Here is a 72089-nt window from a genome sequence, read left to right as displayed (position 1 = left end):
CATGAAGGCAGAATATTATCTGGTGGCAGATTAGGAAAAGGGGAGGTGCAATGAGACCTGGGTGTCATGGTACATCAGTCATTGAAAGTTGGCATGCAGGTGCAGCAGGCAGTGAAGAAGGCAAATGGAATGTTGGCCTTCATAGCTAGGGGATTTGAGCATAGGAGCAGGGAGGTCTTACTGCAGTTGTACAGGGCCTTGGTGAGGCCTCACCTGGAATATTGTGTTCAGTTTTGGTCTCCTAATCTGAGGAAGGACGTTCTTGCTATTGAGGGAGTGCAGCATAGGTTCACCAGACTGATTCCCGGGATGGCAGGACTGACATATGAGGAGAGACTGGATCGACTGGGCCTGTATTCACTGGAGTTTAGAAGAATGAGAAGGGATCTCATAGAAACATATAAAACTGCACAGGTTAGATACAGGAAGAATGTTCCCAATGTGGGGGCAATTCTGAACCAGAGGTCACAGTCTAAGGATAAGGGGTAAACCATTTAGGACTGAGATGAGGAGAAACTTCTTCACTCAGAGAGTTGTTAACCTGTGGAATTCTCTGTGATGATGCCAGTTCGTTAGATATATTCAAGAGGGAGTTAGATATGGCTCTTACAGCTAAAGGGATCAAGGGGTATGGAGAGAAAGCAGGAAAGGGGTACTGAGGTGAATGATCAGCCATGATCTTATTGAATGGCGGTGCAGGCTCGAAGGGCCGAATGGCCTACTCCTGCACCTATTTTTTATGTTTCTATGAATTGAAAATCCTTCTTCCCACACCACTCTTTGAGCCATGCATTTAACTCTCTGATCTGCTTGACCCAGTGCCAATTTGTGCATGGCTCAGGTAGTAATTCATAGATTATTATCCTTAAGGTTCTGCTTATTAATTTCGACCCGAGCTCCTCAAACTCCCTCAGCAGATCCTCATTCTTAGTTGTACCTATGTTGTTGGTTCCATGACAACTGGATCCTCCCCCTCCAAGTTCTTCTCCAGCTGCGAGGTGATATCCTTAACCCTGGCACTGGTCAGTCAGCATAGCCTCTGGGACTCTCTTTCGCCGTTGCAGAGAACAGTATCTTTCCCCCTAACTATACTGTCCCTTACCACCATCATATTCCTTCCTTTTCCCCCCAATTGGATGGTCCCCTGTACCACGCTGCCATGGTCAGTCTGCCCATCCTCCCTGCAGTTCTTTTTCTCATCCATACAGGGAGCAAGTACCTCATATCTGTTGGACAGGGTCAAGGGCTGAGGCTGGGTCCCCATACCTTGCTGACTCACAGTCACACCCTCCTGTCCCTGACCATTGACTAACTCTAAAGTACGACTTAACCTAAAGGGTGTGACTGCCTCCTGGATGAAAGTGTCCAGGTAACTCTCCCCGTCCCTTATGCATCGCAATGTCTGCAGCTCGCACTCCAGCTCAACAAATCTGAGCCGAAGTTCCTCGAGCTGCAGACACTTATTGCAGATGTGGTTGCTCATGATCGCGATGTTCTCCACTAATTCCCGCATACTGCAGTTACAACACACCACCTGCCCTGTCATCCCTAACCTTGTTTTATGTATTAATTACTTTGTTAAAGCTTTTATTCAGTCGATATTTTAGTTTTATTATTTGATTATTTTATCTAGTTTAAGTTATTAATTTAATAAGTACTGGCAAGTTACAGTTTCTTAGCTCTTTGATTTTTGTTGTTGTATTTGAATCGGAGCTTTACACCTATTCAAGACAGACACTTACAGCTGACTGACAGCTAACTACCACTGGCAACAGCTTCTGCTATCTACAGTTTTTAAAGTTCTAGGTTTAAATCAAAATGTTGAACTAAATATCACGATTTACAGCTTCTGCTTACCAATATTTACCAGAAATTCCCACTCTTTCCAAATTCCCAAATAAAACACTGTTCAAGTGCACTCTGTTTAATCCTGCTCTGTGCATACCACTATTACTATCTGGATCACGTTCTCGCTCTCAATCCCTCCCCCCCCTTTAGACCTGGATCACGCTCTCCCGCCATCCCCACTGAGTTCCTGACCTCCTCCCTGAGTTCTCACTCTCTCTCTCTTCCTCTCCCCTCCAATCTCCTCTCCCCTGTCCCCTCTCTCTGCCTCCCCACTCTCTGCCTCCTCCCAGTCTCTCTATGCTCCTTTCTCTCCCAGTCTCTCTCTCACTGCCCCTCTCTCCCCCACTCTCTCCCTCCCCCACTCTCTCCCTCCCCCACTCCCTCTTTCTCCCCCACTCTCTCAGTCTCTCCCCCCAGTCTCTCTCTGCTCCAGTATCTCTTTCACTCTCCCCACTCTCTCCCCCACTCTCTCTCTCTCTGTCCCATTCTCTCTCTCTCTGTCCCACTCTCTCTCCACCTCTTTCTCTCTCTCACTCTTCCCTACTCTCTCTTTCTCTCCCTCTCTCACTCTCCCGCCAGTCTCTCTCTCTCCCACCTCCGATTTCCTCTCTCTCTCAGAAGGCCGTGAAAATGTTTGTGTGGATAATCACAGCGATATCCTCGGCAAAGGTCTGGAGATAACCCAAAAGCTCCAGTGGCAGGTTCAGACTCGAGCTCCAAGCTTGGCAACATGGTTCGGCTCCCCGTCTGGCTTCCTCATATATCGTATTGCGCACACGTGACTGGATCGAGCCCGGATATGCAAAAAGGGATGGGGTCTATGGCGTGCTTGCACAGAAGTGCACAAAAGTGTCGGCGCATATAATCACTCCGATAAGTTAACTGCAATTGACGTGGGCCATCGGTGGCCGTGCCTTCAGCTGCCTGGGCCTTAAGCTCTGGAACACCCTGTCTAAACCTCTCCGCCTCTCTACCTCTCTTTCCTCCTTTAAGATGCTCCTTAAAACCTACCTCTTTGACCAAGCTTTTGGTCATCTGCTCTAATTTTTTCTTGAGTGGCTTGGTGTCAAATGTATTTGTTTTTTCTTATAACACTGCTGTGAAGCGCCTTGGGATGTTTTACTACATTGAAGGCGCTATATAAATCAAGGTTGTTGTTGTTGGGCCCTTCTGGGTTAAGGAGGGTTTATTTGGCCAGCTTTCCTGATCACAATCCTGTGACTCCTACTGGAAGTGTGTGTGTGATGTCGGATGACAACAGATCGGAAGCTACTATATTTATCTCCTCCCCACTGTCAAACAACTCACCGACAAAAAGTGCATCTGTCACAAACCCCTCAACCCAAAGCTCACATCGTTAATCCTGCTTTTCCTTAGGCATTGCTCCTCCTGCTCCATTCAAAACTGCCACAATCCTTCAACCCCTCCAGCCTCTCAAACTACTGTCACATTCCCAATCTCATTTCCATCGAAGACTCTGCAGTGTTGTCATCACCCAAATCCGTGCGCAGCTCTCTGTATTTGAATCCCTCAAGTCAAACTCGCAAAACACTGAGACTATCCTAGCCAAAGCCACCAATGACATTGTGTGTTCCTGTGACCACGGAGCTACCCCTTCTCGCCTTCTCTGGCTTTTGATTTCCTTCACCACATTTCTTCCCTGGCACTGCCCTCGTGATTTCCTCCCCGCCCCAACTGAACCAGTACACCTCCTGCAATGGTGGATCCTCTTGTGCCTCCATAGTGCATCATCCCATCATTGGCTGCCTCATATTCCTCAGCAATATTTTCTGTAAGCATAGGATTGGCTCATGTACTACTAACGATACCCAACGTTATCTCTGCACCACTTGATTCCATAAATGTTGCAGTGCTGTCCAACTACTGATCCAACATCAAGGGGGGAATTTTAACCCCTAAAAATGGGTGGGTTGGGATCAGCTAGGAGGTTAAAGTGTTAAAAATCTGACTCCCGACCCCAATTTGCCTCCAAGTTATCCATTTCCGGATTTAACATTAAATATTATAATGAGGCTACATGCCTCATTTTGAAGCTCTATTTTAAATATAACTGAGGGTGGATGGGTTTCCTGGGCCTCGGGGAACTCGGCAGCTAAAGGAAGACGAGGTCTACTGGATCCAGTATTCGTACCTCGCCAACTTCGGACCGCCCCACCCGAACATTCAAATCACTCCACGATCTCCCTCTGCCCCTCCCCCCATGAGGCCTCCAATTACCGATTCCTCCATTCCCCCAAACCCTCCAGCTTCCGACCCACACCACTCCTCCCCCCCCCACCCCGTCCCTCGATATCCCCTCTGGCCCTCGATCCCCCCTCCAATCTCCAGCCTTCCGAGCTGTCCACAATCTCCTCCCTTTGACCCCTCTACAATCTCCACCCTTCGACCCCTCCACAATCTCCACCCTTCGACCCCTCCACGATCTCTACCCTTTGACCCCTCCATAATCTCCATCCTTCGACCCACCACAATCTCCATCCTTCGACCTCTCCACGATCTCCATCCTTCGACCTCTCCATGATCTCCACCCTTCGATCCCTCCACAATCTCCATCCTTCGACCCACCACAATCTCCACCCTTCGACCCCTCCATGATCTCCACCCTTTGACCCCTCCATAATCTCCATCCTTCGACCTCTCCACGATCTCCATCCTTCGACCTCTCCACGATCTCCACCCTTCGACCCCTCCACAATCTCCATCCTTCGACCTACCACAATCTCCACCCTTCGACCCCTGCACGATCTCCACCCTTCGACCCCTCCACAATCTCCACCCTTCGACCCCTCCACAATCTCCACCCTTCGACCCCTCCACGATCTCCATCCTTTGACCCCTCCACGATCTCCACCCTTCGACCCCTCCACAATCTCCATCCTTCGACCTACCACGATCTCCACCCTTCGATCCCTCCACAATCTCCATCCTTCGACCCCTCCACGATCTCCACCCTTCGACCTCTCCACGATCTCCACCCTTCGATCCCTCCACAATCTCCATCCTTTGACCCACCACAATCTTCATCCTTCGACCTCTCCACGATCTCCATCCTTCGACCAGTCCCAGCCCCAGTGCCTTGCTCTCTCCTCTTTGCAGCCTGGTGCCACTGGCTTACCTGTCCGACAGCCAGCTGGCCTGTCAGTCTGTCTGGCTGTGGGCGAGAAACTGAGAAGCTAAATGTTAATCAGGCCCTGCCGTTAAATTTGCTCTCCCGGGTTTTCCTACTGCACTGCAGCCACTCCACTTCCCCCCGCGCCCCCCCCCCCCCCGCCCCCGCTCCCTACCTGCCTCCAAGATAAATACCACCCCAAGTTGTGGATGAGTCAGAACTTTCTGCCGCTCACCAATAGCCAGACCAAAGACATCCTGTTCAGAAGGTGATGTATTGCTCTATCCTTGCGAATGCTGCATCCGTCATGTTCTTGCTGGGCGTATGGACATTAAACTGACTGTTGATGCTGATGTCATCTGTTGCAGCCTGGGATGAGGCTGTGGGATAGAAGTTGAGAGCCACCATTACCTTCACAGCCACAGGCAGTGCTGTGTCTGGTGGGTTTTTTCTGGTGTTTGGCTCCAGTTCCTGCAACAGGTGACACATCAGTGCCTGCCTGCCTGCTGCAGCACAGCCTTCTCACACACTGCTCCTCTGGCATGCTGGGCTACGACATCATGTACCAGAAGACCTGCATGTGGTAGCCCCTCCTTGGCCCTTGACTCTCTCGCCATCTTCTTTGACCCTCCACAGGTCTTTGGTGTCATGCCTGCTTTTGCCGCTGCTCTGGCAATGTCAGTGGTAATTCCAGCAACATTCCTGTCTTTTCTGGAAGCAAACAGTGCAGCTGCAGCCAAAAGCCAGCAGTCCAACTGCTCTGTTCTCTGAACTACTGCCAAAACAGCCAAAAAATTGGGCCCAAAAATCCCCTGTAGCTAAAAACGATTTCCCAGCAATTTACTGTAATAGAGGTGGCACTCCATTAAATAGCACTGTTTGAGCCAACTTCCCAAGATATGGCCTCATGTTTTTCTGGCCAGGTACAAGAAAATGCGAATGAAAGGCTGCCGAGCACCAATTTTTTAAAGGGGGCCTAATTCAAGTATGGGACCCCTGTTAACATATTTGAATGAGGCCAAGGTTGATTTGGCTGTCGCCTAATGCCCGCCTTTACCAATATGACGGCAGCCACATTTTGTGTGCAGTTCTGGCACGGGACATCCGGTTGAGAAATTTGCAAGTCCAACGCAGAATTTGGGCTCTAAAAATTGGCGGGACGCAAAGGAATTTCTATTCCAGCTCCTTCAAAAATGCAGCACTGCGTCAGTACCTGCTTAGATGATGTACTTAACTCCTAGGGTGAAGCAACCTACTAACTAAGAGGCAAGAGTCCTTTCAACTGAGCTGAACTAGCATAGCAGCCAAATTTTAGTTGCTTAAATTTCTTTGTGCTGGACAGATTCTTTTTTGTTAGTCTGATAATGAAAAAGATTTTACCTTAGTATGCTCACAACTATTAGCTTTCACTATTGTGTCAGTTGTAAGATAAAGTATTGGGACAGAGAGCCAATTAAAGTGCATGGCCATACGTACAGTGTTGCAGCATATTGCTATAATGTGCTGTGAAATGTCACTAAAATCAATAAATGGATTCATTCTGTACTGAGCTTTTTGTTCAGCTGTCACACAGTGACACCTCAGTTCAGAAACGGCCACTTTGAAAAGGAAAGTGCCCAAGCTTTTTTTGTTTTGTTTTGAAACTAATATTCCTGGAACGCAGAACTGTCAGGGATTAGTGCCTGCTGGAAGTTCCAATACTCTGTAGGTCGTGTTTGCGCTGCATAATTTAATTTGTCTTTTTATCTTCTACAGGCTCGTGCCTTGAAGGTGAGTCCCCAGCAGCCTACGTCTACATCTCCAATTCCAAGTCCTCCAAAAACCAAATCACTTTCAGTCGACGTCACCAAGCAGACCGAGGAGATTTTAAATGCAATTTTGCCACCCAGGTAAAACAACAGAACTTATCTCACTATTTAATAGGCACTTAATTGAGAAATTTGAAGATGCCAGTCCACAAAAATAGCATTGCATTTTACAACTAATTTTATTGTATTGCTTGATAGTGTTTTGCAAGTTAATTTCAATACGGACTTTTACAACATTAGCATCTTGTGGAGAGGATGTTTTAATAGAATTGGAGGAACTATTGAGTCACAGCTAATGTTTTGAATCCAACCTCTCTATAAAAATGCATTTATAATGTAGCCAGGGTGTACAGCATCAAGTGAAGTACATCTGGCCATGGTGAGGCCATCCCTGGCAACAATATGACAGGGTGCTGATATCCTGTGTCCTGTGCAGCATCAGTTGATTGCGGAGAATGTTGGTGTGGATGTTGGTGTGCCTGGTGCAGCTGGTGTTGGGGATGATCGTGGTGGGATACTGAGGACCAAGGTGAGATTTTTTCAAGGGCACTGATGCTAATGTAATAGATGGCAGGTGAACGTGAGATGACAGATGCGATCTGTCAATGGTGAGAGAGATTGTTCCAATGATGTGACACTGGATAGAGAGAGTGCTTCAAACACTTGCAACCTGCCTAAAGCTCAGTGTGCCTTCCAAATGTAGTAAGCAACAGCTTTTGATCTTGTGCCAAACTGACGACTTTTACCTACTGGTTTTATTCTATAGTTATCTACCTCAGGAGTGGTACAAACCGTAGTATACTGATACTGTAGACCTTTGGGTATCTGAGCGGTCATTAAAGAGGGATTTTATAAATCCAAGGCTTGGAGTGTCACAGGTTTTGCCTCCCAAGGGATGAAGATCTGATATAACTGTATGTTGGGTTATCCCCATTATCAGCAACAAAATGGGTCATGTGAGAATCTGGACAGTGGAAGTCAGAAAAGAGACATGACAGCTGAGCCCAATCCTGACCTTGTGCAATATCTATACAGGCACACTTTCCAGCAGTGTCAACGGATTATGATTAGAAGCACGAATCTTGGCAGCCCAGAAATGCAAACTAATTGCATTTATATAGCATCTTATCAGGTCCTAAAGTGTTTCATGTCAAATAAGTTGTTTTTGAAGAACACTCACTGCTGTTATGTAGGCACATATGGCAGCCAATTTGTGCAGAAAAAGGTCCTACAAACAGCAAATAAGATGAACAACCAGTTAATTTGTTTTCGGTGATGTTGGTATCAGTCCTCTTTCTTCTCGACTTCACTGCAGCCATTCACATGGTTGAACACACCTTCCTCCTCCAAAGCCTCTCCTCCGCTGTCCAGCTGGGCGGGATTGCCCTTGCCTGGTTCCATTCTTATCCTTCCAGTCATAGTCAGAAAATCTGCATGGCTTCTGTTCCCACCCCCACACACTTATCTCTGGAGTTCCCCAAGGATCTACCCATGGGCCCTTCCTATTTTTCATCTACACATTGCCCTCAGCAACATCATCCAAAGACTTGACATCAGACTCCACATGTACGCTGGCAACACTCAACTAAACCTTACCACCGCCTCACTCGACCCCTCCACGTCCTCTGTGTTGCCAACTGCTTGTCCGACTTACAGTCTTGGCTGAGCTGTAACATCCTCCAATGACACATTGGGAAGACCAAAACCTGGTCCATCTACACATCGATTTTAAAATTCTCATCATCGTTTTCAAATCCCTCCATGGACTCACCCCTCCCTATCTCTGTAACCTCCTCCACTCCTTCAACCTTCCATAAACTTTGTGTTCCTCCAACTCTGGCCTTGTGCACGGCCCCCTCCCTTTTGCTCTGCGAGAAAGGTGGAGATGGAAGGTAGGCTGTGGCTTTCTATGAATAGTAACATGAATTCCAATAACTTAAAAACACTACAGCAGATGGACTGGAAAGCAGTAACTTAGCCCTTTCACCCTTGGGAGTTGATGTTGATCCAGTGGGATGAATGTTCTCTATTGACATTAGGAGTCTCCACCCATTCCCCAGAGGTCATGAAGCCACAGCACAGAACTGTTCATAATCTGTTACTGGACTGGCATTCTGACACAATAGCACAAGGATGGCTGATTGGTAAATCTTGTGCTCTTCTAAGATGGAGTTGAGGCATATTATTGGTGCCGGATAGAGAGCTTTATTGTGCACCTGTTCTGTGCTGTACCAACTTGACGTGGCAGTGTTCAATCCTGACACTATTTCAAAATATTCCAATTCCAGGATTGACGTTCCACATCTTAAAGGGCACAAAAACTTCGAATGTACCCGATGCATAACAACAACAACAACTTGCATTTATTTAGTGACTTTAACATAGTAAAACGTCGCACGGCACTTCACAGGAGTGTTATCAAACAAAATTGGAGACCGAGTCACATAAGTAGAAAGTAGCACAGATGACCAGAAGCTTGGTCAAAGAGGTAGGTTTTAAGGAGCATTTTAAAGGAGTGGTAGTTGGTGGGTGGTGAGGGAAAAGATGTGAAGCAGACACATAGCGATTCCCAGAGGGAGAGAAGGATAAATGCATAGCTCCAGTTCATTAGTGCTGTAACCCTGGGCCAACGCATGTTGTGTTGCAGAGAATGGACAGAGAACGCACAGCTGTGGATCCAGCAGGTATCCAGCACTCCCTGCACTCGGATCGATGTTGTCCATCTGCAGGAACAACTAGATGTCAAGCTGCAGCAGCGGCAAGCTCGAGAGACTGGAATTTGCCCAGTCCGCAGGGAGCTCTACTCGCAGTGTTTTGGTAAGTCTCAACAGGACTGCTCATTTTTTTTATTACATTAATAAATGCATAAGAACAAATATTCAGCGAGAGTCAGTAATCTGGCTTCTGTTGCAAAATGCGCACAGAAGCAAGTTGTCCACACAGATTTAAAACTGTGTTTTTAATTGACGGGGGATAGCTGAGAAGCTAAAGAGGAGCTAAATGTTCGAATCACGAGCTCACCTACCAGTGTTTTAGCTGTTTGTATATATCTGATTGGCACTGGTTTGGCACTTGCCCATGAGGTGAGACTTGTACCAATTTAATACTCACTAGAGGGGTTTAAAGTAGCTAAAGGAGGTCCATTGATGTTGACAAACCCAACATCTATATTCCCACTATGACTAATGGTGTTTAATTAAGCAAGTAATCCCTAGTTTCTTTCTTCTAATATTCTCTTGGAAATACACTCACATGCTGCTGTACAATTCCATATGTACTGATAACCCTCAGGTCCTTCATGTGTGAGCTGCGACAATGAGCAAGCTATTCAACTGTATGCGGTATCAGAGCCAAACCCCCAACTAGTTTCTTAAAGTGGAAAAGTACTCTATTTAGTGGTCACATTATCTTAACTGTAATACGAGGCACGTATAGAAGCACTTATAATGTGTACTGTATTCCATATTAAGGTTCTTGTATTTAAAAACTGGGAATTAAGCAAAGGCTGGGATTGGGCCCTTTATGTGGACTGAATGTGATGCAACATCATGAAGCTCTGCTCCTGTGACATCAGTGGGGAACATGGACTGTGTAAGGTGTAAAGTATCATTTTTTACAAGTTGCATTTTGCATTGTCTTTCTGCATTCATAGATGAACTGATCAGACAAGTCACCATCAACTGTGCCGAACGTGGATTGCTGTTGCTGCGAGTCCGCGATGAGATCCGTATGACCATTTCTGCCTATCAAACACTGTACGAAAGCAGTGTGGCTTTCGGAATGAGGAAAGCTTTGCAAGCAGAAGAGGGCAAAACTGACATGGAGAAAAGGGTAAACATTTGTTGTTGGTCAATTATTGTAATTCAGTGGCCTGTATGAGTGGATTGGTAAATAAAAAAGATCTGATTTGTAGTTGGTCACCGTTATTGTCGGAGAGTGGTTTACTACACTTAAGGGAGCAACATTACCCACTAAGTACTTCTTAGTAGAATAGCTAATATTGTGTAGTAACCCAATATGAACCTAAACGCCTTAAAAACATAGAAAAAGCACCAACATGGTCCCAGAATACACCTTTCTATCTATCTTTAAATATTTATTTCTCTATCAGGGGGAAATCTAAGATGCAAGGATTCTATTCCATTCATAAAATATTTGAGATTGGAATTTGACTTAATGGGATGGGAATGGTGAATTCATATTTTCTGATCACATATTTTCCCCTTTGCTAGATCATTGATTTGGAAGCAGAAAAGAAAGAACTAGAGAGACAGCTCAACGAGCAGAAAGCGAAGTGTGAAGCGATAGAGAAAAGGGAGAATGAAAGGCGGCAAGTGGAGGAGAAGAAGCACGCAGAGGAAATACAGTTTCTCAAACGAACCAATCAGCAGCTTAAGGTGAGCAAAACAAATTAATCTGTCATTGGTATCTTATAATTAAAACTGGTTAGTCAGTGTACCTAAGGATTCCATTGATATTTTCTCCTTTACCAATGGATGATATGAAAGTTGCAATGTTCATTGAATGTTGTAAAAAAGAATTAGTGCCTTCAGTAAATCATCATGTTATGTTACATTAAAAGAAATGGATTTTCCTGGTTAAGTTACATGTCTACATACTGTAGCAGGGTTGCATTTCGCCAATTTTGAGGTCGTCTTGTAGCCGTCACTGTCCAGGTTTCTGCATGTACTAAATTCCAAATCTGGCCAAGTGGCTGAGGAAGCAGGGACTACTGCATGTCGTAAATTCACCAACTTTTAATTGGTTGATTGTGTGATGAAGCAAAATGAATATACACGAGATCAAATTCAATATTGTTATTGGACAGAACAGTGTTACAAAATATCAGCTGTCCTACATGTTGATATTCTTCTCCTTGGTCGCTAATCAGGTTTACTGCTGTTTAAAGTATTAAAATGTGATGGCTGAAGTTTTCCAATGATAATGCTGACGGTAACCCATTCAGTATAAATAGGTTACCATCAGCATCACAATTGGAACGTTTGGGCTTGTAAGCTCCTTTCAATTAGTATCAGTTCAATTTATATCTTTGGGTATCATAATTTTTAAAAGTCTCAATCTAATTAAGACAATTATACACTTGAAAGTATATAATTGGGGGTTACTAGCATGCCATGTTAGTGCTGCGCTTAATCTATGCTTGTGCTCTCAATGATTATTGCCCAGATATAGTGTATTGTATGTGATACTGTTTCCAAAAAGCAAAATCAGTTACAAAATGATTTTATTTCTTGTTCTAGGCACAACTGGAAGGCATAATTTCTCCAAGGAAATGAAACCATTGCATTTTCTTTCCAATACAATATTTTAAGCATACTATGCATTCATACAATTACTGTAATTTAAACAGTATGCAAGTTACTACACAGGCAAAGGTTGCTGCCTATTGAATAGAATCTCAATGATCTAAAGGCTAGTCGTAGAAATAGGGCCAAGACTCTTTGGATGCATAAATACAATGTTACATGCGAGTACAATATATACTTTATTTAGCAAGTGCCACTATTATGCCCTATTTTAATCTTCACATTGCAGACAGGTCCAGTGAATGGCTAGTTCGCTGGTCCTGACAACATTGTAGGTTTACACCACATTCACCATGATACTGGAATGAACACTAATATTGTAATATTAAGCTACTGCAGTGCCAGGAATAAATGTATTACAATAATAACTCCAGAGTAAGTTTTAATTAAAACCCTTTCATTTAAAAGTATTCCTATTTTTAAATAATTAACCTAATTCAGGTCTGTCCAATTGTCAGCCTCAGTAAATCTTTCAACTCGACAGGGGAAAGTATGCGTGTAATCAGCACACGGTAAAAAAAATCCCACCAAAAATGGCATAACTAAGACGGGACATAAGAGGTATTGATAGTGGCAGCAGTTAATTGATTTGATCCTTGGAGTGCTTTTTGAGGTCTCACCGTTTCCCCAGAGAAGCTATCAGATATTCTCTCCAGTGAACTTGTAGAGACTCCAGGCAGCTGTAACAAGTGATCTCACAGAGGCAGTGTGCAGAAAATGGGGTAACAAAAAAAACCCCGTAAAATATCAATCAACTACTGATCGGATTACAATTTCTTTGGGATTTACAAAGGAGTACAAACAGACAATTATTCATCCCCTATTAGTTCTTTAGGCATTGAGGTACAGTGCTAAACACTATTTTCCTTTAATTACATTACATTATTCTGTGTTGTGTCTGTCTATTTTTATTACTGGATATTTTTTCAAATTCCTAATTGACATTCTAGCACTAATGGTGCTGTAAATTTTAGACTTAAAACGTGTTCTGTTCTAAAAGCAGCAATGTTTGTTGAAATAAATTACTTAAACTTCTTGTGTTTGAAGTCATCTTTGTTCATTAATCAGAAAAAAAGTTCAATGCAAATAATGTATAGCAGCTTTTTGTAATTACATTTTTTATATACCATTACTAATGATGACTGGTGGCTTGTGGATGAACATAAATTGTATCATGAGAATGCAAGAATACTCCATCCGAAAAATGGGATAGTAGATATTATTTTTCTCTGTGCACAGATGGTCGAATATTGCATTTTCTAAAGTTAGCATGAATCATTGACTGGGTTAAATAATTTCAAGCATCCGCACACATTCATTATTGTTTACTTTATTCTAAATGTGATTGTATCCTGAGCTCTGTTGTGCCCAGGAGCCAGCATGGCCACGTGCAATTTTGTTGGCTTTTCTAGGCAATACACAAGCAAATGATTGTGAGTTCTAATCACTTGTTCATGAAGCAACTGGAGGTGATAGAAAAAAAATCACATGCTATTTGAACAAATATTGCATCAACCTCACAACCAGCAGAATATTTTTTGTCATATCTACTATCCTTGTTTTTGCGCACACTTGAAACTTGTACAGAAAAAAATTGGAAACCCGTTTCTTATTTTTGAGTAGGCGGCCCAATGTTGAACATAAAAATAGGAGCAGGAGTAGGCCATTGGCCCCTCGAGCCTGCTCCACCATTTAATAAGATCATGGCTGATCTGATCATGGACTCAGCTCCACTTCCCTGCCTGCTCCCCATAACCCTTTACTCCCTTATTGCTCAAAAATCTGACCATCTCCACCTTAAATATATTCAATGACCCAGCCTCCACAGCTCTCTGGGGCAGAGAATTCCATAGATTTACAACCCTCAGAGAAGAAATTCCTCCTCATCACAATTCTAAATGGGCGACCCCTTATTCTTCAACTATGCCCCCTAGTTCTAAATTCCCCCACGAGTGGAAACATCCTCTTTGCATCTACCTTGTTGAGCCCCCTCAGTATCTTATGTTTCAATAAGATCACCTCTCATTCTTCTGAACTCCAATGAGTATAGGCCCAACCTTCTCAACCTTTCTTCATAAGTCAACCCACTCATCTCAGGAATCAACCTAGTGAATCTTCTCTGAACTGCCTCCAATCCAAGAATATTCCTCCTTAAATAAGGAGACCAAAGCTGTACGCAGTACTCTCGGTGTGGCCTCACCAATACCATGAACAGTTAGCAGGACTTCCCTGCTTTTATACTCTATCCCCATTGCAATAAAGGCCAACATTCCATTTGCCTTCCTGATTACTTGCTGTAGCTGTTTACTAACTTTTTGTGTTTCATGCACAGGGACCCCCAGGCCCCTCTATACTGCAGCATTTTGTAATCTCTCTCCTTTTAAATAATAATTTGCTTTTTTATTTTTCCTGCCAAAATGGATAACCTCACCACATTATACTCCATCTGCCAAATGATTACCCACTCACTTAGCCTATCTATCTTTGCACACTCGTTGTGAACTCCTCACAACTTGCCCTGAAATTACTCATGAGTGAGTCATTCAGATGCCACTTGGCCAGAGAGCTCCATTGCCATAAATTTGTTTTCAAAAAGTGCCCAATGCATAGCTGCATATGGAATCCCAAGTAAGGGTAAAATAAAACAATGCTAATAGGGTCATTAGATCTTGTACCATTAATCTTGTAGATTATTCTAATTACCTATTATGCGATCAATATTAAATAGTGTTAGCGTTGATTGAAACACGCAGAGCCAAGCCTGGCTGTCCATTCTAGCTTAGAATCTATTCATTAACACTGAAAACGCAGGTGGATAGTTGTTTTGGGAAATATGTTTGACTGTTTTCAATTGGGGTTTGAAAGTAAAGAGCAGACAAAGGCAGGGGTACGGTAGTATGATGGCTGTTACTTAATTAATAATCCAGAGAATGTAAATTTAAATTCTACCATGGGATTTGAATTCAGTTTAAAGAAAAACCTGGCATCAGTTTAACAAAAAAAATATAAAGTTGCACAAATCCAACTGATTCGCTCATGATCTGTAGGGAAGGAAACCTGCCCTTCTGACCCGATCTGGCCAATGTGACTCCAGCTCCACACCAATGTTTTGACTCTTAACATTCCCCCTTAAGTGGTCTAGCAAGCCACTTAGTGTTATCGGAGAAGCCCACGTACCAAGAATCAATTTTTTTTAAAGTGTGCAAGTGTGGAGACAACAAAAACTAACTCACGCTGTCCTATTGGTGCACAGCAATAATCAATTTACAATGGTCAGGACTGTAAACTGTTAATTTGTTAACAATCTGAACCATTTCTCTTACACTTATAAAATCTCACCCATTTTATTTGCATTCCACTGTCAAAATCTTTATTATTCAGCTGCCCTCATATTAATTGCTAACTCACCACCACCACGAGATGGCATTAGTGCTCCATGGCTTTGTTACAACACAGTTCTGCAATACTTGCACAGGCTCTGAAATCAATTTACACAAAGACAGTTACAGCAGAGCATCACCAGTCAATAATGGAATCCATATTCTGCTCTTTGTGTCACACCATCTACTTTCATGAGCTGGAAGTTAAATATATTATTTTGGCCCCGGCAGGGATGTAGCTCTGAAACTTTCAACATCTCAAAATTCTAGGTTCATAGTGCTATATGGAAAGATGATTTATTCATTTCTTTTAAAAAAAACAGCCTTTCAAGAATGTTAAAATATAGTGGCCAAACATTTCTGCTTTGGGTGCAAACAGCGATCTGGGCACAAATTTGAGAAGTTTTTTTCTCTTAAGTTCCACTCAAATTTATTTGGATATCACTGAATGTAAAGCCTGCCATGAACCAGCACAATCAGACTGCATGTTAGAATGCCTTTTAAAAAAAAAAATTGGCTTAAAAAATATTCCTTATATTTAATAGTGGTACCTGGTACAGCTTTATTAATATAGCTGAAAATGGGCTTATCACAAAAAATAAGCAGTTTTAATCAGTCTGGTACACCATCTGTGAGTAACCCGATTTAAAAAAATCTGAATGACTTTTAAAATCTATACAGACCATTTACTAAATACATTGGTGTAGATTAGTCAGTTTCTTAGTAATTAAAAAAAATATATACTTAGCATCCTTGCGCCTGAAAAAATAAGCTTAATTTTAAGAGCCTTCTCGAAGGCCTGCAAACGAGTGCATTTAGCAGAAACTCACAATGGTAATTAATTCAATTGAGAGCGAGGCCAGTTTTGTGGGCTGGGCTGGCTTCTAGTACAATATTTTTTAAACTAGTGCAAAAGATTGCACTGAACGTAATTTGCACTTAAAATTTCACAATCTTTTGCGCTGGTTTAGCCAATTTCGGACAAATTGCGCTGAAAAAAACCCAGTGCAATTCCTGCCCAGTTTCTTTAAAAGACACACAATATTAAGTAAAAACAGAAAATGCTGGAAAACAATCAATAGGCCAGGTAGCAACTGTGGCAAGAGAAACAGAGTTAACCATTTCAGGTCGATGATCTTTCATCAGAACTGAACGATGTTCAAGATTAACAGTCTTTAAGCAAAAGCCAGGGAAAACTGGGGGCTGGAGGGGCAGGAAGGAACAGAAGGGAAGGTCGGTGATAGGGTGAAGGGCAGGCATAATTCAATGACAAAAGGGATGATGGTGCAAGGCAAAAAGGAGTGATAATGAGTCAAGTAAACAAACAAAAGATGGGTCCAGAAGAGCTGCAAATGGTTACAGAATGGAACATTTGGCAAGAAAGTTCCTCTGGCCCAGGAATGTGGCGGAGAAAGGTGGATAAATCCCAGGGATATGGACCACCCCACCGGCCATGTACTAATAAGGGATCCCCACCCTGAAGCACCAGTCCACACCTCCTGCACTCCATGCTCTGGTGTAGCCATACCCCATTGCCAGCACCTGCTTTCTGAGAAAAGGGGAGTGGTGGTTATGATCTATAGTTGTTGAACTCAGTGTTAAGGTCAGAAGCCTGTAAAGTGCCCAATGCTGTTCCTCAAGCTTGTGTTGAGCTTCATTGGAACATTGTAGGAGGCCGAGGTCAGAGCGGGAGGAATAATTAAAGCGACCAGAAGCTCAAGGTCATACTTGCGGACTGAACAGAGGTGTTCAGCGAAGCTGTCACCCAATCTGCGTTTGGTCTACCCAATGTAGAGACCACAAAGTGAGCAGCGGAGAAGTACATGTAAAATCACTTTTGTTGTGTATGGAGAAAGAGTCAGACTGAACACTGTGAGCTCAAAGTAAAGTGTGACCGTAGTCTTTTATTGCAGGTCTCCAGAGTGCCTCTCCAACCTGTGAAGTCTCCTTAAATACCTGTGCTCCCAAGGGATCCCATAATCCCTTGGGAGCACAGATATTTAAGGAGACTTCACAGGGATCCCATAATCCCTTGGGACTCCAGGGGATGAGCCCTCTGGTGGCTGTACAGAGTAAAGACAAGTATACATATATAACAACTTTCACCTGGAAGGAGTGTTTGGGGCCCTGGGTGGTGGGAAGTGAAAGGGCAGTTGTTAGATCTCCTGTGTTTGCACAGGAAGGTGGCAAGGGCAGCAGGTGTTGAGTGGACCCGACTGTTGCTGAGGGAACAGTCCCTTCAATATGCTGAAAGGGGAGGGGTGATGTGTTTGGTAGTGGCATCGGTCTGGAGGTGACCAAAATGGCAGAGGATGATCCGTTGAACGCGGAAGTTGGTGGGGTGGAAGATGAAGACAAGGGGGACCCTATCATGGTTCTGGGAAGGAGGGGGAAAGGATGATGGCAGAAACATGGGAAATAGGATGGGTATGGCTAAGGCTCCATCAACCACAGTAGAGATGAATCGTCTCATTTGGAAAAAGATAGACATTTCAAAAGCATTGGTGTGGAAGGTGGCATAATCTGATTAGATGCGATGGAGAAACTGGGAGAATGAATAGTCCTTACAGGAAGCTGGGAGGAAGTATAATCAAGGTAACTGTGGGAGTTGGTGGGCTTATTGTAGACATTAATGGACAGCCTATCCACACAATATTAAGTGTTACTTAACACTGATTTATTTACAATGCTGAAATATAAAGTCACATTGTCTATGTGCCAAAACAAGTAGGTGTTTTGTGATTTTCACCATTTTTGTTTAAAATACTAAAATGAAACATGTCAAAGGTTGAGATACTTAAATCACACACTGCTGTGTATTTAGGTATTTAGCTATTTTTTGTGGACTGGATGAAAGGGTATAGTTATCACTGAAGAAGTAGTCAGAAGTAGTCTCTTACATGCCCATTCACTATGTTTGTAACAGTGGAACTAAACTGCAGAACCAGTGGAAAGCTGTTCAACCTTCGCCGTCTGCAGGCCAGGTCCAAGAACACCCCAACCTCTGTCATCGAGCTACAATATGCGGACTATGCCTGCGTCTGTGCACACACACAGGCTGAACTCCAGGACATAGTCGACGTATTTACCGAGGTGTATGAAAGCATGGGCCTTACGCTAAACATTAGTAAGACAAAGGTCCTCCACCAGCCTGTCCTCACTGCACATCACTGCCCTCCAGACATCAAGATCCATGGCACGGCCCTGGACAATGTGGACTACTTCCCCTATCTCGGGAGCCTCCTATCAAGAGAAGGCATTGACGACGAAATCCAACACCGCCTCCAGTGCATCAGTGCAGCCTTCGGCCGCCTGAGGAAAAGAGTGTTTGAAGACCAGTCCCCTCAAAATTGTCACCAAGCTCATGGTCTATAGGGCCGTAGTAATACCTGCCCTCCTGCATGGCTCAGAGACATGGACCATGTACAATAGACACCTCAAGTTGCTGGAGAAATGCCACCAGCAATGTCTCCGCAAGATCCTGCAAATCTCCTGGGAGGACAGATGTACAAACATTAGCGTCCTCGTCCAGGCCAACATCCCCAGCATTGAAGCACTGACCACACTTGATCAGCTCCGCTGGGCAGGCCACATAGTACGCATGCCAGACACGAGATTCCCAAAGCAAGCGCTCTACTCGGAACTCGTCCACACAAACGAGCAAAAGGCGGGCAGAGGAAATGTTACAAGACACCCTGAAAAGCCTCCCTGATAAAGTGCGACATCCCCACTGACACCTGGGAGTCCCTGGCCATAGACCGTCCTAAGTGGAGGAAGTGTATTCGGGAGGGCGCTGAGCTCCTCAAGTATCGTCTCCGAGAGCATGCAGAAATCAAGCGCAGGCAGCAGAAGGAACGTGTGGCAAACCAGACTCCCTGCTCACCCTTTCCCTCAACGACTATCTGACCCACCTGTGACAAGACTGTGGTTCTCGTATTGGACTGTACAGTCACCTAAGAACTCATGCTAAGAGTGGAAACAAGTCTTCCTCGATTCCGAGGGACTGCCTATGATGACGATGGAACAGAGGCTTTACTTCCAATATATTAACTGAATTTCCTACATTACAACCATGACTACACTTCAAAAATACTTCATTGGCTGTAAAGCACTTTGGGCGTGAAAGATGCCATATAAATACAAGTCTTTCTTTTTGTGGAAAAAAAATACCTGTAAGTGGAAGGCATTGTAGTGAGCTCCACACACACTGCTGGGAGAGGTGAAAAAATAACTGCAAATATTGTCAATCTGAAATTACATGGAATTGGTAGAAATGAACAGATTAACTGCATCTAAGAGTGAAACATTTACTGCTTTCCCTTTAACGTGTTGATAAACCTGCAATATACTATTGCTATTTAGTTTATCCATACACAGCACTACCAAGTCTCCAAATGGTGCTAAATACCTCACACAATATGGTCAATAATCATTAATAATCTCATCACACATTTAAACTGGTGGTTTTGCCAGACCATTGGGTTCAGATTCTGTGTAATTGGAGTTTTTCGAGTGGTTGCACTACATTCATCTCTGCAAGAGCAGATACAGTAAGCATATTTGGAAATTTGTTTTACATTTCTGAGAAGAAAGGCAATTCTGCAAGACGGAAGAGATTAAGGGGGAGAAATTGGGCTACCTTGCAAATGAGTTTGTGACTGGGTACAGTGAGAACAGCGCCTCCCTCTAAATTCAGCAGGGCTTTTGCAGTGGTGGCAACACGTAGCGCCTCGCTCTGCTGCACCCGGCGATGCTGGTGGCATCATATTGTGTGCAGTATCCCGAAACAAAGATTGTCCCTTGCCCCCTGGTTTAGCACCTGGCACTGACGACGACAGCTTCAGCAGTCGGGTTTCAGTCGGATGTCGGCTGGAGGAGCGCTATTTAAAGACACCAGCATCCGGTTTACTTTTAGTTGGCCAATAATGTTTCCTTCTTAGTTTCACATGGGCAGACAGGTATTTTGATCGATTACATCAATTTCTCATTCCATACCACAGCCCCAAAACTGAAATAGAAACAGAAAATAGGTGAAGGAGTAGGCCATTCAGCCCTTCGAGCCTGCACCACCATTCACTAAGATCATGGCTGATAATTCAGCTCAGTACCCCTTTCCTGCTTTCTTTCCATACCCCTTGATCCCATTCCATACCCCTTGATATGTAAGAACCATATCTAACTCCCTCTTAAATATATCCAATGAACTGGCATCAACAACTCTCTGCATCAGGGAATTCCACAGGTTAACAACTCTCTGAGTGAAGAAGTTTCTCCTCATCTCAGTCCTAAATGGCCTACCCCTTATCCTAAGACTGTGTCCCCTGGTTCTGGACTTCCCCAACATCGGGAACATTCTTCCTGCATCTAGCCTGTCCAGTCCAGTCAGAATCTTATATGTTTCTATGAGATCCCCTCTTATCCTTCTAAACTCCAGTGTATAAAGGCCCAGTAGATCCAGTCTCTCCTCATATGTCAGTCCAGCCATCCCTAAATGAGAGACAGCAGCAAATATGCAACATTCCAATTAAAATTTTATCCGAAAACATTAACCAGATATATAACCAACAATTACATTTATTATTCACCATTGTGCAAAACCATATATCCTCTCTTAACACTATCGCTACCTATTCTACCGCTCCTACATAGTGTCTCCCCAGTGGCTGCAGCATGGCTGGTGGAAGGTTGCTGAGTGTCAGGACCAGAGACTACAGATGGCCTTGCAGGACGCCCACGACCAGCCTTGCGCCTGGAAGGCTCGGCTGTCGACTGCACCACCTCAGGCTGGGCATCGGCAGTCTGGGTGACCGGCAGCGACAAGTGCAATGGCGGAGTGGCACTGGTGGGATCAGGTATACTGTCAACCTGAGAGAGGACATAAGAACATAAGAAATAGAAGTCAGCCATTTGGCCCCTCGAGCCTGCTCCGCCATTCAATAAGATCATGGCTGATCTAATCATGGACTCAGCTCCACTTCCCTGCCCGCTCCCCATAACCCTTTACTTCCTTATTACTCAAAAATCTGTCTATCTCCGCCTTAAATATATTCAATGACCCAGCCTCCGGAGCAGAGAATTCCATAGATTTACAACCCTCTGCGAAAAGACATTTCTCCTCATATCAGTTTTAAATGAGCGGCCCCTTATTCTAAGACTATGTCCCCTCGTTTTAGTTTCCCCATGAGTGGAAATATCCTCTCTGCATCCACCTTGTCGAGCCCCCTCATTATCTTATAAGTTTCAATAAGATCACCTCTTATTCTTCTGAACTCCAATGTGTATAGGCTCAACCTATCCTCATAAGTCAACCCCCTCATCTCCAGAATCAACCAAGTGAACCTTCTCTGAACAGCCTCCAATGCAAGTATATCCTTCTTTAAATACGGAGACCAAAACTGTATGCAGTACTCCAGGTGTGGCCTCACCAATACCCTGTAGCAGGACTTCTCTGCTTTTATACTCTATCTCCCTTGTAATAAAGGCAACATTCTATTTGCCTTCCTGATTACTTGCTGTACCTGCATACTAACTTTTTGTTTTCCTGCACAAGGACCGACCCCCGGTCTCTCTGTACTGCAGCACTTTGCACTTTTTCTCCATTTAAATTATAATATTCGTTTCTATTATTTCTGCCAAAGTGGATAACCTCACATTTTCCCACATTATACTCCATCTGCCAAATTTTTGCCCACTCACTTAGCCTGTCTATATCCCTTTGCAGATTTTGTGTGTCCACCTCACAATTTGCTAACCCACCTTTGTATCATCTTGGCTACATTACACTCAGTCCCTTCATCCAAGTCATTAATATAGGACAGAAGGTTGCTGCTCCACTGGGGCAGGACCTCAGCATCCCTAAAATCTGCTGGAGCACAGATTGGTGGCTTGCTGTGACACCGGGAGATCCCGGTCGACTGGTTGGACCCAGCGACAATGGCAGCAGGCAGAGCTTGTGTGGCATCTAGCTGAGACTGCATGAGAGCAGTCTGAGCTTTGATGCCAGCAACATTGTCTGCATTACAGCACTAAGACGCTGCGTTGCTTCTGTCTGTGCTGCAATGGAAGCTGCAACATCGCCCATGACATGTGTCATGAGGTCTGGGACCCACAGTCTCTCTGGGAATCCACCATCGTCTGCAGACTGGCATTGATGGGCTCCATGGTGTGCGCAGAGCTCTGTGCAATGTTGGAGGCGGGCTCCTCCACACTCCTTACCACTGTCGAGAGTGCCTGGCCATCACCGTTTTTGTGAACACCATTGAGGTCTTCATCTGAGTCCTGTGCAGAACTCGCGCGCGAACTCTCCCTCCGGGGAGCTGGCCCCGAGTTAACCTTTCCCCTTGGCCTTACTGCAGCCCGCTTGTCCATGGTGCATCACCCAGTGCAGACCCCTCTACTAAGCTTGCCTCCAACGATCGCGTAGTGCCAGTCTCTGAGATGGTGCCTGTGGGTGACAGATGCAGTGACACAGCATTCGAGTCCTCCTCTTCTCTTTCTTCACTCTCATTGGGTGGGGGTGTGGTGGTGGGGGGCTCAGGAACAGGTTGGTCATCTGCTGGCTGATTATCTGAAAGCATAAAGGCACAAGACTCATGTTAAGGTGAGGGCTGGAATGGAGTAAGGAATGCAGAGTTTCAGGAGCTGGAAAGTGATAAAACCTTCTGGTGTGAGGGGGAAGTGGGATGAGAAAAGGAAGGGATGAAGGTACCGTTATTGTCCCCAACGGTGTCGATGTTGCTGATGACCACGGCACCCACCATCTGCTGCCCAATGTCGCAGCACTTGATCTGCCAGGTTTGAGAGCTGCTTCAGTGGAGGTTCATCCCCGCCTGTCCCCTGCTGCTCCCTCTATTGTGCGCCATCTTGGCCTGCAAAAGAAAGTGTGTGAGTCAGAGTCCAGCTATGTGTCTGGGAGATATGGATGCTGTCATTGAACAGCTGTGAATGTAGGCAAGGTGTGAGACGAGAATGTGAGTTTGAGTAGGTGCCAATGTTTGGTGCTTTGCACAATGTGCACAAAGGTTCAGATGCTGGTATGTAGGACCTATTGAAGCATGTACTCATCTTGACCTCCCAACCGAGGTCGTTGAATTTTTTTATGACTGTCAAGTTGCCTGCCACGACACTGCTAGCTGAGACCTCCTGTGCCACTTCCTTGCACATTGCACTGACGATCTGGGGCAATAACCTCCTTCGCTCCACTGCCGCCAATGCAAAAGCTATAAACCGACGAGCTCTTTCCTTTGGATTTAGATTAGGAGCGGGAGCAGCCACAGCCATGAGCAGTTGTTTCACTTGCTCTCGGTTCGGCTTCAATTCCAAGAATGATGGAAATGAGCAGCTGCACATTAATACCACCTCCCCTTTAAGAGCTGGAATGAGCCAGTGTGAAGGATTGAAGGATGATTACTGAATGCAAGTCACTTAAAATTCAGTAGCTCTGGTGGTAGAACCCCACTGAGGTCATTAGTCCTTTATTTACTGCCCCTTCCTTCCTGGGACACTAAAGCCCAATTTATAACTTCAGAATCCTTTGTGGCTGGCACTAAATTTTCAAAATTTAAAAAGTTAACAGCTGAATTTCTCCCCCCCTCAGAGTCCATCTGACACAACACACTAGGCATGTTTTTATATTGTACTGTACTGGTACGTAATTTTGTCCAATACCTTGGAACGCATCGATCCCTAACACGTTGAAATCGGATTGAAAGAGGCATCCCTGCCATTAACGGCCATCAACTTACAATTATTTTTGTTAAAATCTAACAGTTCAATGAATACTTTTCTTTAATTCCATGAAGCCTTTCTGAAGCAGTTCATTTACTCTACCAGGAGTGCAGTCTCCCCACCAGTAAAGTTCTAATTCTCAGATTGTGCAAGGGAGGCTTCGAGTGACAAACAGACTCTGCTCACACTGGGTGGATGAATCACCCCAGTGGCCAGTTTGAGAAAATGGCTCGAATGGACCACCTGCCTCTTCGGGACTACAGATCATTGCAAGGAATGAATTAAAGAGGCCCTAAAATTGACAAAAAAAAAATCAAGGCCAAATTTTGGCACCTACTCATTTTAATGGGTTAAGTTGAACAGTTCTGAGTAATGCACTTCAATAATGCTCATTTTGGCAAATTCCCTCAAGAAAATGCTAATCATATACAGCACCCATCAAGCATGTTATTAGTCACCGTTGAATGCATTGAAGCCGGAGGTTTTTTTTGTCTGTTACATCCGTAAGTTTTATAAACAGAGTATTCCTATCCTTTCAAAGTCCCTAAGCTTCCACCATGTTTCATCTGAATGAACTTAAACAACTTCCCTCTAGACTAAAAAAATAATCAATCTGTTGTAAATGTCACCAAAATTATTCTTGAATGATAAATTACCAGAATGCAAAAAGGACACTTAAAAAATGTTTACAGCTTACAAACAGTTTTCATTTTATTGATCCCATTCTGTTGCAGATAGGGAATTCTCAAAAGGACAAGGATCAACAGTGAAATGCAATAAAATTATGACTCTTGGCTTGAAAGAAAATCACACTATGATATTCAGATATTTTACACTGATGTCTGAAGAAGCCATTACTGGACCTGCCAGGTCAAGATGCTTCCCCTAGAAATGGGTCCGGATGGTCAATGGTTCAGGTGAACATAATTATTATTCTAAAACCCGAAAATCTTTCGGAATTTAACACTTCCCTTTTAAAACAAAAATTCCACGACAACATTAACCATTATGGATCAAAATCACATCCGATGAACAGCTCTGCATTTTAAAAGCAGAAGCATTTCAGAGTATTCACAATTACCTTTCAGCCTTGGAGAGCGGAGCTGAAAGCTTCTCCATGACCAATCGTCAGGAAGTGCGAGTTAAGCGCGTCGGGCATTATTTCTCCTCAAAAGACCACTTCCTTTCTGGATTCCATTCTGCAGCAAGAGAATCTCACCCAATTGAGCCCATTTTTGGGGCAGACAGCTTCGAGAAATCGCAATTGTGAATTACGTTTGCAGCCAGGCACTCAGCTTCAACTGTCATAACATTTAAATTGTGTATTTTTTGGGATCAACCAGAGGGGAATGGGCATTGCACTGAAGAACAGTGCCACACAGTCACCAACCACCACCATCCAAAAAACAATTACAGTATCAAATATAGAGTTCAGTACGTGTAAAAATGTTACTTTTATTGAAAAGAAGCAAGTCTTTTTATTTCAAAATGATCGTTTTTTGTTAAATTTCTGTGATTTGGATGCATTGATGTTTTTGTTTTTATTCTTGTTCTTCACGTTGTGCGTCTCATAATATCGAACGCCAACCTTCCTCGAGTGCTGCTGCCGATCCAGTCTTCGCTTCTGTAAATGTTAAAATCACATAGGTCAGTGCAAGAGCTCAATGAGCTGAATGCTCTACATTTGAATCTATGAGCTGAAAGCTGACTACATTTGAAATGATTCAAGGGCACCCTCAAAGCCTCCTTGATAAAATGCACCATCTCCACCGACACTTGGGAGTCCCTGGCCAAAGACCGTCCCAAGTGGAAGGAAGAGCATCCGAGACTTCGAGCAGGGAGTTCGGGGTGCGTGGAAGAGTGACCTATAAAGGCCTGTGAGCGTCGGAGGCAGCGGGACTTCGAGCGGTAAGTTCGGGGTGCGTGGAGGAGGCCGGTGCAGCTGCAGCAGGGAGAGAAGGCAAAAAAGTAGAAAGAAATCGAAAGGTGACGTCACAGCCAAGGGGGTAAGTGAATGGCTGGTGATTGGCAAGTAGTTTTTCTTTTCTATATCAGTAAGTAACCTTTAGCATTATTGTTGCCAATTTAAGTGTATCTAAGGGTTAAGTCATGGCATGACAGCTCGGACACATGTTATGCTCCTCCTGCACTATGTGGGAAGTCAGGGACACATTGCGGCACTGGAGCTGCAGGTGGATGAACTCTGGAGCATCCACAATGCTGAAAATGATGTGAATAGCACATTTAGTGAGTTGGTCTCACCGCAGGTAAAGGGTCCACAGCCAGATAAGGAATGGATGACGAACAGGAAGAGCAGTGCAAGGAGGGTAGTGCAGGGGTCCCCTGCGGTCATCCCCCTGCAAAACAGATACATCGCTTTGGGTACTGTTGAGGGGGATGACTAATCAGGGGAGAGCAGCAGCAGCCAAGTTCATGGCACCGTGGGTGGCTCTGCTGCACAGGAGGGCAAGAAAAAGAGTGGGAGAGCGAAAGTGATAGGGGGTTCAATTGTAAGGGAATAGATAAGACGTTTCTGAGGCCGCAACCGAGACTCCAGGATGGTATGTTGCCTCCCTGGTGCAAGAGTCAAGGATGTCTCTGAGCGGGTGCAGGGCATTCTGAAAAGAGAGGGTGAACAGCCAGTTGTTGTGGTGCATATAGGTACCAAAGATATAGGTAAAAAAATGGGATGAGGTCCTACAAGACAAATTTAGGGAGCTAGGAGCTAAATTAAAAAGTGGGACCTCAAAAGTAGTAATTTCAGGATTACTACCAGTGCCACGTGCTAGTCAGAGTAGGAATCGCAGGATAGTTCAGATGAATACATGGCTTGAGGAGTGGTACACAAGGGAGGGATTCAAATTTCTGGGACATTGGGACCGGTTCTGGGGGAGGTGGGACCAGTACAAACCGGACGGTCTGCACCTGGGCAGGACCGGAACCAATGTCCTAGGGGGAGTGTTTGCTAGTGCTGTTGGGGAGGAGTTAAACTAATATGGCAGGAGGATGGGAACCTATGCAGGGAGACAGAGGGAAGTAGAATGCAAAAGATAGAAAGAAGAAAAGTAAAAGTGGAAGGCAGAGAAACCTAAGGCAAAAAGCAAAAAGGGTCACATTACACCAAAATTCTAAAAGGGGCAAAGTGTGTTAGAAAGACAAGCCTGAAGGCTCTGTGCCTCAATGCGAGGAATATTTGGAATAAGATGGACAAATTAACTGCGCAGATAGCAGCTAAGGGATATGTTGTAATTGGCATCACGGAGACATGGCTCCAGGGTGACCAAGGCTGGGAACTCAACATCCAGGGGTATTCAACATTTAGGAAGGTTAGACAGAAAGGAAAAGGAGGCAGGGTGGCATTGCTGGTTAAAGTGGAAATTAATGCATTAGTAAGAAAGGACATTAGCTTGGATGATGTGGAATCAGGATGGGTGGAGCTATGGAATACCAAGGGCAGAAAACGCTAGTGGGAGTTGTGTACAGAGCACCAAATAGTAGTATTAAGGTTGGGGACAGCATTAAACAAGAAATTAGGGATGCATGCAATAAAGGTACAGCAGTTATTATGGGTGACTTTAATCTACATATTGATTGGGCAAACCAAACTGGTAGCAATGCGGTGGAGGAGGTTTTCTAGACCAATACGTCGAGGAACCAACTAGGGAGCTGGCCATCCTAGACTGGATGATGTATAATGAGAAAGGACTAATTAGCAATCTTGTTGTGCGAGGCCCCTTGGGGGGGGGGGGGGGGGGGGAAAGAGTGAAAAAAACATGGTAGAATTCTTTATTAAGATGGTGAGTGACACAGTTAATTCAAAAACTAGGGTCCTGAACTTAAGGAAAGGTAACTTCGATGGGCTGAGGTGTGAATTGGCTAGAATTGACTGGCAAATGATACTTAAAGGGTTGACGGTGGATAGGCAATGGCAAACATTTAAAGATCACATGCACATAGATTGGGCTAGCCAAACTGGAAGCAATACGGTGGAGGAGGATTTCCTGGAGTGCATAAGGGATGGTTTTCTAGACCAATATGTTGAGGAACCAACTAGGGGGGAGGCCATCTTAGACTGGGTGTTGTGTAATGAGAGAGGATTAATTAGCAATCTCATTGTGCGAGGCCCCTTGGGGAAGAGTGACCATAATATGGTGGAATTCTGCATTAGGATGGAGAATGAAACAGTAATTTCAGAGACCATGGTCCAGAACTTAAAGAAGGGTAACTTTGAAGGTATGAGGCGTGAATTGGCTACGATAGATTGGCGAATGATACTTAGGGGGTTGACTGTGGATGGGCAATGGCAGACATTTAGAGACCGCATGGATGAAGTACAACAATTGTACATTCCTGTCTGGCGTAAAAATAAAAAGGGGAAGGTGGCTCAACCGTGGCTATCTAGGGAAATCAGGGATAGTATTAAAGCCAAGGAAGTGGCATACAAATTGGCCAGAAATAGCAGCGAACCTGGGGACTGGGAGAAATTTAGAACTCAGCAGAGGAGGACAAAGGGTTTGATTAGGACAGGGAAAATGGAGTACGAGAAGAAGCTTGCAGGGAACATTAAGGCGGATTGCAAAAGTTTCTATAGGTATGTAAAGAGAAAAAGGTTGGTGAAGACAAACGTAGGTCCCCTGCAGTCAGAATCAGGGGAAGTCATAACGGGGAACAAAGAAATGGCGGATCAATTGAACAAGTACTTTGGTTCGGTATTCACTAAGGAGGATACAAACAACCTTCCGGATATAAAAGGGGTCAGAGGGTCTAGTAAGGAAGAGGAACTGAGGGAAATCTTTATTAGTCGGGAAATTGTGTTGGGGAAATTGATGGGATTGAAGGCAGATAAATCCCCAGGGCCTGATGGCCTGCATCCTAGAGTACTTAAGGAGATGGCCTTGGAAATAGCGGATGCATTGACAGTCATTTTCCAACATTCCATTGACTCTGGATCAGTTCCTATGGAGTGGAGGGTAGCCAATGTAACCCCACTTTTTAAAAAAGGAGGGAGAGAGAAAACAGGGAATTATAGACCGGTCAGCCTGACCTCAGTAGTGGGTAAAATGATGGAATCAATTATTAAGGATGTCATAGCAGTGCATCTGGAAAATGGTGACATGATAGGTCCAAGTCAGCATGGATTTGTGAAAGGGAAATCATGCTTGACAAATCTTCTGGAATTTTTTGAGGATGTTTCCAGTAAAGTGGACAAAGGAGAACCAGTTGATGTGGTATATTTGGACTTTCAGAAGGCTTTCGACAAGGTCCCACACAAGAGATTAATGTGCAAAGTTAAAGCACATGGGATTGGGGGTAGTGTGCTGACGTGGATTGAGAACTGGTTGTCAGACAGGAAGCAAAGAGTAGGAGTAAACGGGTACTTTTCAGAATGGCAGGCAGTGACTAGTGGAGTGCCGCAAGGTTCTGTGCTGGGGCCCCAGCTGTTTACATTGTACATTAATGATTTAGACGAGGGGATTAAATGCAGTATCTCCAAATTTGCGGATGATACTAAGTTGGGTGGCAGTGTGAGCTGCGAGGAGGATGCTATTAGGCTGCAGAGTGACTTGGATAGGTTAGGTGAGTGGGCAAATGCATGGCAGATGAAGTATAATGTGGATAAATGTGAGGTTATCCACTTTGGTGGTAAAAACAGAGAGACAGACTATTATCTGAATGGTGACAGATTAGGAAAAGGGAAGGTGCAACGAGACCTGGGTGTCATGGTACATCAGTCATTGAAGGTTGGCATGCAGGTACAGCAGGCGGTTAAGAAAGCAAATGGCATGTTGGCCTTCATAGCGAGGGGATTTGAATACAGGGGCAGGGAGGTGTTGCTACAGTTGTACAGGGCCTTGGTGAGGCCACACCTGGAGTATTGTGTACAGTTTTGGTCTCCTAACTTGAGGAAGGACATTCTTGCTATTGAGGGAGTGCAGCGAAGGTTCACCAGACTGATTCCCGGGATGGCGGGACTGACCTATCAAGAAAGATTGGATCAATTGGGCTTGTATTCACTGGAGTTCAGAAGAATGAGAGGGGACCTCATAGAAACGTTTAAAATTCTGACGGGTTTAGACAGGTTAGATGCAGAAAGAATGTTCCCAATGTTGGGGAAGTCCAGAACCAGGGGTCACAGTCTGAGGATAAGGGGTAAGCCATTTAGGACCGAGATGAGGAGAAACTTCTTCACCCAGAGAGTGGTGAACCTGTGGAATTCTCTACCACAGAAAGTAGTTGAGGCCAATTCACTAAATATATTCAAAAGGGAGTTAGATGAAGTCCTTACTACTCGGGGGATCAAGGGTTATGGCGAGAAAGCAGGAAGGGGGTACTGAAGTTTCATGTTCAGCCATGAACTCATTGAATGGCGGTGCAGGCTAGAAGGGCTGAATGGCCTGCTCCTGCACCTATTTTCTATGTTTCTATGTTTCTATGAACTTCAGCAAGTGTACATCCCTGTCTGGAGTAAAAATAAAATGGTGAAGGTGGCTCAATCATGGCTAACAAGGGAAATTAAGGATAGTGTTAAATCCAAGGAAGAGGCATATAAATTGGCCAGAAAAAGCAGCAAACCTGAGGACTGGAAGAAATTTAGAATTCAGAGGAGAACAAAGGGTTTAATTAAGAGGGGGAAAATAGAGTATGAGAAGAAGCTTGCCGGGAACATCAAAACTGACTACAAAAGTTTCTATAGATATGTGAAGAGAAAAAGATTAGTGAAGACAAACGTAGGTCCCTTGCAGTCGGATTCAGGTGAATTTATAATGGGGAACAAAGAAATGGCAGACCAACTGAGCAAACACGTTTGTTCTGTCTTCATGAAGGAAGACATAAATAACCTTCTGGAAGTACTAGGGGACCGAGGGTCTAGTGAGAAGGAGGAACTGAAGGATATCCTTATTAGGTGGGAAATTGTGTTAGGGAAATTGATGGGATTGAAGGCCGATAAATCCCCGGGGCCTGATAGTTAAGTACTCTGGGATGCAGACTAAGTGGCCCTAGAAATAGTGGATGCATTGGTGATCATTTTCCAACAGTCTATCGACTCTGGATCAGTTCTATGGACTGGAGGATAGCTAATGTAATACCACTTTTTAAAAATGGAGGGAGAGAGAAAGCGGGTAATTATAGACTGGTTAGCCTGACATCAGTAGTGGGGAAAATGTTGGAATCAATTATTGAGGATGAGTTAGCAGCGCATTTGGAATGCAGTGACAGGATCGGTCCAAGTCAGCATGGATTTATGAAGGGGAAATCATGTTTGACAAATCTGGAATTTTGTGAGGATGTAACTAGTTGAGTGGACAAGGGAGAACCAGTGGATGTGGTGTATTTGGACTTTCAAAAGGCTTCTGACAAGGTCCCACACAAGAGATTGGTGTGCAAAATCAAAGCACATGGTATTGGGGGTAATTTACTGACGTGGATAGAGAACTGGTTGGCAGACAGAAAGCAGAGAGTCGGGATAAACGGGTCCTTTTCAGAATGGCAGGCAGTGACTAGTGGAGTGCCGCAGGGCTCAATGCTGGGACCCCAATATACATCAATGATTTGGATGAAGGAATTGAGTGTAATATCTCCAAGTTTGCAGATGACACTAAACTGGGTGGCGGTGTGAGCTGTGAGGGGGACACTAGGTGGCTGCATGGTGATTTGGACAGGTTAGGTGAGTGGGAAAATGCATGGCAGATGCAGTATACTGTGGATAAATGTGAGGTTATCCACTTTGGGGGCAAAAACGTGAAGACAGAATATTATCTGAATGGCGGCAGATTAGGTAAAGGGGAGGTGCAACGAGACCTGGGTGTTATGGTTCATCAGTCATTGAAAGTTGGTATACTGGTACAGCAGGTGCTGAAGGCGGCAAATGGTATGCTGCCCTTCATAGCTAGGGGATTTGAGTATAGGAGCAGGGAGGTCTTACTGCAGTTGTACAGGGCCTTGGTGAGGCCTCACCTGGAATATTGCGTTCAGTTTTGGTCTCCTAATCTGAGGAAGGACGTTCTTGCTATTGAGGGAATGCAGTGAAGGTTCACCAGACTGATTCCTGGGATGGCAGGACTGACATATGAGGAGGGACTGGATCAACTGGGCCTTTATATATGGGGATCTCATGGAAACATATAAGATTCTGACGGGACGGGACAGGTTAGATGCGGGTAGAACGTTCCCGATGTTGGGAAACTCCAGAACCAGGGGACACAGTCTTAGGATAAGGGGTAGGCCATTTAGGACTGAGATGAGGAGAAATTTCTTCACTCAGGGAGTTGTTAACCTGTGGAATTCCTTGCCGCAGAGAGTTGTTGATGCCAGTTCATTGGATATATTCAAGTGGGAGTTAGATATGGCCCTTACGGCTAAGGGGATCAAGGGGTATGGCGAGAAAGCAGGAAAGGGGTACTGAGGGAATGATCAGCCATGATCTTATTGAATCGTGGTGCAGGCTCGAAGGGCCGAATGGCCTACTCCTGCACCTATTTTCTATGTTTCTATGAGGGCGCTGAGCACCTCGAGTCTCGTTGCCGAGAGCATGCTGAAAGCAAGCGCAGGCAGCAGAAGGTGAGTGTGGCAAACCAGACCCCCGACCCACCCGTTCCTTCAGCGACTGTCTGTCCCACCTGTGATAGAGACTGTGGTTCCCGTATTGGACTGTTCAGTCACCTAGAACTCACCTTTAGAATGGAAGCAAGTCTTCCTCGATTTTGAGGGACTGCCTATGATGATGAAAATTCATACTCAAGATATCCCTTTATTAGCCTATTTAGGCTTTACATAAGGTTTACAGCACAGAAACAGGCTCTTTAGCCCAACTGGTCCATGCCTGCGTTTATGCTCTGCACGAGCCTCCTCCCACCCCTCTTCATCTAACTCCAACAGCATATCCCTCTATTCCTTTCTCCCTCGTGTTTATCCAGCATCCCCTTAACTGCATCTATACTATTCACCTCAACTAATCTTTGTGGCAGGAAGTTCCATAATCTTACCACTCTTTGGCTAAAGAAGTTTCTCCTGAATTTCCGATTGTATTTATTAGTGACTATCTTATATTTATGGCCTCTAGTTTTGGACCCCCACAAGTGGAAATATTTTCTCTACATCTACCCTATCAAACACTTCGGTCATTTTAAAGACCTCCATCAGGTCACTGCTCAGCCTTCTCTTTACTAGAGAGAAGAGCCCCAGATTGTTCAACCTTTCCTGATGGGTATAACCTGTCAGTTCTGGTATTCGCACTTTCTCCAGTGTCTCTATATCCTTTTATAATATGGAGATCAGAACTGTGCACAGTACACAAAGTGTGGCCTAACCAAAGCTCTATACAACTTTAACATAATTTCCCTGCTTTTTAATTCTAAGAACACAAGAATGAGGAGCAGGTGCATGCCCTATGGCCCTTCGAGCCTGCTCCGCCATTCAATAAGATCACAGCGATCTTCAACCTCAACCCACTTCCTGGCCCAATCCCCATATCCCTCGATTCCCCATGAGCTCAAAAATCTCTCTCTCAGCCTTGAATATATTCAATGACTCAGCCTCCACAGCCCTCTGGGGTAGAGAATTCCAAAGATTCACAACCCTCCGAGTAAAGAAATTCCTCCTCATATCAGTCTTAAATGGCCAACCCCTTATCCTGAGACATTGTCTCCTAGTTCTAGACTTTCCAGCCAGGGGAAACAACCTCAACTGTGAACCCCCCTCAGTATTTTGTATGCTTCTATCCTTCTAGAAATGAAACCCAGTGCTTGGTTTGCTTTAACAACAAAACTGCCTTATTAACCTGCATCGCCATTAGTGATGTGTGTATCTGTACTCCCAGATCCCTCTGCTCCTTATATCCAAGCAGTATGCGGCCTCCTTATTCTTCCTACCAAAATGCATCATCACACTTATCTATAGTGAAATTAATTTGGCCCATTCTGTAAGTTTATTCATGACTTCTTATATTTTGTTGCATCCTCTCTCAGTATTAACTATACCCCTCAATTTGGTCACCTGTAAATTTTGAAATTGTATTTCTGACTCCCAGTCCAAATCGTGTATGTTCATTTTGATCACAGCTACACGTCACTTAGAACAGCCTTGAAAACAACCTGAAATGGTCTAGTTAATCAGACAGCATCTTCGCCACATTCAACTTAAAAAAATGAATTCCATGGGATATTTACATAATGTAAATTGAGAACTTTTGATCAGGTGAAATGCTTTGCCACAGTCGAGAAAGAGAGAGTTCTTCATTAGTTACATGTGTTGCTATGTTCCATTATAGTAAGTTTAATATACAATCTTTTATAGGAAACAAAAAGCTTGCCTCTTTGGATGAGAGTTTGGCAGGAGGTTCCTCATCGGGATCATTTTGAACTTTCCTCTTTCCTTTTTTACAACCTGTAAATTATTGAACAGAATTGTTACACATACAGCACTCTGTCAGGAACAAGAAAGCAACAATCCTTTGAAAATCATCAAAGAAATGATGATTTGATATCAGGCAGTGGAGAGGAAAGATCCACCCTCTCCCGAACATGGTCAGGGCCAGTATTTCACATTTTTATTTAAAACAATTAGAAATCACAAATTGCTGCCAATTGCAAAAGGTAAATATTCCAGTGATTGTTTTAGTTAAAGGTTTCTTGGTTAGTGCCACATGGAAGACATTGAGCTTCTTTAAAAATACTGAAGACTTAATACAGCATCACCCTTTGTGATCTGCAGGAATCAGTGTTAAACACACCATATTTCTTGAGGTAATAACTAAAAATAAAAAGTGAAGATCATACATGAAAATAATGCCCGCATCTCATCATATGCAACTTAAATAGATGGTTACTAGAAAATCCCTGCGCACAATTTACACTTCAGAATTTTAATCCATTTTTTAATTGGTTTCCACGAAAAGAAAGGATTGCATGCAAAGTTTCATAAAGAAAATACCTCCCAGGATATCGGAACTTACTCTTTTCTTTTGATTCCTCTGCTTGATCAGTTGCCTTCTGACCTGACTTTGTAAGCAATTTTGCAGTAAGTCCCTTGGGAATCCTAGAACATTAAAAAGAACATAATTTTGTACATAGAAAATATCCACAAACGGACTCCCCTGCTGCAGCAAATGCCAGAATTTACAAACCTTGGAATTTAAATCTGACATTTTATTCGGACACTGAGAATTGGATTACCGAAGGTTTGTTGCAAGTAAGTGCAACCTCCTACAATTTCTGTTTTAAGTATCAGTGAGGTTGGAAAAGAGCTGCTGGGGTATTACAGAAAATATACCATCTATCCCTATAAAAGTAGTCACAAGTTAGATTTATCAACGAGCTGAAATGCTAGCCTTGTTCCAGGGGACGCACAGAGAAAAGAAATAAGAGCAGGATCCAAAGGCAAAAATGATCCACAGCAGCAAACGCAAGAGATCAGTGAGAAATAAAACAACATAAGCAGTTCTGGAGGATAGGGAGAAGAAGTGGCCCAACAAATGAACAAGACAATGCACTGTGGGAAAAACTCAGTGTTATGATTGATATACTCCCTCAATTCCTCTTTAAGGGCACAAGTCAAATACTCAAGTAATACTTTCTAATGGTTCATTTTCAGCAATGTCATAAGCAATGGCAAAGCATTTTATTTTATCCTCCTGGAACTATTGTTTCTTGTTAAAAGCTCAGTTATAGGTTCAAAAAGAGAGATCTTAAATAAAATATTTTGTTTTGATGTACAGGGGGAATTTTGCAATCGACTGTCAGGAGACATGACCCGGGAGGATTCTCCCTCACACTGGAAAAAATAACCAACTTCCAAATGAAACCAGTGCAGTGTTCTCACACACATTTTGAATAATGTATTGACTCCCTTGCTATTCAGACGCCTTCATAATACTATATTAAAGCTGACTAGCTGTGGATTATACCAGCAGTTAGAGCTGCATTATTATGTACAATTTCTTAGCAAAAGTTAAATGTGGCAAGAGGCTGGATTTGTAGGACGATGAATCCTTCTCATCTCAGTTTCTTAAACGCTAAGGGGATAAGGGGTTATGGAGAGCAGGCAGGCAAGTGAAGTTGAGTCCATGATCAGATCAGCCATAATCTTATTGAATGGCGGAGCAGGCTCGAGGGGCCGTATGGCCTACTCCTGTTCCTATTTCTTATGTTCTTATGATAAAACCCAAAGTTATTTCAAAAAGTTGAAAGATTTCAAGAAAAATCTGAGAAACCTTTCTTGTATATAATTCAGAAATTTCACGTCCATGCATATGATGATGTTGGGCGTCCCCGATTTTCATCGCTCTACCCTTGGTGGCCCTAAGCTCCAGAATTCCCCCGGTAAACTTCTATCTCCTCCTTTAAGATGTTACTTAAAACCTCCCTCTTTGACCAATCTTTTGGTCACCTGCCCTATTATCTCATATGGCTCGGTGAAAAATTTTATTTGAGAACAGTCCCGTGAAGCGCCTCGAGACATTTTAAAGGTACTGTGTAAATGCCAGTTGTTGTTGCTTTAACACAAGCTGCTGTTCCAAATTTTTAAGCTAAAAATATTCCTTCTTTCCTTTTAAATTCTTCCCCTTTATTCCCCTCCTGTCCCCGGTCTTGAATGTGGTCATTTTCGGGGCTTCCAGTAGTCTTGGGGGGGGGGGGGGGGGGGGGGGGCGGGGTAGAACCCTTTCAGGACCTTGACCAAGTCATCATAGTTCATACACAAGCATAATTATTATAGGCAGGCTACTCAACCATCCTATAGTGTCATTACAGTCAATCCCAACACAAGCTTCACCCAGCATCCATATATGCAGAACGGATTTTGGGGCAGGGAACTCGACACTGGATTCTGATCAGGTGCTGGAACCCCAACCAATCTGCCCCCACCCCACTCAGACAAGGATGCTGTAGCAAATATCACACAATCACTGCTATCATCTGGAGAGCAATGAAATTCAGTTTTTAATTTATTTTGTACTCAACAAGGTTTAGTGTTTAGAAAATGAAAACTTTCCATTTGGACACCCAATGCTGAGTATATATAAAACAGGTAGAGAGTCGATGCAGAGTAAAGCCCCCTTTTGCTGTGGTTCCAATCTCATTAGATCATCGCCCACTGCACCAGCGTGCTATTCATCCATTGCACACAACAACCATCCCGTGGCTTTTTTGAGTGAGTCAGACAATGTAGTGCCAAATTTGTGGCAGTGTTGTTTTGAACCCAAGCCCATTCTGAGCTGAATTTAAACCCAGGAGTGAATGGTCAATCTCAACATGGTTTCCAACTCTGTTGCACTATATAAAAAAAAATAAAGGTCGATCGCTAGCTTGTCTTGTTTAAATCCAGTCCTGCACCAATTCTCACTCACCTATAGCCCACATCCTCAATGGCCTACACTGACATCTGGTTTTGCATTGCCTCAAATTCTTGTCCTCATCTTAAATACTATCCACAACATTGTCCCATCCTATCCTTGTAATTCCTCTGGTCCTCCAACCTCCTAAACATTCCGTTCCCCTATTCCAGCCTCTTGTGTTCCCCCCTTTCACCTCAGTATTGGCAGCCATGCCTTCAGCTTCCTAGATCCTACTCTCTGGAATCCCTCCCCAAACCCCTCAATGTTCCTCACCTTTTCTAATCTCTTCTTTGGCTCGGCATCCTTCTGCCTCACGCCTTGCGATGTTAGATGGGCTATATAAGCATAAGTAATGTAAATACAGCCTAAAAGTTTTGTTAACCAATAGAAGGCCACACCAACTAGATCTGGCAGTCCAGTCCCTACCCGAGCAGATACTGTCCAGTTCAGTAAATATTGCTATAAAAAAGCAATTTCTTGTATCAATTGATTTTGTATGGAGGGAGGGGAAGCTTACCTAACAGCCGAGAATCTCTTCGCTTTGGCTTTATCCAAGAACTTCTTGTATTTAGCAATCTTTGCATCCAATTCCTGCAACACAGGTTTGTTTTTTTGGGGTTTGCCCTCAGGTTGAAGATTATTTTCTTGAAGATTTTCAAGATCAGCCGGTTCTTTCTCCTCACTATCCTCCTTTTCCTGCTCCTCCTCTTCCTCCTCCTCGGAGCAGCTCTCTTCATCGTCGGAAATGTTTACAGGTAGGAGGTCTGCATCGGAAAATTCGGGCGCCACATTGATTTTCCCAAAGTTCTGCCTGACTTGTGCAACAAGTTGCTGTGCCACACTGGCTTGCTCAGTCTTTTCTGGCTCACTTTCTACATTGGCTTCTTCCAGTGATTCCTTCACTTGATCAATGTCCTTAGATTCTTTGTCCACTTTCAACGTATCTAACAGCTAAAATAAAAATAGGAGGGAAAAGTATTAGAGGAAAAGTAGTCAGCCTTTGCGCGCGCATTTTGCGGAACATGAGCTCAAATATAAGCCACGAGGAAAAGTCCAAACAAAAAAATGTATTTAAAACTAGTGATTTTCACACAAAAACAATCAAGGTTCAAATCACATTAAAGGACACCAAATCACCAATTAAAAACTGAACAAACATACATAATTATATGAGTAGTTCAAGCTAAAATAACTCATAATTCAGGAGCACTCATAAAATATCTAGCATATCGACCAAGTATTTTTAGTTTGGAATGGACTGCCCACGCCTTAACTGAATGTAACTAGCCCATTATAAATATGAAGTGTATAAGAGAATGAATTGGCCCCTCAAAATCAATTTGCTTCACCATGTATTTAGTGCAATGTTATGAATAATTGTAACATTTTATATGTTCATATCAAAGCAGATTTCTTGCCATCTGTAACATTACCAGGAGCTCAAATTATAATTGGGTGTTGAAAACAAAACAATTCATTCTGAGACAGTGAGTTTCTATGCAATTATTAAAAATCAACACTTCAATTGCTTCATAAATTGTGACACTGTCTCTAATCATTTTACATAGCTTTACTATCAGTATTTATCTTTTAAAAAAACCCGTTAAATGATATTCATTTTACATTCTTGTTTATTCCAGGCTTGCTACAATCTATAAACGGTAAGTGCTGAAGGCATTGAGGAGCTTAATTACTATAATATAAATAAAGCATATATTAATACAGCTCCCAAGTAGTCAAGTGCATCAATTGCTCCAAGACAATTTCCCCCAAATGAGATCAACATTCCACTAATTAAAATATTCCTTTGATTAATGAAAACGGTCAGGAAAACAAGACAAATAGTGGCCCTGATTGGCAGAATTCTCTTTACATAGCTTTAAGGTTTCATGGTGCAGGGACATATGATTGATCCAAAATATTGTACTATGCACAACAAAGCACGAACACTTCAAAAGCCTTGGTGCTAGATGCCACTGTGGTTGTATTTACTGTGCTCTGGGTATATGCTGTCTTTAGGCAAACATCAAGCATCCATAAATATTTTATATTCAATTCAGCCACAGAATTAATTCAGGACTCAATGAAAAACACAATTTAAAAAAAATGATCCCACAATAAGTTGACTATAAAGACGTTTTTGTAACAACAAGATGTCAGGACATGGTTCTAAGGTAATCTTGGGAGTGGCAGCTATGACTGCTTCATACATTCCCTCGAGCAGCCTAGCTCCTGACTTAATTGGGACGGGTTATTCTGTTTTCATGCAGACCATTAGTCCGATTGCATCCATGCCCAGCACAATTGGGGTGCAAGGAGCGATTGCAGAGGCCATTGTTTCTTTTGATAGTGACAATATGGCTGTATCAATCTGGCTCCCTCCAATGCCAGCACGGAGGAAGCATCTAGCCTGGACCAGGTAGGCATTGAATGCACAAGTGACATGACACTGGAGCGATGTCCTGCAAGCCTCAGCATCACTGAGACGAGAGCCACCTCGGTCCTCAAGGGTTCCATCAGTATAGTTCCAACCACAAACCTCATATCCCCCCAACACTGAAGTAGAAACATGCAGGAGTCAAGGTTTGGTTCCCACGTGAGAACAGTTTATGGCAAAGGTGTGGGCACGGCGATAAGAAATAGTAATAGGACATAACGAAGACAATCAACGAATATGGGAATTGCCTGAATTGTCCAGGTCAATGACTACAAGGCATCAAAGATGCAAAATTACAAGTTTATTCTTGTTTACTTGCTGCCATCACCACGACTTCCTTCCGCGGATCGTATTACAGTATGCTGTATATTTGAGCAGTCTTGTAGAGGTTGAAAGGAATAACTGTAGCCGACAGCTCAACAAACACTTGAAAATGGCTATTGTTGCTTTCAGAGTTAGTGCCATTTAAAATGTTGCTTTATACTTTGGATTATGTTTAAGATGGTATTTCAGCTTTTAAAAATTATATTAAATATACTTTTAGATCTACAATTCACACTGAGCATCAACATGGATTTATATTGGTGAACACGCAATTTTTATAATCCAAAAACATATCACCTGTGAGCTTACTACTGCATTTGGTGGTTTCACAAAGAAAGGTATCCGTCCTCTCTGCCAATCGTTCAGCACCATTTTGGACACAGTTTGTATGTCAGGTTCTCCGCCCTGGAAAACAATAAAAGGTGGTAAATTGGGAACCAAAACTGTCTTGGGGAAGAAAAGAGAAAACGTAAAAACTGTCAACAACACATAATATTTCAATTATTATTGATCTCCCACACCAGGAGACTGAAAGCACTGCACTGTAGACAAAGATTTGCAAGACCATGTTCAAACAGTGATCCAGCTCTGCTACAACACTGCAATAAGATGCAGTTGTTCCACATTTCTTCTTTTACCGATTCCTTTCCGTTCCCTGGTGATTGTCATTTTCATTACCAAGTGTAGCTTGCTCTTCTGAACCAAGTATTTAAATGTGCAATATGTACTTTCCATCCTCGCACAATGTTATTCGAAAATTAGTCACCACCTTTCTGCAATTTATTGTAAGCCAAAATCTTGCAATCGTAGCATTCACTTTAAATTGTTCAAATTCAGTACAATAGGCATCGAGACAATGAACCAAAATCTATACATGGTGAATCTAGCAGTTATTGATTAAGGAGCATTCTTCAAGAAAACAGTGGAACAATCACAATGCAATGAGTAATAAGCACTATTAGCTAGAATACAGTATATTCCAAATGCTTCTAAATGCAGAATTTATTGAATCATGATTTAATTATCAGTTTAGTTATTTAGTAGCTCACTCAGGAGGAAACTGAATTAGAACTGGGATTCAGTCAGCCTGTGACAGAGAACTATACCAGGCAACATACATAATATGGTATTACCACAGTTCACAGTGGAATATATAGCATTAAAAATAAAGTTATTGCAAATATAGATGCGCAAAGTATGTACAAAAATATTTCTACTGCACTCCAAGACTTGAACATATAATCGAGGCTGACTTCAATGCATTACTGACGGAGTGGTGCATCATCAACGATGCCGTCTTTTACACGAAACCGAGACCCAGCCTACCTGCTCAGGTCAATATTGAAGGTACAATTCGAAAGAGTAGTACATTCTCCCAGTGTCCTGGCCAACAAGCGCCAGTCAATCACAATCCAAAAATGGATTAACTGGTCATTCATTTCCTTGCTACTTCTCGGATCTTGCTCACTGCAAAATGGCTGCCTGCATAACAGTCCACACTTTTAACACGCTTCACTGTATGTGGGACATTTTGGAGAGATGTAATGAGGCTCGATAAATGCATGTCTTTCAAATTCCCGTTTTTAAAAAAAACTTCCTGGCAGCCAGCCTTTGCAACTTTTCTCTGGGGGTGTCCCTGGCAGCAGGAATCCCATGAGTCAAGAGTTGGCAACCCAGCATCTTACTACGCACAATACAAGTGTAGGTACTTGGTATTTTCATCCTCTGTTCCTTGTCTGCCGGGTCTAATACTCAAGAGTCGGTTCCGGGCTGTGTCAGACCACCGAGGCATGCCACCCACAGGGAGATGCTGCAGCCTCCAATTGGCATGGTCAGATTGGAAAGCAAAAGGAACAGTGCTTGAAACTGCACCCATCACTGCTCCATGACATTGAGAGTCGGTGCAATAAAGTCATTTTAAAATTTTTCTTCCTTCAGATTTTTTCTGATGGCTTCTGCATAGCACGAAAGGTGAGCGGGAGGAAATCTGTTTTGTGGAGCGCTAAGTGAAATCACTAACCCTCTACTCTCACAAAATTACTGGCTTGCAAACTGCATTCTCTTTCTTTGCCTTGGTATCAATTTTTGGCTGAGTGCACCTCGTATGAAGCACCCGATGACATTTTTCTACATTAAAAGGTGCTAAATAATGCAAGTTGTTACTGTTGCTCCATTGGTCAAAGTTTATATATAAATCAGTTTTAGTCTCTGTATTTAAGGAGGGATATGCTTGCATTGGAAGCAGTTCAGAGAAGATTCACTAGGTTGAATCCTGAGATAAAGGGGTTGTCTTATGAAGAAAGGTTGAGCCTATACTCACTGGAGTTTAGAAGAATGAGAGGTGACCTTATTGAAACATAAGATTATGAGGGGGCTTGACAGTAGATGCAGAGAGGATGTTTCCCCTCGTAGGGGAATCTCGAACTAAGGGGCACAGTTTCAGAATGAGGGATCACCCATTTAAAACAGAGATGAGGAGGAATTTCTTCTCTCAGAGTTGTGAATCTATGGAATTCTCTACCCCAGAGAGCTGTGGAGGCTGGGTCACTGAATATATTTAAGGTGGAGATAGACAGATTTTTGAATGATAAGGGAGTCAAGGGTTATGGAGAGCGGGCAGGGAAGTGGAGTTGAGGCCAAGATCAGATCATGCATGATCTTATTGAAAGGCAGAGCAGGCTCGAGGGGCCAAATGGCCTACTCCTACTTCTATTTCTTATGTTAGTTGTCCTTTTATGTTAAACAAGATATTTAACAGCAGGTAACATCAAACTTCTTTGCCTTTGGCCGCATAACAATTAGAAACACAGGGATCGTTGAAATTGTGGAAAATAAATATATTTTATTAAAGTTTATTTTCCACAAATCCTGTCCTACATTGAAAATAGTTTGTCAGATATCTGTTTTTCTGAACTTGCATTTTAAGCTGGCAATTGTAAGGTGCATCTTTCTCCTCTCTGCCTGTAGGTTAGTGGATGAAGAGTGGTTCAAGACTTCATTGCAGACTACATTTTAACAAGATATTATTCACTTTTAGTATATTTCAAAATGAGAGAGGTATTATACTTGGTGACATTGAAATGAATGACAAAAAAAGAAGAAAGTCACCTTCAAAAGCTTCCCCATCCTGAAAGCAAGCTTTTCTAAGAAATCCACTGCATCGCCCCAGCAATCTATCTTGTAAGTCTTGCTGATGTATTCTGCTTTAGCTCTTTCCAGCACTGCAGCAATGTGATCTTCAGGACACTTGATTTTCTCCACTTGAACCTGTAAGATGAGCAGGAGGAAAAGGAAACCAATTTAAGCAGACGGGGGCTCTCAAACTCAGTCAGCATTGAGCTTCTCTATGAACCTGGCTCCCAATTGGGGTCAATAAAAGGGAGCTCATAGAATGTCACTAGTAATCAACTGCAAGTTATTCCTCAATAAACCTGTAGTGACCACATCACAATTACTAATCGTTGGGTGTCAGTGATCTGGTGCAGACTGATAGCTGTGTTCAGCATTAACAGCTGCTTTCAACACAAAACATCTCAAATTAAGTTGAACAAAGCTGTCACCCACGGATGACTAGAAGCCAGTAATCTGCTCATGGATCAGATGAGAGCCAGTTACACTTAACCACCCAGATTATGTAATTTAAACCTCACAATTGGGCTATTACCTTATAATTACTAGCATGTCTGCCTTATTCTCAGTGTTTACAAAAAATACATTTTCAGGTTTACTACACGTTCACTTCTGGGCAGCTGTAAAGGAGACTGATAATTACCAAAGTCTGACCTACAAAACTTAGTAATTACAAAGCTACCACTAAATTTGCTAAACAGAGGATGTGTTAAGCACAGATAAAACAAGTGCACTGTTTATACGTGTCACACAAGAGTAAGCAGTTTCTATATGTGGCATGTAGGAAGAGTGAGCGCCATTTCTATACGTGTTGTGCAGGAAGAAAGTGTGCAGTTTCTATACCTGCAGACATTGTATCATCAAAATGGGCCTTTTATGTGATACGCTGGTGTAGGCAGAGTGAACCAAGAGTGCCTCTCCCAAATTTACTTTTAAATCGTGTGGTCAATCTCTCCGTGAACTGGTGGCAGAGGGGAAGCACATGTATAGAATGGCTGTGATAACTTAGCCATTGCGCATCTACAACGTAATGTGTGGCATCAAATAATGATACAACACCCAAAACATACAGAGGACTAGGGCATCCAATGCCATCATGATGTAACAGCATGGTATCACCAAGGGTTGTGTACTGCTGCTGATGCAGCATGTTCATAGGCACAATTAGACCAGAGGCAGGCCCTACAATCTAGGAGAAAATAGGTCCTCCAGGTCGTGCGTTAACCTTCATTTACTCACTGACTGCAGGGGAGCCAGAGGCTGAAGAACAATATTTAAACAGCTCAAATTAGCGCACTTAAAACCCTACCACATGGCTTGGTGGCAACGGAAGCACGACAAAGATCTCACTTTGCGGAGCAGCAAGCCCAACCCAAAAAGTGAGGAACAAGAAAGGAGAAATTCATAATCAAGTACAGAGAGATATTTGTCACAACAACTGTAATAAAAAATGTTCAGTCCCTAAATTGTCAATGTTCTTTTCTAAACACATTTGCAATTTTTTCTACAAAGAAAAAAGGACAGTTTTCTCTCAGTGTTAGTGTCAGCTGTGACTCATTGAGTAGCACTCTTGCCTGAGTCAGAAGGTTGTGGGTTGAGCAGAATAATCCAGACCGACACTCCAGTGCAGTGCTGAGGGAGCGCTGCACTGTCGGAGATGACGCCTTTCAGATGAGATGCTAAACCGAAGCCCTGTCTGCCCTCTCAAATGGACATAAAAGATCCAGTGGCATTACTTCGAAGAGGAGCAGGGGAGTTATCCCCGGTGTCCTAGCCAATAGTTATTGCTCAATCAACATAAACAAAACAGATTATCTGGTCATTATCGCATTGCTGTTTGTGGGAGCTTGTTGTGCGCAAATTAACCGTCACATTTCCTTCATTACAACAGTGACTACATTTTAAAAGTACTTCATTGGCTGTAAAGCGCTAGAAGACGTCCGGACATCGTGAAAGGCGCTATATAAATCCAAGTCTTTCTTTTTCATTCAATAACAACTTGTATTTATATAGCGCCTTTAAAGTAGTGAAACATCCCAAGGTGCTTCACAGAAATATTATGCGATTAAAAATTTGACACCGAGCCACATAAGTAGAAATTAGCGCAGGTGACCAAAAGCTTGGTCAAAGAGGTAGGTTTTAAGGACCGCTTTGAAGGAGGAAAGAGAGGTAGAGAGGCGGAGAGGTTTAGGCAAGGACTTCCGAGTTTGGGGCCTCGGCAACAGAAGGCACGGCCACCAATGGTTGAGCGATTACAATCAGGGATGCTCAGGAGGGCAGAATTAGAGGAGCGCAGACATCTCGGGGGGGTTGTGTGGCTGGAGGAGATTACAGAGATAGGGAGGGGCGAGGCAGTGGAGGGATTTGAAAATAAGGATGAGAATTTTGAAATCGAGGCGTTGCAATTTAATGAACTGTTGCAAATGGGATTATAAAAACGAGTTCTGCTGCATCGTTATCTTGCGAAGAGAACAGCCACTTCAATTACCTACTGCTGCTGTTTATTTGGTCATATCAACCTTGGTGGAAGTAATCAACACAATTCAAAGTTTTGTGTTTTGGTGCTCACTTTACTATTATATCCACAATAATAATCCTACTGTTTTTCTCGAGCCAAGTTACTTCAAAGTTGCAGACTCACCACTCCCTTTAAAACGATTTCAGTCTCTGTATCAGCAGATGGATATACAACACCAGGGCAATCAATTAAGAAAATACGTCGCATTAGGGTGATGTACTGCCAGACCTACAACAGGGAGAGACGGAAGACAGCAATTATTATAGCATCTTATGTCAGGAAATTATTCTCACATTAAACTAGAATTGAAAAATACAAGGAGCCACAAGTTTAATTTGAACGATAGAAAATCCAATCACCAAGGGAAACACATTTAAGACAATTGTCAAAGACTATCGATTCATATAAGTTTTGAGGTCTTGATGCACAAAGTAATGGATGGCAGTGCTGGAGAATGGACCACTTTTCCAGGGTCCAGGTTAAGCACTCCTGAATTAGGTATGCGGCAATTAGAAACAGACTAAAGCTATTTCTCCACTGCCTCAAAATGTACTCGAATCTCAATTTTGTACTTGCGTGACAGGTTCACTTCTCGCATCAGCTATCTTTAGGAGACTGGGACTGAATGTAAAAATACAACTGAGATGAAGATGACTGAGTCTACAATATCAAGGGAGGTTGTAGGGATAAGCAGCTTAACTTTTCAAGATCAAATTGGATAAGTATCTTGGAGAGAAACACAGTGGCACTTGCTAAGACAGCAGGAAGGTTGGCGAATGGTCTTTTCCAGCCTCTGGATGTTCTATATTTTTCTCAAAGCCTTTTATGAAATCTGATTGTCTGTTCGGGTTATGTTGTCACCAGGCACAAACAGTACATGCTGAAAATTGTTGACTCTCATCCATTCTCTGTTAGGATCAAATTAAGTCTGTCACCTACCCATCATCTTGTTATAACAATCACCTTTGTGCAGCTAGGAAGATGCTACAGCTCAGTGTCTAGATACAGAATAAACCTTTTTGATCAGTCAGAATATTTTAAATCATTTTCTTGTAAAAAAAATATTGAGAGTGTGACATGAATATTTAGTATATTAGTTTGCTCTTGATTACAGTAGGTAAGTAACTGTTCTAAAATTTAAGCATTGAATTTTTGCTAATTTATAGACGTTAAACAAAACATCAACTCTCAGATAATCCTTATATATGCTGCAGGTCTATATAAAAAATGTCCCCCCCACCTCGTTACATAATCTAGACCAGTTCATTCAGGAGCAACCAGTGCTGTTTGACCTTGAGTCACTGTCTAGAGCAGAGAGCAAGCTGCATTGATGACACATGATTATTACATTTACTGAAATATCTAGACAGGTGGGCAGAGAGATAGAAAATGTATTTAAGTTACCTGTTTTTCTCAAAGATTTTCTATGATATAAAGATGCAATAAAAAAATTGACAAAGCGGAGAATGTTTGTCCTCAGTACAGAAGACAACAAAAGAATATTTTTACACAACTGAAAGTTTTAGTGGCCACATAATCACTTCGATTCAATTTCTCAGATTACTGGATTTAATTTGGTTTTCAAAGTTTTAATTTCATAAGAGCCTGATGTTTATGCTACGTACCTTTGTCTCACCAGCAATAGGTGCAACATTGCAGACTTTCTTGGATCGTAGTGCATTAATGATAGAGCTCTTGCCAACGTTGGGATAGCCAATGAAGCCCACACTGATCTGCTTTTTGTCACCGTGCAACTGTTTAACAAAGGGGATAGAATACACAAAATCAATGCCTTTTTTTAAGTTTGCTCTTGATTATAGTAGGGTAACTGTTCTAAAAGTTAAGCACTGAATTTTTGCTAATTTATAGACATTAAACAAAACATCAACCCTCAGATAATCCTTATATATGCTGCAGGTCTATATAAAAAAAAAGTCCCCCCCACCTCGTCCCTCAAAATAAGAAAAAGGGAAGGGCAAGAGAGAGGGAACGAGTGAACAAACAAAACTCCAGGATTAAAACAGTATTACATTAAGTGATGACGCCATACCAACAGAAAGTTAGTCTAAAACTGCAATCTTGTTCTATGTTTCAAAATCATAAATGCAGCAGAGACACTTGACAATTAGAATACCATCCAGCAGTTATGAACTGATTTACCAAACTTTGCTTAAACAGTTGCAGTAAGATTCCTATTGGTGTACTATCAACATTGTTAAATCAATGACAAATTATTAAAGTTCTCTCTTTGCTGATCAAGCTACAATATTCTAACTTCCAAAGAACAGAAACAATGAATTTCAACAAGATGGAAAATGTGAGCCTCATTCCAGCCACACATTAATCATCTACATAAGCTGGAGTTTTGATCCGTTACTAACACCACAGGCAGTCTTTCAACATGTTGTTAGCAACAAGAGAATTTTTCATGTGCAGCATGGGACATGGACTATATCTTTCCAATGTATTGAAAAATTACCTTTTATTTTAGAAAACAGTAAGAGAACAATAACCAACGACCAGTTAGTATCTTCTCACAAAGACAAACTTTAATTTTCTAAATACAGTCACCAGTGAGCAGGATGTTCAGATACAGTATAGATAGTGTTCGAGGATATTCAATGTATAAGCATCTGCCCAGCAGCGTTTTATACAATAGTTTGCATCACTGTGTCTTTAATAATGAATTATTGACAATTCTGACTTCAAAGGATTTTGGACTATTCAAGTGCTGGAGGAATTATCTTAGAGTTTTTAATCCTGGCTAGAGATCTGAACTCTGTGAATGAACCAAGATATTTGCGCTATTTCCGAACAAATTCACAAAATCTTAAAATCCGTCACTGGTCAAAGACTACAAGAAACACAATCTAAAGAGTAATTTAAAGCCATATAAACGTATTCCAGTTTTGTTACTGATTATTGCATCAATTCATATCCTACAGCATCATTGGGCATCTGTGCATTAATTACCCTGTAAATAAACCTGGCTGAGTAGTTCTGGCCTATATACATCGGTCTATCTTATGTGATCTTCACCACCTTTCAGCAGGGTCTGGAGAACACATGTGATATCCTGTGTTCAACACTGCAATGAGTGTAATTCTTAATTCTGAGGATGCTATCCCACACGAGTGGACAGGTTTCAGTTCATAGGAGACTCAGTCTGCTTACGAAAAGCACCTCCGTGCTGTGAACAATAGAAAAAGGGGCTGGGGGAACATCGAAACCCTAATAGGGAATGTCATGGTCAAACCACATGCTGTCTTTACACAATACCTAAAAATGCACATGTTTGAGCAGGAGTTACTAGAAAGTGAGCAGGAGTGGGAACCCTGACAGATCTTCCTTCCTGGGGTATTTATTATAACACCCCATCTTTCCCAGCCCAGATTAGTTAATTCTTCAGAAACCAAAAAACTAAACTCGAACGCCTTCTGGTCTGAATTGTTCTGACGATGCAACAGATGATGCCTTTACTCACAAAATCATCAAGGGAATGATTTATACAGATTACATTTAACATTTGGGCAGATTTACAGTTTAAAAAGAAATTTCTCGCTACTTTGTGTCTCACTCTGCTGCTTACCATTATTTTTTAAACTGGCAGGAGGAAGGCCAATATGGGTTTTGCTGTGAATTTTCCATGATAACAGTCAATGTCTCACCTCAATCGCATAACAAGAGGTTTGTAAGATAACAATCAGAGAATACACGAAAACATGTAGCCTGGGGTCACTGCAAAGCTAATAACAATATCAAAGCTTTGCAATGACCACAATCTGCCAGCTAAGTCTGATCAGTTCACCTGACATTACAACCCTCAAACACAATCCATCTTCAGTTTGTTTACAGGACTATTCAAGCAAGTGCTCAGAAATCAGATTTTTCAGCAGCTGCAAGAGTAACCTCCTGTAACCGCATTGTGTAACCTGAATCACAGTGACAGTGGGGTTCATTTTATTGCATGTTGCTCTACGGGGAAAGAGCAGACTCATAAATGTGCATTGTCCAACATTTAAGTATCGTGCCCAGCAGGCTTTCAAAGTGATTATCTTTGGCTTTTATTTTCAATGCCCCTTTTGTTCACATCCAACTCAGCATTTCCTTTTTGAAAAGAACTCTTACCTTCCCAAACTGCCGCAAAAGCTGGATCAGAGCTCCTTTTCCAAAGGGATTGGTGAGGCTGGCATGAAAGGCAAGAGTTGGATATTCGTGGGATAGGATTGCAACCCATCGTTTCTAGGCAATAGAAAATGTTACTGTTCACTGTTAATGCTGTATTTAAAGGAATCGTACAATATACGAGATCATTCTTTTCTTTCAACTACTTCAACATTAAAAAAAATTGACTCAGTCCAAAATATTGTAGAGCTTCTTTCTAAACCTGTCTGTACTAGCATCCTATTAATCGCGACATTGCCTCCCTCAATGGTTCAACCACTTCAATAAACAGTGAAGCTTTTATGGTGTTGTTCAGTTAACATTCATTTTTCTGGTGTTCCAGCACTGAAGTAGTCAGAACTGGGCTGCTCAAATGGTGCACTAGAGTCCAAAACTCCTTCAATTGGGACTCAAAAAACGCCCTCCATATAAATAAGTATCCACTGATCCCCATTTCATTCATTGCCATTTTTGATTCCTTCCTGCTACTTTATTTGGGGATCAGACTCTGGTTTGTGCCGGGACTGCAAATTCCCGGTCTCATGATAGTTTTGCGAAGTCACCAATTCGCAATATAATGCGGGGTTGTTAATATTGCAGAGTGTAATTTCAACACACTTGCATTTACTTGGGAATTCCAGACTCGAAGGTCACAAACATTTTGGGCCAATAGACCAATTAATAAACCCAATATAGAATTACAGAAAAGTACTAATTTACTGAGCACAACAAAAACATCTTGTACGATAAATTTGTTAACCTCATTTCATAAATCGAAGCAAAATTATTGCCGTAAACTATTCTGGTGGCGTATTGCATTACTTTAGCAGTGTGTCACTAAAAGATAAGGCAGAACAGGACTTTAAATTCACAACTCTTCTTTTTTTGAATTTGCATTTTCAGCTTGGCCAATTACAAGTACCAAACAGCGAATGGCATTTTCCTCACACTAAAGAAAAGATAATCACATTCCAATGCTGAATTTTTAAGCAATATGTACAATATAAACTTACAGTTGCCCAGGTAGGTACGAGGTCACACTTGTTAAACACGAACACTAAATGTTTCCATGGCTTTTCCTTCTTTATGTACGACTCTATACGGGGCGAGCGTGTTCCCAGTGGATCTCTGGCATCCAGCACTTGGATTATAACATCTGATGAATCAATTACCTTAACAAGAAAGATTTTTTATTAAAAAGGTACAAAGAAAAGCCTATTTTCCAAACCAACATAACAGATTTTTAATATTAAAGCAAAAAATTCATGCTTATCCTCAGCCTATATTGAACCATCTACAATATTTCATAAAAATATTAAACTGGTGTACAACTAAAGCTAAGTGATAAAACAACTTATGCAGAAGATTTATATAAAACTGGGGGGGAAAAAAATCACAAAAGACACGATCAAGTCCCTATTTATTGTGAAAATTAGCATCTTGATCTTTCGTCATGCAAACAGAACAAAAAATAATTATCCAAGGAACATACTAAATGACCCCATTTACAGACGGAGAAAATAAGCAGTGAATCTTTTATACATGACTTTTAAAGAATGGGCGAATAAAAATTTGAAAAACAATGGCTGTCACACAACTCGCACATGTGTCCACTATAATTCTCTTGCTGACAGCAAAATTTGGTTACTTGGTTTACAATAACATTTAAAATCTTGTTAACTACAAATGCTCAATAAAAGACATCTATTGGTAACATTTATCATCAAAACACTTACCTTGTATAGCTCACCCCAAATTCGTTTAGATTGTCCTTTTTTGAAGATTTCTTCTCGGACTTCATCCCTAGACAAAAAAGTGAAATCAACACTATTTAATCACCAGTAAGATCAGTTAACCTCCATGTTCTGACTTGGACATATATCATTGTTAGCGGCCCCAAGTCCTGGCACTCCCTACTGAACAACACTGAGGGATTACCTTCAGCACACGGATTGCTGTGGTTCAAGAAGATTCACCACCACTTTAAAGGGGAATAAATGCTGGTCTTTTCAGTGATGCCCATTATCTCAAAAAAGATCTCGGGACCTTATAGGCATCAAATCCACCTGATTATGATTGATGGGGGAAGAAACAATCACTCGATGGCCAAAAAGCTGAACGAGTACTCAAACGTTCACCAAAGGTGCTCTTAAGGACCTTAAATATGGCTCGGAGTGAATCTAAGGCACTTTCTGTCCATCCAAGAAATGACAGGCCTCTACTTAGCACCTTCCTCACAACCACCCACCTGGGATCAGCAACTCGGGCTGTCACACATCCTACCACTCCTAGCCACACTGTGGTAGGGATGCAGTGCACTGTATTAGCCGAGAGTTACCACCTGCTTCAGCCTCAGCAACAAGATTTACTTCACCAGGGCCGGAGGGATAAGTAAATTATGAAAATGTAACTTGAGTGAAATATAGCACATAACCACTACTGATGTGCTATTTTTGAGAACAAAGACGCAAAAACATTCTGAAGCTTAGAAATACCAGAAGATTCATGTTTTTCTTTCAATTTTGACTAGAGCAATTGTTACAATCGGTAGGTACTATCTTTGAAATTTTACATGTTACATTGTGATTTTTAATTGACCAGAATAGTCATGTCTTCCAAAGGGACTATGACAACTCCAATAATAATTCTGCAATATTCAAATATAACAGCCACATTTGTGCATCCTAATGGGTCATGTGCCTTGAATTCCCTCACCGTACTCCAGTATCTTCCACAACCAAATCTCGGTCCTTTTCCAGATCATATTCTTCTGCCAATGTTTCAGCTTTTTCCACCAGGCTTTGCACATCACACACGCTAAGATTTGGTCTCTTTCGCTGTGCTTTAGGACCAAAGGTTGTTTCAAATGTTTCCGTATCCAGGATATGTACTTTGGAATTCTGCAAGCAAATCATTTTCCTTTCAGCATTCAGCACTGAGACCGATACATACCAACCCAAATATGTAACATCAATATATGCAAATACGACCTCCCCACACGGGCTCAGTAGATAATGAGCTGCACAGTATGAGGCTGAGCTAAATGGATCAGGAAGCTCACAATTTATCGTAACTAGATTAATGCTGGGAGATTTCAATAGCAATCAATCAATGGGGTAGATTTTAGTCTTCACTGCCTGGGCAGTAATCTGGTGAAGTGGATCCTCCTCACCAACCCCCATCACTCAATAGAAGCCGTCTGATTTTCAATAACGGAATGAAATTCAGGCAGCTCGCTCCACCAGATTAATACCCAAACAGTGAACACAAAAATCTACCCCAATAACTCGGGGTTTGGGAGGTTGTAAAATAGTTAGAAGATTCACACTCCAAATAACTATTAGGTGATCCTGGAAAAACCGCATCATAGAATGGTTACAGCGCGGAAGGACATTCGGCCCGTCGAGCCCATGCCAATTCTCCGCCAGTTCCACTCTCCCGCACTTTCCCCGTAGCCCTGCAATTTTTTTCCCCCCTTCAGATACTTATCTAATTCCCCATTGAAAGACAAGATTGAGTCTGCCTCCACCACCCTTTCAGGCAGTGTATTCTAGATCTTAACCGCTTGCTGTGTAAAAAAGTTTGTCCTTGCATCGCCTTTGGTTCTTTTGCTAATCACCTTAAATCTGTGTCCTCTGGTTCTCAACCCTTCTGCCAATGGGAACAGTTTCTCTCTATTAAATCTCCTCTCAACAACCTCAGCTTCTCCAGTCTATCAACGAAACTGGAATCTTTTCTGCACCGTCTCCAAGGCCTTCATATCCTTCCTGAAGTGCGGTGCCCAGAATGGGACACAATACTCCAGTTGGGGCCGAACCAGTGTTTTATACAGGTTCATCATAATTTCAACACTCTTGTACTCTTATACCTCTATTTATGAGGCCCAGGATCCCACAAGCCTTTTTAACTGCTTTCTCAACCTATCCTGCCACTTTCAATGATTTATGCACACGTACCCACAGGACTGTTCATGCAACCCTTCAGTGCATATTATTTCTGGAAATAATTTAACTTGGCTACAATGCTTCTATAGTTGAATAACTTTCCAACACTCATCGTCTAAGATCATATGTGAAAAATGGTCACTTGGATGAGGTACCAGAGGAGTGTCGATGAAATAGTTCCCCTGCAGAAGTTGCCATCTTCAAGCAAGGAGCAGAAAAAAAAAGGAGGGAAAAACGCTCATTATTTATGATCTTGCAAATGGGCAAATCTCCATTTAGCATAATTCCTCATATGGACAAAAGGCTTTCAGCTTTTAAAAACAAGGTAAATATTCTAAGCACAAGAACTTAAGAGTCAAGGATGTTAAGGAAATTACTGTGCGAACTTGCCAACCATAACTGGAGAAAGTGCTGTGCCAGGAGTACCATAAGAATTTGAAGACTTCTCCATCTGCTTCAGCTCAACGCATGGGGAATTTTTACAATCACTACAAACTTTAAAATAAACTACGACTTAGGTAGAGAAAACAACGTTTTTATAATAGCCATCTATGTCAAGATATGCCTGGAGCAAAAGCAGCAATTCGTTCTTGGGGAATTTGCTGCTTATGTTTCTTAGTTGCAATCGATGGGTCATAACAAAAAAAAAGGTGCAGATATCTTGGAATGTCAAGAGTCTAAGCATATTCAGGAGATTTCTACTTCTTCTGAGATACTGTGTGGATGCCCATCCTGGCTATCAAAAAATCATCTTAAATCAGTCATTTCAAATCACGAAGGGACGAATGCTCATTCTACATCACGAGCAGAGTTGTTATAATGTCCTTGAAACCGCGATGGAAAAAATTTATTGTAGAACGAGGAAAATATCAACGTAGACAACTGACAAGTGCATCAGAGAAAGTGGTAGGAAAGATAATTAAAAATGGGAACACTGGAAATGAAAACTTTGATCGAGTGAAGAAACTCTCAGTGAAATAAACTGCATGCTCCAAATCACATCACCTGTAATGATGCAACAGACTGCCTGAAATTGAGTGAGGATGGGATCTCAGTCATAGACAGACAGAAAGTAACAAATAGAAATTAATGCTTGGGGAAACACCCAATAATTGAAATTACTGGGAAGGAGGCACTGGGATTTATGCAGAAAATGTATGAAAGCTGGAATCTAAGTGTCCTCCTTCCTCCAAGTTTGTCTACCTTATTAACATTTTAATATAGAAATATAATTCTTTCCCACTAAAGTGACTTCTTGACAACATCAACAAGACCTATTTCATGTGTTGGTCTCAGCCCAGTACAGATCAACCATGATCTCATTGAATGGTACAACAGGCTCGAGGGGCTGAATGGCCTAATCCTGTTCCATATTGATCTGGAAGTATATAATTGCAAACTGACAGCCAAACCCATAAACTTAACCCACACATTTCTCCCCGATTTTAGCAAAATATAAAACATTAAATAATTGTGTACGGCACATTTTTGTGGGTCCTGGGACCATGTAAATATTTTGTGGTGTGTTTCATTCTCAGGTCCCTAGTTATCCTTACAAATTGGTAACTTCCTCAGTGTTCGGGCTCAGGACAGACTCTGAACACATGCTGCTGGTGAGCCTGGTAACCAACATTTACAGACTGGAACAACTGACATAGTACACAGTTTGGGCTTTCACCCAACAATTAATGTCTTCACGGCAGAAGGATAATTTCCCTAAGTGAACAGTCTCCGATGAACTGAAAAATGCATCTTTAATGTGTGCTGTAAGTGGGATAGCATGCCACGGGACTAACCATTAGCCCTTAATTAATCTACAACATATCCAAGACCAAGTTCCTCTGTCTGCACTAGCAGATGGTAACAGATCGTTGCATTTCAGGCTAAAACTAATAGTCAGGTTTATTTACGTCAGATAATTACACAAAAGCAATAATACACTGCAATTTACTAATGGTACAAATACTTTGAAAAACAATTACTCCACAATGCGTTAAAATATCTTCCTCAGACAGTCTGATAATCTGTAAATGTTTGAGAAAATCTTTCATTGATTTCAACATGAAATTTGGGCGATGTGATCCAGAGGTCAATCCAGAAAGATCAAGTGTCAATTCCAGAAACTGAAGACAAAATGAAAAGACTGCATATATATTCTAGTCCAAAAAGCATCCGAATAAAGATAATCAATCAATAAAGCTCAAAGATTCAACAGCGTATCTTGTACACAGAACTGTACACGAGTAGCTGTTCACACCCTGTCCAGGCTCCTCGTGTTTCTAAATATTTTGACGATCATTAATTTTAGCAGCACTTAGGATAAAGCTTCTGCATCGTGGCTAATCTACAGATAAAAATGTCAGCCGTGGCTCAGTGGTTAGCACACTCGCCTCTGAGTCAGAAGGTTGTGGGTTCAAGTCCCACTCCAGGGACTTGAGCACATAAATCTAGGCTGACACTTTAGTGCAGTGCTGAGGGAGTGCTACACGGTCGGAGGTGCCGTCTTTTGGATGCGACGTTAAACCGAGGCCCTGTCTGCTCTCCCAGGTGGACATAAAAGGATCCCACAGCACTATTTTGAAGAAGAGCAGGGGAGTTTATCCCTGGTGTCCTGGCCAATATTTATCCCTCAATCAACGTAACAGAAACAGAATAAATGATCATTATCACATTGCTGTGTGTGGGAGTTTGCTGTGTACAAATTGGCTGCTGCATTTCCCACATTACAACAATGACTACACTCCAAAAGTACTTCAGTGGCTGTAAAGCGTTTTGAGACGTTCGGTGGTTGTGAAAGGCGCTATATAAGTGCAATTCTTTTTCAAAGAATTGTTTGGGCCTTGCAGAGAGCTAATCTCTGGTCTCTATCTTGAAGATTAGCAAGAAAAGAAAACTTCCAATTTAATTCCTTATTTCTGAAATAAGTTTTAAAATATGTATCTACAGGCATAAAAATACAATACAGAAGATTGTGTTATTTGGTACAGGACAAATCTCTACTTTTGTCAAAGTATATACTCATTCGTTTTGTGATAAATATTTCCACAGGATTATCATGAAGTATAAACATTGCAAAATTATTATATATTACCAGACCGGCTTTGCTAAAACCAGCAACTGCTGTCTAAAAAGTCTGAATTACAGCACTGGATCGCAGTATCAGTTTACTGCGCAGCTCTGTATTTGGGCCGTTAGTGCACTGCTACCCCTGAAAATGCAGAGCTCACAGTGATTTCTGACCAGCAAGAGTCAAGGACCCCTATGACTTGATGAAAAAGAGACTTGCTGGAAAAGATCGGAACGCCTCATTTATTTATGTTTTTGATTAAAATGTGGCAAAAGCTGAAGGGCAAAAAAAAACTTAAAAGTCTCCCACAAATTCCTTTGAAAGAAAACCCTACTCTAAGGAATTAGTCACGTATCTCCTCTAAAGTTCTAAAGACAGGAACCTTTTGAATCATTCCAAATGGGTCAGCATCAAATTAAAATGTTCACATACTAATGCTTTACTCAAGCGAAGTTATACCCAATACCAAAAGCAACTTCAAACAGGATATATCTGTGGTACTGTTGAACAGCCTCACATAAAAATGCATTAAATAATACAGCAAGCCAAAAGCCACAAGTTGTACTGCTGATTAAAAGAACAGAGTTTACATCATTTCCAGCCAGCACTGTAGTTAGTCATTCCCAGAAGGGTGATTTGAGCTTTCCCCCCGCCCCGCCCAATTAGGATTCACTATTTAACTTTTAGATTCTCATTTTCGAACCTATGGGGCCGAATCTGGTGCAGGTTGCGCCCCCAGCCGCCAAGGATCCGCTGGTAATGTATGTTTTTCGGCCGATTCCTCCAGAATCGCCCATCTACCATCCAGGTTCCGCCCGGCTCGAGATTGGTCGCGGACAGATCCGCCGGCGTGACGTCATGCCGCCCGCCCATACCGGATGCTCCAAATCGGCCATTTTGGTTAGGGATGCTGGTATCAGAGCGACCTGCTATCCGCCAGAAGGACCGCTGGCAAAAAGCAGGTCGTGAGCTGGCTGCGAGTCGGGCGGCAGGGAGAAGGCCTCCGAGTGCTGCAGCGCTGCACATCGTGGGGATCGTGCAGATACTGGACCATCAGGAGTGGGACTGCTGGAAAAAAGTTAGGTGGATGTTGCTTTACTTTATTGCTGATGGTCAGGTTTAATTTGGATGCGATAAAAGCGACTGAAATGTGTCCCGGCTGATGGAAACTTTTTTCTTTCACCTCGCTGAAAGACCTTCATTGAGGAGCCCAATGGCGAAGGCCAAATAATTATGAATAAGCGAAGTCACATTTTGTCCATCCAAGCCGATTAATTAATTCTGTGACACGGTCCTTCAAGAGGTTCGTAGGGAAGCACTACATATCGCATCGGGTTAGAATTATCTATTGTAAGCCTGAGACAGCTGCACACTCTGACATTTGTATGGGAGGGAAAGGGTATAAAGTTACAGCTGTTCAACTTTAGGGGCAGCGCGATAACAGACCAAACTGAGGAAGGACTACGATCAATAGATCACAGCAAGAGACAAGCACCGCAGTGACTCAGTAGCCTACCTTTGAGGTTTCAATGACTAGACTGTCACTATCGCCTTGTTAATGTGTCTTTCTCTGTACTGCAAGGAAACTACTTCATAAAATCTGTTCTGATTCATCACAAAAGACAGCGACCCAGCATGCCTTGTTGTGGTGACGGACATAAATCTATTCTGAGAATTAATCTGATACAATGAATAATCCTCACAGCACATAAAGCATGTTGCGATGGCCTGATGACAGGACCCATTATACAGTGCAGTCATATGTGGATGGGAAGATATTCCTGATAAAGCAGATGACCTGAGGGACAGATGTGCGTTCCTCGTAAGGCACCACACATGATGTTAAAATCAGACACTCACCAAGAGAGGGTCAGCAATGTGAGTGTATTTACAAGTGCACAGTAACAAAGGTTATATAACATTATTACATTTACAAACATTTACACCACCAACACCCATCCCTCTACCCAGCACCACCACCTCCCTTCCCCCCCCCACCCCCCCATTGAAGCAATGCCCAAGCTCCTCTTCCTCTCCCCGCCTACACCACGGCGTCCCGCTCCCCTGTCCCTCACTGCCTCTGGTTAACTATCTTGTGCACGAGGGCAGCGGGATGTCTGCAGACGTGTGCGTCTTGGTGAGAAGGCAGGGGGCGTGACCGAAGGCGCCGGGATCTCTTGCTCCTCCGGATCTATCTGCCTTGAGGGTGTGGGCTCAGGGGCTTGCACTACGTGGCCAGAAGTCATCTCTTGTCTCATCGCCTCAACGCTGTCGGCTGTGCGCTCCCAACAGTGATGAGCCAGTCCATCCTGTCATCATGCTGCTGGGTGAACGTGACCATGCTGCCAGCTATCCCAGTCATGGTCTGGAGCAACCCGCGACCTATTTGCACGCTTGTCCGTGACAGCTGGACCATCTCCAGAATTGCAGAGAGCCGTGGTGGATCCTCAGGTGCATGGTCGCTGCTGGTGGGTTCTGGCGCCTTGCTTGCCTTCGCGCCACGGCCTCTGCACTTGGTAGAGCTTGCCAGTGTAGAATCCATTCCAAACCCCAGGAACTCAAAGCCCGACGCTGAGGTTCTGCTGACACCTAGCTCACATGGCAGGAGGCTGCGGTCATCATATTCCTGCTCCTGGAGCTCAAGGATCTCAAAGCTGGGCCCTTCTCGATCCACTCTCTCCTCTTCTTCGTGGCTCAGGGTGGCGGAGGTGGGAGCGGTGGAAATGGGTGATCTGGGGGGAGGGGGTGGAGGGATCCGCTGTCTTGGGCTGGGAGCCCCGTCGGGGTGGGAGACGTTGGGGTCTGATAGCTTCTCTGAAGGCCGGAGGTCGATGGTGTGCCTTGATCCGTGCTGTCCGAGTCAACATGTCAGTCTGTGCGTGTGTGTGTGGGGGGGGGAGGTGTTGCTGGCCAAGCTGAGCCGTGAGCCGTGCCATCTCACATTCTGCCAGTAAGGAGTCGCATCTCTACACGGGCACACCAATACTCGGCAACAAAGTGTGTGGTAAACTGTGAGTGCCTTAACCTTTTATGCCATTAGCATGGCTCAGACCACAGATTAATATAACCTTCCCATGCTGTAGCACAGGATCTGAATCAACATTTGTGGTTGTATGGCAGGGGTCACCCACCAATACCAACGCACGCTTCTCCAGCCTGCTCAATTTGACCACCTCTGCTGGTTCCCCTCCCGTCCCAAGTAGGCTTGCTGCCTTGGATGCATTTTTCTTGTGCACAAAGAAACGTTGCAGCCTTTAGCCGCTTTGCTCATGCCCCTGCCCCCCACCCCACATACATCTGGCGCACAATCCTTTTGGCATTGGAGAGGAGAGGACGAATACATTTTTACTCACTCTTGCTGCCACCAAATCGTTCCAACATTTCCGGCAGTGGTCCCTATCCCGCTCAACGTTGCCCATTACTGACCCGATCTCAGCGATCTACCTCCAAATGTGTTGGTATTGGGGTGGTGGAGGCTTGCCACAACCATCCCGGGTGAGGTCTTTGTATCTGCGTTCCACCTCTGTCACGAGCTCCTCCAATTTCCCCTCATTAAACCAGGGAGCTCTGGGCCTGGTTTTGCCAGCCTTCATTGCTGGTTTCTGGCCATTCATCCATCAATGATGAAATGAATGGGTATTCAACAGTTTGTGTGTCACAATTTCTCTGACTGCCCCCTCTACAATCTCCAATTCTTTCCTCTCAAATGCCAACGTTCCCCTCTCTCAGACTCACAGGAGGAATAAAGTGGTGTGCCTTTATGCGCAGTACAGCAATCAGCCTCAAACGGTCCCGAAATGATGGCACAGCCGAAGAGAAAAACTACAAAAAAAAAATGGCGATGTCCCGCGCACGCGCATTGGAGGCCCTCTGAAGATCCCCGAGCGAAGAGGCCTCCAACTGCCGCACACTGATGCCAACAGCCGCTCACTCCCACCCAGCGACTGCCGCTGCCAGCCACTGACTCTGCCACCCACACAACGGAGCTGAAAGCAGCTCCAGACAGGACCCAGCAGCAAAAAGGTAGGTGCCGCCCAGTGGCCGAGAAATGGGCGGCGACCAAATTCGGCTTCTATAAGACAAAGCTTGGCACTACACTTCCTCCCAGACAGCATCGGGAATGTGCCATTAGAATTTGCATCACCGCAAAGAGAAACCGTAACAGTAAACTACTTCACAGCAGAGTTGATATTGTCAAGAAATTACACACAAATGCAGATTGACTGAAACGTGAAAGAACCAGAGCATAATTTTGTGGCTAGTTTTTCCAGATGTGAGATTTTAAGCACAAATGAGAAATCTGGATGCTGCAAATACTGAAAAACTTCAGTTGAACTGCAATGCTGCATTAAAAACTGGAACGAACAACCACTTATTTTTTTTTAAAAGCCATCATTCATAGTAATTTGATACCCAATGATTGCCAGGTTCCTAAATTTCTATCTAATCAACAAAAGAAAGTTAATAACTCACATGAGGCTTGATTCGATCATTCAGAAGAGACATTGGAAGCTTGGTCTGTTTCATAACTACCCTATAAGGGTCTTTCATAACGTTGCCCATCTCATCTTGAAATTTTTGCAGTGACGACTGTTTTATGACTCGAGTGTTAGCTGTTCACAAACCAAAACAATTTGAGTATTAGATCCAGTTTTTTTTTTAATTAGTTTTTGTCAGTTTTTAAAGAAACACACTTCCTGCTCAGTATGCCAATACTAGAGGGTTACACACAGGCAACTTGTTCCCAAGATTCTGATCTTGGATCATGCCCCCCCAGGGGGGGGGGGGTGTGAGAGACATTCCCGGTAGAATTAAATTGCTTGGCTCAACATTTCGTCTAATGGAGGAGCTGAGGTCAGGCACTTCTAAAGTGGGGAAATCTTGGATGCAAGTCTGCATCCTATTACCCAAAAGCACCAACACTTTAAGCCAAGGGAAACTAAACAAATAAAATCGTGCAAAGTTCAATTCAAACAGACAGTGAAAAATGTTATATGCATAGTTTAAAGAACAGAAGAAATAGGAGCAGTACTAGGCCATTTGGCCCCTCGAGCCTGCTCCTTCAATGAGATCATGGCTGATCTGATCTTTGCCTCAACTCCACTTTCCTGTCCACTCCCCATGACTCCAATGTAGTTCAAAAATCTGTCTATCTCCACCTTAAATATATTCAATGGCCCAGCCTCCACAGCTCTCTGGGGAGAGAATTCCACAGATTCACGACCCTCAGAGAAGAAATTCCTCATCTCCATTTTAAATGGGCAACCCCTTATTCTGAAACTATGCCCCCTAGTTCTAGATTCCCCCTTGATAGAAACATCTATGAAGCATCCTCGGTTGATTATTAATTCAGCTCCCTCATTCTTTGAGCAACTCCTGCTACTAAATTCTAATATATCAATATGCACTCATGTACTGTTAAAAATAAAAACGCACCAAAATAGGTCCCCAAAATGTTCATTCCTTGTGTTCATTTTAAACAAAGGTTAGATACAGTAACTGTACAAGCCAGTAAATAATCTCAGTATCTGTTTGGAGTCTGACATATGCAATGCTTTATTATCCAATCATACCTAGATCACAAATGTTACTTTGTAATAATTATAGGTTGTCCAAACACTAGCAAAGTCTCAACAGGAAACAATCCAATACATATTTGAATCCCCTTGACTTGTATTACTGCTTCAGATCCCTCCCAAATACACAACAGTGCCAGAAACGGTCTTTGATTGCAGTTACTGTAAAACTCCACACAGCAAGTTTTCCACTGACCTTGGCCACCAAATGCCAGTGTTCATTGTGAACACTTCAGTTATGTATGTAGATCGAGCCTTTGTATCAAAGCCTGAAAACTATACCCACATTCTTTCTGAGAGGAAAATATGAACTCACCAAACCACTTGATGTTTGGCTCCACACGGGCTATAGTGCCAGATGCAACTGTTGACTGGAACTGCAGGGGCTTGATGAGCTTTCCAAATTTGTTTCTTGAAAGAAAAAAAAATGATTAGGCGTGCATGAAAGATTTCACACTGCTAAAGAAGTGGGTAACACTGCAAAATAGTGTAAATATACAAATTAGATTCATAAGCAGATGGGGTTGATGGTGCACCTTGGAAGAAATCACAAAATCAGGAAAAAAAGAGTTCTAACATCCTTCACAGAAAATGAAGCAAAATCACCAAGTGGATAAGCCATTGGATGCAATTATTGAACGTGGCTTAGTGAACCATACCAATCCAAAAGTGTTTTTAATTTTAGGGATATCATGTCAGTGATCATGTTAGAAAGTAAAACAATGGTAAACCTCCATTTTATCTCACAACTGAACATGAGGCATAGCCCAGTAATATTCTGCCAGCTATCTGTTCTGCCAACATGATCGTGAGCTGACTGCACCAGGCCATCACTAATTTTGCACAGCAATGCTGCTAAGATTCAGAAATTCTGCAATGTGTGTAGAAATCAAACCCACGTCCTACATCTGTGGCACCATGCATTAGTGCTTAATATTACAGTGTCGCTGATTACTTGAATCGTGTCAAGAGCTGTGGAGGCTATTTCCGCCCCCCCCACCGCCCAAGGTGGAAAGTTCTTCATTTGATGTCACAACCCAGCACTCACCAAGGTCCTATGAGCATCCCACTCCTCTCTCCTCCCTTCCCTCTCACCCTTTCCTAAACATACAGTAGATCAATAAAGCTCTGGCAAGATCAAATAACGGAGTTGTGCCATCTTTCTGAATACCCCATGAGGATTACTAAAGCACGATCTATTGTACAGGTAAATTCTACAATTCGTGCATCGAATTTTGTGACAACAAATAATTGTAACATCTACCTTCGCTCTTTCTGTCTGTACATATTCAGACGTTTAATAGTCGCCCTGTCCCTCCTGTGGCCTCCTGCATCTTTGGGCCGGTCTGCACAGAAACAAAAGCACCAATTAAATACAATCAACTGACTCAGATTCCTCATTGCAAACCGCCGCTATCTGGATTAGTCTACTCCTGAAAATTCAGTCATTTTGGCACTAGAAATTGCGTGCTAATTTTTTTAAAATTTGAATTAAGTGACTCTTAATGAAGAGGAGCAGACTGTGTAGAGCATGCTAAGATCTTAAAGACATTTCTTATATCTGTAACACGTGTGACATTCTGTAGTCAATGTGTATGTTATGACACCACCACTGATATATTTTCATAATACTGCACAATTTTCAGTGAGAATATCATCCTTTTTCATACATTATAAAGGAATGTTTGCTCTGATTACAAAAACTATGAACAGTGCTTCTTAAAAATCCTCCTCCCACTGAAATTCTACCGTAAGTGTTGTACATAACCTCATCATCAGGGCTATCAGGGGATAGTGGTGAACTTTTTATAATGGAATTTGTGAAAGGTGGGCCTTCTCCTCCCCCAATTCATTTCCCCCCCACTTGTGAAAGCTGCTGCTTTGAAGTACTTTTGAGAGATCAGGCCTTCCCATCCACAGCGTGCAGTAGAATTTTGTACTATATAATAATTATTTTGACTTAAATATAGGGGGCATGATAAAGAAATTTGCAGATGATACAAAAAAATTGGCCGTGTGGTTGACAGTGAGGAGGAAAGCTTTGGACTGCAGGAAGATATCAATGAACTGGTGAGTCGGGCAGAAAAGTGGAAAATGTAATTCAATCCAGAGAAGTGTGAGGTAATGCATTTGGGATGGGCAACAAGGCAAGGGAATACACAATAAATGGGAAGATACTGAGAGGTGCGGAGGAACAGAGGGACCTTGGAGTATATGTCCACAGATCCTTAAAGGTAGCAGCACAAATCAATAAGGTAGTTAAAAAGGTATACGGAATGCTTTACTTTTTTTAGCCAAGGCATAGAATACAAGAGTAGGGAAGTTATGCTTGAACTGTATACACCAATAGTTAGGCCACAGATTGAGTACTGCGTACAGTTCTGGTCACCACATTACAGGAAAGATGTGATTGCACTAGAGAGGGTGCAGAGGAGATTTACGAGGATGTTGCCAGGACGGAAGAATTTTAGCTGTGAGGAATGATTGGATAGGCTGGGGTTGTTTTCTTTGGAACAGAGGCGGCTGAGGAGAGACCTTATTGAGGTGTATAAAATTATTAGGGGCTGCGATAGAGTGGATAGGAAGGGCCTATTTCCCTTAGAAGAGGGATCAATAACTAGGGGGCATAGAAGTAGTTGGTAGAAGGATTAGAGGGGAGATGAGGAAACAAAATGTCACATGGGGGGGGGGGTCTGAAACTCACGGCCTGAAAGGGTGGTAAAGGCAGAAATCCTCATCACATTTAAGGAGTACTTGGATGTGCACTTAAAGTGCCGTAACCTGCAGGGCTACAGACCTAGAGCTGGAAGGTGGGATTAGGCTGGGTAGCTCTTTTTCGACCGACACAGACACGATGGGCCGAGTGGCCTCCTTATGTGTCGTAATTTTCCTATGATTCTATTAATTTAATCTCAGGGTAAAGCAGCAGCATCAAGGAGAAGCCAGGAGCAGCAGTGACGGCAAATCGGAAAAGAGGGTCAGCGTGAAGGGGGGGGGGGGGGGGAGGGGAACAAATGCCTTCATGAACTGGCGGGGAAAGGATGTGCCCCTGGAAAGTGGGAGGAAGGGTGCGGAGGGAAGAATTAGCAGGAAGGAGAGAAGGATGCTTAATCACTGCGTCAACCGTACAAACAATTTTATAATCTGATTTAGTAATAATATATAAATTTTCTGTAAGAAATAAAATAATTCCCACAATCTTGGTACAATCTCACAGTGACTGCGCATCACTGCCCTCCACATGCCTCACATGGTAAATCCTCTGCGCAGTGCGGAATGGATCCATACAGTCCAGGAATGTCTCAGTCTGTGTTGAGTTAGCCGGTCAGGTTGACAGAAAGGGTGACAAAAGTGTCTTCATCAGACTTGGGTTAGGAAGGGGAAAATCAGCCCAGAATTCCCATTCACAATCACTAGCTAATCACCCCTTTTGGAGATTCATGTATGTGGAAGACAGGAGACAGCACAATTGGGCTTCCTTGTGATGCCCTGTGCGGTCAAATAGCACAATACCAAGGATCCCACATGAAGAATGACTACTTATCCTCGCACAATGCACAGCAATCCCCACAGCTCCGAAAACGTAAGCGCCCAACTCTAAATTCCCCAACCCTAGCCATCTAGCCATGAACTGCCCACTCAACCAACCTTTTAACCCTGAACCACCCAACCATAGAATCATAGAATGATATAGCACAGATGGAGGTTTAATCCCCATCGCGTCTGTGCCTTCCCTTTGAAAAAGTATCCGATTTGTCCCACTCCCCAGAGCTGTTCCCTTCAAGTATTTATCCAATTCCCATTTGAACGTTATTATTGAATCTGCTTCCACCACCCTTTCAGGCAGTGTATTCTAGATCACAACAACTCACTGCGTTAAAAAAAAATCCTCGTGTCATCCCTGGTTCTTTTGCCTATCAACATAAATCTCTGTCCTCTGGTTACCGACTCTTCTGCCACTGGAAACAATTTCTCTTTACTTATTCTATCAATACTGTTCATGATTTTGAATACCTGTATCAAATCTCCTCTTAACCATCTCTGCTCCAAGGAGAACAACCCCAGTTATGTGGAGAGACTACAGAAACTGAGTCCCTCATCCGTAGTACCAATCTAATAAATCTCTTCTGCACCCTCTCCAAGGACTTGTCATCCTTCCTAAAGTGAGGTGCCCAGAACTGAACACCTCCAGCTGAGGCCTAACCAGAGTTTCATAAAGATTTAGCATAACCTCCTTGCTTTTGTACTCTATGCCACTATTAATAAAGCCAAGGATCTCGTATGCTTTTTTAATAGACTGTTCAACTTGCCCCGTTACCTTCAAAGGTTTCTGTACATACAGCCCCAGGTCTCTGTTCCTGCACCCCCTTTAAAATTGCACCATTTGGTTTATATTGCATCTCCTTATTCTTCCTACCAAAATGTACCAGTTCACACTTCTCTGCATTAAATTTAATCTGCCATGTGTCTGCCTATTTCACCAGTTGGTCTATGTCCTCCTGAAGTCTGTTACTATCCTCCCCATTGTTTACTACTTTTCCAAGTTTCATGTCCTCTGCAAAATTTGAAATTGTGCCTTGTACACCCAAGTCCATGCCATTGATATCAAAAAGGGCAGTCGTCCTAATACCAACCTCTGGGGAACACCACTGTACACTTGCCTCCAGTCTGAAAAACAACTGTTCTGCTGTCTGTCCCTTAGCCAATTTTGTATCCATGCAGCCACTGTGCCTTTAATCCCTTGGTCTTTTGCTTACAAGTCCATGATTGGGTACTTTGTTAAAACACCTTTTGAATGTCCATATACACATCAACCTTCTCTGTTACTTCATCAAGAACTCAAATTAAGTTAGTCAAACACGATTTGCCTTTAACAAAGGGAGTACCTTCACCACGCAGAATGTAGCGGTTCAAGACAGTGGCTCACTACCACCTTCTCAAGAGCAATTAGGGATAGGCATTAAATGCTGGCCTTGCCTTTGACACCCACAGCCTGAGAATGAATAATAAAATCCATGATGACTTTCAATAATCAGCCCCTATGTTTCCAAGTGCCAATTCATTTTGTCTCGGATTACTGTCTCTAAATGTTTTCCCACCACTGATGTTAGGCTGCCTGGCCTGTAGTTGCCAGGTTTATCCCTTTCCCTTTTTTAAAAAAAAACAGGGGTGAAACATTTGCAGTCCTCTGGCATCACCTCCATATACAAGGAGGATTGGAAGATTGCGACTGGACCTCCACAATTTACACCCTTACTTCCCTCAGTAACCTAGAACGCATCTCACTGGACTAATTTGAGTACAACCAGCCTTTTAAGTACTTTCGTCATCTCCAGGCCAGGTCCAAGACCACCCCAACCTCTGTCGTCGAGCTACAGTACACGGATGACGCCTGCGCACATACAGAGGCTGATCTCCTAGTCACAGTCAACGTATTTATTGAGGAGTACAAAAGCACGGGCCTTACGCTAAACATCCGTAAGACAAAGGTTCTCCACCAGCTTGTCCCCCAGTCATCAAGATCCACGGCACGGCCCTGGACAACGTGGACCATTTCCCATTCCTCGGGAGCCTCTTATCAACAAGAGCAGACATTGACGACGAGATTCAACACCGCCTCCAGTGTGCCAGTGCAGCCTTCGGCCATCTGAAGAAAAGAGCGCTTGAAGACCAAGCCCTCAAAACTGTCACCAAGCTCATGGTCTACAGGGCTGCTGTAATACCCGCCCCCTGTATGGCTCAGAGACATAGACCATATACAGTAGACACCTCAAGTTGCTGGAGAAATACCACCAACGATGTCTCCGCAAGATCCTGCAAATCTCCTGGGAAGACAGACGCACCAACATTAGTGTCCTTGACCAGGCCAACATCCCCAGCATTGAAGCACTGACCACATTTGATCAGCTCCGCTGGGCAGGCCACATTGTTCTCATGCCAGACACGAGACTTCCAAAACAAACACTACTCGGAACTGCTACACAGCAAACGAGCCAAAGGTGAGCAGAGGAAACGTTACAAGGATCTTACAAGGAATCTCAAAGCCTCCCTGATAAAGTGCAATATCCCCACCGACGCTTGGGAGTCCCTGGCTAAATGGAGGAAGTGCATCCGGGAGGGCGCTGAGCACCTCGAGTCTCATCGCCGAGAGCATGCAGAAATCAAGCGCAGGCAACGGAAAGAATGTGCGGCAAACCAATCCCACACCGACTATCTGTCCCACCTGTGACGTCTGTGGCTCTCGTATTGTACTGTACAGCCACCTAAGGACTCATTTTTAGAGTGGAAACCAGTCTCCCTCGATTTCGAGGGACTGCTTTGGATGAAGTACCTCCTCTTTATCTATAAACTTTAATCCTAACTTTTGACGCTAAACTCCCCAACCCTAATCTTTGACCCTAAACACCCCAACCCTAACCTTTGACCCTAAACTCCCCAACCTTTGACCGGAAATCCCCAAACCCGAGCTCCAGTGTCAACAGTCGATGTGAGGTTGTCAATACCCAGCCCCACTCCTCCTCCTCCTCCTCCTCCTCCTCTAACCGGCCCATGTCTCCAATAAACTCTCCGATCACTGGCTGCTCCCACAACGGCTCAGGCCCCCACCCCCGGGCTCAGGCTGTACCCGGGGTCCCGCCCCGCGGACACTCACCCGGGTTGGTGCTGGAGGAGGACGGGTTGATGGAGCAGCGCCCCTTGTACTGAGCTTTCACCATGGCGCCAGCCGCAGCACCTCTCTCTCACACCCCGCGTGGCCGCTCGCTCTGTCAGCGCTGCCACCGGCCTCCGCGTCATCAAACCGCGGCCAGCGTCATCGCCCCGCGATCCCCAGCTTCACGTCATCACCCCGCGCCGTGCTCCAGTGCTGTGTGTGTGTCGGGCCCTCACACGCAGTTTAACATGAAACAAGGACAGAAAATGCTGGAAACACTTGTCAGGTTAGGCAGCATCTGTGGAGAGAGAGAGTTAACGTTTCAGGTCGATGACTCTTGGTCAGAACGGGAAAGGGTTAGAGATCTAACAGGTTTTCAGCTGTGGCTCAGTGGGTAGCGCACTTGCCTCTGGGTCAGAGGTTGTGGGTTCATGTCCCACGCCAGGTACTTTAGCACAAAATAATCTAGGCTGACACTCCAATGCTGTCTTTCAGATGAAATGTTAAACCGAGGCCTCGTCTGCTCTCAGGTGGATGTAAAAGATCCCATAGTATTCTTTCAAAGAAGAACAAGGGAGTTATCCCCAGTGTCCTGGCCAATATTTATCCCTCAATCAACATAACAAAAACTGTTTATCTGGTCATTATCACATTAATGTTTGTGGAAGCTTGCTTGTGTGCAAATTGGCTGCTGCGTTTTCCACATTACAACAGTGACTACACTCAAAGTACTTCATTGGCTGTAAAGCCCGGTGGTTGTGAAAGGCGGTATATAAATTCAAGTCTTTCTTTAAGTAAGTGCAGAGGCAGGGAGGAGAGAAAAGAACAATGGGAAGGTTTGTGATAGGACAGAAGGCAGAAGAGATTCAGAGACAAAAGGGAGGATGGTGCAAGATAAAAAGAGATGGTAATGGGACAAGTTAAGAAACAAAAGATGAGTCTAGCTAGGGTATATATTGGCTAACTAACAGAAAACAGAGAGTCGGTATAAATGGTTCATTCTCGGATTGGCAATCAGTAACTAGTGGGGTGCTACAGGGATCAGCGCTGTGACCCCAACTATTTACAATCTATATAAAAGACTTGGAAGAAGGGACAGAGTGCAACATAACCAAGTTTGCTGACGATACAAAGATGGGAGGAAAAGCAATGTGTGAGGAGGACACTTGTGCATGAAACACAAAAGGTTAGTATGCAGGTACAGCAAGTGATCAGGAAGGCCAATGGAATCTTGGCTTTTATCACAAAGGAGATGTAGTATAAAAGCAGGAAAGTCTTGCTACAGTTGTACAGGGTATTGATGAGGCCACACCTGGAATACTACGTGCAGTTTTGGTTTCCATATTTATGAAAGGATATTCTTGCTTTGGAGGCAGTTCAGAGAAGGTTCACTAGGTTGATTCCGGAGATGAGGGGTTGACTTATGAGGAAAGGTTGAGTAGGTTGGGTCTCTACTCATTGAAATTCGAAGAGTGAGGTAATCGAAACGTATAAGATTATGAGGGGGCTTGACAAGGTGGATGCAGAGAGGATGGTTCCACTCATAGTTCTAATCTCCCCTAGGAGGCATAATCTTAGAATAAGGGGCCGCCCATTTAAAACTGAGATGAGGAATTTCTTCTCAGAGGGTTGTAAATCTGTGGAATTCACTGCCTCAGAGAGCTGTGGAAGCTGGGTCATTGAATAAATTTAAGTCAGAGATAGACAGGGAATAAGGGGTTATGGGGAGCGAGCAGGGAAGTGGACCTGAGTCCATGATCTGTATTAAATGGTGGAGCAGACTCGAGGGGCCGTATGGCCTACTGCTCCTATTTCTTCTGTTATATATGCAATGATGAATTTTATTACGAAAAGGTTAAACTAAATTCTAACACAAGGCAGCAAGTAGTGAGGGTGATTAAAATCATTTAATAAATCTCCATCTCTCCTGTGGTGTTTTCTCTATCTTTCCTGTGCTGATTACCTGGAATGTCAGAAACAACAATGAGCACATCACCTGCATAAATTTACTCAGAGCTTCCTATTATAATGGGTTCGGCAATATAAAGCTGCCATCTTCTCAGCCTTTGAAATGGTGACTCTGCTGGGGTAGCAGCACTGCTACTTAAGTATTCTTAAATAAAAACCAATAGATCCTCCTATGGCACTGCTCATAGTGGGTGAGGCGATGCACCATTTTAAGGATAGGGACATTATACTGTTTAAAATAGAATGTAGATGTGTGTCACTTTAAGGCTATAACGTTTAATCATTGTATATTCTTGAAATGAATGCGGGGTTAGGCCTGCAGATCAGATCATTGGCTTTGTTTGATTGACAGGTCAATTAACAATTGCCGAGACACTGCGGAACCAGTAATAATCTTAAAGCAAAGGAGCTAAAACACACACTTTAAGAATAGCTTTACAACTGCATGAAAGAAATCCAAGAGAATGAAGAAATGTCAATTATCCTGACTGTAAGAATCAATGTTTAACAAGTTGAAACTTCCCTTCGTTTACCCCTAGCTTGGGGGAATTGTTTTAACTTACTTCTCCATGGTCTGCTGCAGCTCTTGAAAATGTGGAAGATCTCATGCCCAGCCCATAGGAAGAGTGACCCAAAACCAGGTATCGTAGAATAAGTTCGATAATTATTAAATCTGACTGAGGAGTGTTACAGAGAAGCATTACAGGAAATATTACACAAAAGTTACCGAAATGTGTGATGCCACACAGTATGCATAAGA

The 72089-nt window shown here is 43.1% G+C and overlaps 2 protein-coding genes across 2 annotated transcripts in view; one reads left to right on the top strand and one right to left on the bottom strand.

The window, feature by feature from the left end:
• dnali1 (dynein, axonemal, light intermediate chain 1) overlaps positions 1–13148 on the top strand; it is a 24275-nt gene extending 11127 nt beyond the window's left edge. The window contains exons 2-6 of the mRNA XM_070898509.1: positions 6734–6867; positions 9434–9603; positions 10439–10617; positions 11019–11183; positions 12048–13148. Of these exons, the coding sequence (XP_070754610.1) occupies positions 6734–6867; positions 9434–9603; positions 10439–10617; positions 11019–11183; positions 12048–12083 (684 nt within the window). The 3' untranslated portion in view covers positions 12084–13148. The remainder of the gene's footprint in view (positions 1–6733; positions 6868–9433; positions 9604–10438; positions 10618–11018; positions 11184–12047) is intronic.
• An 11757-nt stretch (positions 13149–24905) lies between these two features.
• gnl2 (G protein nucleolar 2) lies at positions 24906–69510 on the bottom strand. Its single transcript, XM_070899205.1, has 16 exons — positions 69362–69510; positions 63974–64055; positions 63026–63120; positions 61607–61746; positions 52838–53022; positions 51859–51925; positions 51136–51294; positions 50087–50200; positions 47584–47712; positions 46082–46186; positions 43420–43578; positions 40609–40716; positions 38068–38501; positions 35172–35254; positions 34530–34603; positions 24906–25844 (listed from the first exon to the last, which is right to left on the bottom strand). Exons 1-16 carry the CDS (start codon positions 69423–69425, stop codon positions 25704–25706), a joined length of 2139 nt encoding a protein of 712 aa, XP_070755306.1. The 5' UTR covers positions 69426–69510; the 3' UTR covers positions 24906–25703.
• Between the last annotated feature and the right edge of the window lie 2579 nt (positions 69511–72089).

The sequence above is a fragment of the Pristiophorus japonicus genome, chromosome 14 (genome assembly GCF_044704955.1).
Source record: "Pristiophorus japonicus isolate sPriJap1 chromosome 14, sPriJap1.hap1, whole genome shotgun sequence".
In the NCBI taxonomy this organism is placed as follows: Eukaryota; Metazoa; Chordata; class Chondrichthyes; family Pristiophoridae; genus Pristiophorus; species Pristiophorus japonicus.
Note: the sequence above shows the minus strand (reverse complement) of the source record. Positions and strands in the feature narration are given on the sequence as shown.

What these genes read in the sequence shown, in the direction of transcription:
- gnl2 (XM_070899205.1), bottom strand. Translation starts at nt 69,425, where the DNA reads ATGGTGAAAGCTCAGTACAAGGGGCGCTGCTCCATCAACCCGTCCTCC. An exon ending in CTCCTCCAGCACCAACCCGG is followed by an intron (nt 64,056 to 69,361) that starts GTGAGTGTCCGC and finishes GTTTCTGTGCAG; the next exon opens with ACCGGCCCAAAGATGCAGGA. An exon ending in TACAGACAGAAAGAGCGAAG is followed by an intron (nt 63,121 to 63,973) that starts GTAGATGTTACA and finishes TTTTCTTTCAAG; the next exon opens with AAACAAATTTGGAAAGCTCA.